General features: G+C 38.3%; 1 protein-coding gene and 1 pseudogene across 2 annotated transcripts; one reads left to right on the forward strand and one right to left on the reverse strand.

Annotated features, from left to right (window-relative positions):
* The first annotated feature begins 2,933 nt into the window (after nt 1–2,933).
* Nucleotides 2,934–9,740, forward strand: LOC111371437 (guanosine nucleotide diphosphate dissociation inhibitor 2). Of its 2 annotated transcripts, XM_022993426.1 has the most exons (14): nt 2,934–3,008; nt 3,085–3,195; nt 4,542–4,604; nt 4,738–4,821; nt 4,915–5,022; nt 5,130–5,302; nt 5,566–5,677; nt 5,792–5,872; nt 5,976–6,038; nt 6,501–6,602; nt 6,861–6,985; nt 8,202–8,412; nt 8,506–8,580; nt 9,430–9,740. In XM_022993426.1, exons 2-14 carry the CDS (start codon nt 3,109–3,111, stop codon nt 9,478–9,480), a joined length of 1,335 nt encoding a protein of 444 aa, XP_022849194.1. In that variant the 5' UTR covers nt 2,934–3,008; nt 3,085–3,108; the 3' UTR covers nt 9,481–9,740. The 2 variants fall into 2 exon arrangements, with proteins under 2 accessions (XP_022849194.1, XP_022849193.1); XM_022993425.1 differs by having other exon boundaries at nt 2,935–3,195.
* Nucleotides 9,741–12,788: 3,048 nt separating this feature from the next.
* LOC111371062 lies at nt 12,789–56,699 on the reverse strand (annotated as a pseudogene).
* Between the last annotated feature and the right edge of the window lie 14,860 nt (nt 56,700–71,559).

The raw sequence follows: 71,559 nt of genomic DNA on the forward strand, positions 1-71,559 counted from the left end.
TGTTCTTTTTCAAGGGGGATGCCCAAATGTTCTTTTCGATAAGCTTCTTTCACACGGTTACTCGTGGTTATAGTATGATTTTCCATAGACGGTGTCAATCTGTTGACCCAAAATATGTTGCCAACAGATATTGGACCTACCTGCGCACACGTAAGCCTGGTCCAACACGCTAAGACATGTGGAGGGTCTGAGATAGTAGTAAAAGGGGCATGAGAGTGACTCAAAGGCGCGGGATGAGAATGTTCGGAATCCAACGAAATGTTTGCATAACAATTGTACAATAATTACCAATCGATGTTTGTAGAATACGTGTATGAATTTGTGTATGTTACAAGAGAGTAAAATATAAAGAATGTTGTATTTGTTCTTGTGTTAAATCTTGCATTAGATTTTGTATGGGGTACATGGAGAAGTATTTATAATGTCACAAGTTAGATCGTGGCCCTCAGTTGGGAGTACACGTGGCTTCATCTCGTTAATTTACATGTCAAACTTTAGGTGTCAAGTTTGACCTCCTAGCTTGCTATACATTTATTAGTTGGTAGAGCCGCTTCTATTTTGACAAGACAAGACACTGACACTCTATGATGGGTGTCTCATCAATCATTCAAAGAGGATTCTTGTGTAATACTGGATCTCTGGGGAGAAGTGATGCAAGAGGAGCTTCAGGGCTTCAGCATAATGGGCCTCGAAAATATGAACCACTTAGCTATAGCACTTCGGCATTCCAAAATCCGAGCAACTTCATAGGCCTTGTTTTGAGTGGTTTCTGATTCTTTGTGGGCCTAAGAGCCTCGGCCACTATGCCACGTGGTTCGGCATAGGTGGGCCATGGGCCTCAGAGGGTCGGCCAAGTGCGTCAGCACGTAACACATTGCATGATTTCTATCGATGTTTTAGTGCTTTTAATGTTAACATCTTTATAGAGATATAGAAAGGTCACATGAAATGATACATTTAATTAATATCGAGAGATGCTTTTAGTTAACTTCGAAACATTCATCAATATGAATAAGTATATATTGGCATGATATTTAATTGCATTAAAACTGGATTAACAAGTAGGATTTAAAACCTTAGTATTCATCTCACATATTAGACAAAAACCTTTATAATTAACTCATTTAATATAATTAGATCATTTATAGTATAACTATTCGAATCAATTTGGCCATTCAATTAAGGTTAAATTTAATTGACACTAGATTTTAGGTACACAGTCTGAATTCAACAGTCTATTTACTACTTGATTACCTGTTCATGATTTCATTCACTTGCGAGAAATCAAACGACCATCTACCATTTTAGTTTTCAAACTAAATCTTTTTCAAATTTAACAATTAAAACACCTCATTTGCCAAATTTTTTGAAAAATGGGATAAAAATATTTATTTATTTTTTGTTTACATTTGGGGCAAGGTACATTCCTTTCTTAATGAACTGCATAAATATTTTTTGTTTACATTTGGGGTAGGGTACATTCCTTTCTTGATGAATTGCTATCCCAATTCCTGTTTGTTCCCCCTTTTACCAAAATCATATTCCTTTCTCCTTTCTTAGAGTAAACTGTTCTTTTTCGATTTTCCTTACCTATCTTTACAGGGTAAATTTCAGCTGCAGCCACTATACATTTAAAAAAATTTTAATTCAGTCATTTAAGTTTAATTTATCTCGACTAAATAATTGAACTTCAATTTCTTTTTGAAGTTCACAACTCATCACTTCCCAATTTGATGAAATTCGCTTAGCTTTTGTTTGGCCCCTATTTTGTGAAAATAAAAATGGGTGGAATAATATTTTTTTTAAAATGAGAGATTGAAAAAGAATGAAATTTTTTCGATTTACGTGTAATATTATTTTATGGAAGATTGTGTAATTGAAAATAAGAGAGAAAAAATAAAATGTAATGGAATAAAAATTGATGGGGGCCAAACAAGGGCTTAATCCATAATCATATAAGAGATCTTTCACGTAACTGTTGAGTGACCTGCCAACTTATCACTACACTTCGTCATAAAAGTGTGAAAATAAAAATGTACATGCACTTTATAGCTTGTTTGGTAGGGATTTGATTAATTGATTTTTTTATCGTTAGAGGTAAAGTGAGTCTTATTCATGAGAGAAGAATTCAAAAAATGACGACTGAAATAATGAAATAACGGTCAAAATTTTGATTTTAATTGACTTAAAATTTGTACCCAACAAACACTTAATATTTTAATATAAAGACATTGCCTTTTTTCATTTTACTATTTTTGTTTTTAAAATGGTGCATAGCTTGATTACAATGATTATCAAATAAACAATTTTTATCAATTTGAAGTGTGAGATATGTGATGAAATGTGACAGAGTGATGACGATTGAAACTTAATTGAAGTTAGTGATTGATGCGAAATTAAAGTTTAGTAATTATGGCAGTATAGTCATGTTTGGTGAGAATTACAATCGATTTTTATTTTTATTTTTTTATTTTTATGAAAGTTTATGCGACTGAAAAATTGTAAAGCTCATTAAGTGCTTATTTGGTTTATATTTTAAATCAATTAAAATCAATTTTTTTATCGTTATTTCACTATTTCAATCGTTATCTTTAAATTTTTTTCTCACAAGTGAGATTCATTTTATTTTTAAAGATCAAAAAATAAATTCTTAAAATTTCTACCAAATAAGTTCTAAATATGTGATTAAAATTAATTTTTAACTTAACTTAAATTAAATTATGAATTTTAGTCTCTGTTTATTTCTCATTTTTTCTCATTAAAATAAAAAATATAACTATATCCATCACATTAAATAATCAAATTTGAATTTTTTATCTCTTATGTGTAATTTATAACGATTATATTTTTTATTCTCATTCTTCCAAAAATGATAAACAAACCGGTTTATTACGGGCAATATCTCAATTTTCGAATTTAAAATAGCTACTCTTTTACATTTCCCTTTCCACTGCACAAACCTGGCTATATCCATTCACACACACCAACATTAATCTCACTTTGTCATTGTGAGAGCCCTAGTCATTTTTCTACTACTTATTATTTTCTTTTTTTCGATTTAGGTTAAGAATCTATCGATTTTAGGTGAAGGATCAGTTAAGGGATAAGATGGATGAAGAGTACGATGTAATAGTGCTTGGGACGGGTCTCAAGGAATGCATTCTTAGCGGTCTCCTCTCTGTTGATGGCCTTAAGGTTGATTTCCTTATTTTTTGTTGTCATTTTTTTTTTTTTGAGAAATCAAATGTTCGGAGATTATTGTGATTAGGATTTATTGTTATTTATTTATGCGCAGATAATTGTGGTAATATGGAGAAATTTTTTTGATGGTCTGATTTAGTTTTCATTTTTTTGGAGATCGGACATAGTATTATGTCTACTGGATTCTGATCTGTTGATCTTAATGTTTGCTATTGTTGAATTTTTGTACTTGATAAATTTAAAGATTGGTTGGAAAGGATCTCCTAATTCTGTGTTCTAAATTTGATATGAATCAATTGGGGTCCCACCGGAAATAATTTATTGTCATTTATTAGTGATTCATGTTTGATGTAATTGGAATGATTTTATCCGATGCTGATATAATCAAGTAATATTTTATGAAATAGGTGTAAGTTAATTTTGGTATTTGTTTCTGATAGACTAGGACGAGATAAATATCCAGGTGATTAGTTAGAATTTGGTCACGAAAACATCAAGTCAAGGTAAATTATGATTAATGACATGGGACTGGTTCTGTTATGACTTATATACTAAAATGCACGTATATTAAAATTAAGTGCACATCGACTTAATGCAAGTTTCTTTTGCACTTTCATCTTGAACAATATTTTATGATGGACATTATTTGCCTTTGAGTTTTGACCATTTGATTTAAAAATTTCAGTTTAGTAATGTACATGCATGTTAAGTAAGGGGTTTTCACGTTGGGTTATCTATCTATATGTCATTTAGCTGGATGATATTTTGTAAACACTCAGACATAGACACTCTGATTCTTGGCTTTATTTTCTGAAGTGCCTTGATTGGTTGTAAACTTAAGAATGCTTAGTAAAGTAAGAGACGATATAAACGAGGTTCGATGTAAATTTTGTGAAGTCCATTTGGGATATTATCCTTGTTTTTTTAATCTATTTACTTCTGTTTGTATTTTACATTTTTGTGATTCTGGAACTCCTTTATTTAAAGTTCTCTGTTAATTACAGTGCTTAGACGAAATTTTTAGTCTTGTAAGTTCCGAAAGGTGATTTTTTGGAAATAGGTTGTAGAATAGCTGAAGTGATTTTTCCATATGCTACATTTTACCCTTATAGATCTATGCTTTTTTAGTCATTTCCTTGTCTTACCATGTAGGATATATGACTGATAATTTGTACATTATACATGTTTGTGTTTATAGCTTTTTTTTTTTTTTCCCCCCCCTAAATACGATTGTCATAACATTTTCTCTTTAATCCTGCGTAAATAGAAAAGGCTAATTATGGCTTACAAATTTTATCTTGCTGTTATTTGAACCTGAACTTCAAGCCTTTGGTAATTAGGTCCTGCACATGGATAGGAATGACTATTATGGTGGAGAATCAACTTCACTTAATCTTATTCAGGTAGTCCTTTCATTTATATTTGCAAGAGATGCAATGAACTTAAACATCCCAGGCCTTTGTTGTACCTTCTCCCTTTGCTGGACTGAAGTGCAATATAAATGCTATTCTTCTGATGGAAATTATTATTACTCAGCTCTGGAAGAGGTTTAGAGGAAGTGATAAGCCTCCAGCTCAATTGGGTTCTAGCAGAGATTATAACGTTGACATGATTCCAAAGGTTTTTACTTGAACTGATCTCCATTTTGAATGTCCCATACTGCAGTTCTTTTTGTCATTCTACTCTGATTAATTGATTTCCTGATTTCCTCAGTTTATTATGGCAAATGGTGCTCTAGTTCGAGTCCTCATTCATACTGATGTTACTAAATATTTGTACTTCAAAGCCGTTGATGGCAGCTTTGTGTACAACAAAGGAAAGGTATGATCATTTCTGACTAATGTTTAAAACTGTCTACAGCTTTTTAGTTTCTTTTCATGTAAAATCACTGAATGTCACCGTATTTTTTTTTTACCATAATGCAACAGATTCACAAGGTGCCAGCTACTGACATGGAGGCCCTCAAATCCCCCCTCATGGGTATTTTTGAAAAGCGCCGTGCTCGAAAATTCTTCATATATGTCCAAGACTACAACGAAAGTGAACCTAAAACACACGAAGGGATGGATTTGACAAGAGTCACGACTAGAGAGCTCATTGCGTATGCTCTTAGTCTTTAACCTTTTTGTCTAATAACATTGTGTTATATATGCTTTGAAGCTGCCAAAGTAATCATAATGTCATCTGAAGAAATAATATTTTTAGTAGCATGTGAACAGACATTCCCATGTGAGGAAATAAAATGTTATTTTGATAGACCACATCACTAAATGCAAGATTGCCTATTTCAATTTTTATTATTATTATTTTTTTGACAAGCGTCAACTTGAACTTTATGCTTATGGAACTTTGAACATCTGACAGAAAGTATGGCCTTGATGACAACACTGTGGACTTCATTGGTCATGCATTGGCTCTCCATAGAGATGACTGCTACTTAGATGAACCAGCGCTAGATACTGTGAAGAGGATGAAGGTTCTTTGTTTGCTCCCTGGAAACTCTTTATTTTTCCTGTTGATGTTTTTACTTTAGGATTCTTAAAAAGTTAACGGAGTTTGTATACTTCTTTTGTTTCTTATCACTTGTTAGCTTTATGCTGAGTCTGTAGCACGTTTTGCTGGAGGATCACCATACATCTATCCTTTATATGGCCTGGGGGAGCTTCCCCAGGTTCGTCTCTTTCCTCCTTCCCCCCCCTCCCCCCCCCTCTCTCTCTCTCTCTGTTTGCATTCTGTGATTTGCTTATATGGTCTTGGATCCTTCGTTCTTTTAGGCATTTGCTCGTCTTAGTGCCGTGTATGGTGGGACCTACATGTTGAATAAGCCTGAGTGCAAGGTATTTGCTTCATATCTCTTACTCCTCTCTCTCCATCTGTTCCCTTTTCCCTTCTAACGCTACTCCTGTTTAAAAAACATTAGGGAAAAAATGGGACATTGACAGACATCCTTTGCCTCTTTGCTTATCACTTATAGGACCGAAAAGTATAAGTATAGTTTTACTGCTGCAGTGATCGTGGGTATTTATGTTATTAGTGTAATTGTTTTCTTCCATTGTTGTCCCACTCATGTTTTGTTTGTTCTTTTAACTTTGTTTTGATATTATTTTTGTTTCTGTTGTGGTAGTTATGAACTTGTTGTAAGGAAATATTGTTGATTTGATGTTATTATCATTGTCACTGTGGCTTGTGAAATCGTTATTCTTGTCGTGTTATATCTGTTGTTGGTTATTTTATCTTTCCTTCTCTAGTTAGCATGGATGCTTTGTTTTAAGCCTGAAATGAAATTTCTCAATTGCTAGGTAGAGTTTGACGAGGAAGGAAAGGTGATTGGTGTGACGTCGGAGGGGGAAACTGCTAAGTGCAAGAAAGTTGTATGTGATCCTTCCTACCTACCTAACAAGGTAAATCTCTCTCTGAAATTTGTTTTGGTGCCTTCTATCTCATAAACGATTTTGTCCTAGTCACTTATACTTCAATGTTTCCATCTAAAAGTACTTTGGAACCAGTTATGAACTCTAATATATATTTGTCTGTGTTGTAGCACATGCATGTTCTGCAGTCAACTTCGTTATACTTCCAAGCACTACCAATAAATTCCATCTTTGCGCACCTGATTATCCATATACTGTTTTTTGTCAACAACTTGAGGAATGTTGCAGGTTAGGAAGGTTGGTAAAGTTGCCAGAGCCATTGCAATCATGAGCCACCCAATTCCAAATACCAACGATTCTCACTCAGCACAGGTTATTCTGCCTCAGAAGCAGTTGGGTCGCAAATCAGATATGTGAGTAATCTTTTAAGTGAAGGCTAAAAAATTAACTACATAGTTTATTAGTCAACTTCATTGGAAACTCTGGCAATAAAGATTAATTAGCTGGTGACTGATTGAATATAGTGGTTGAGACGAGTTAATCGTGAGCTTTGAAGGATGTTAAAGATAAGATGAAAGTGAGCAGAAACTCAGATGGTGCAATAGCCATTGTGGGTTTCTGTGGAGTTCTATTGTTACATTTTAATTTACATGATATTTTAGGGAAAGTTACACTGGAGTCCCAACCTTTTGCTTAAAGTTGCACTTGTTCCAGCAACCTATTTCTCTATCCATGGTTCCCACTTCCCTCAGCTTTCAATTTCCGTATATTTCGATCGTCAGTGGACAGAAATCATCCGCTTGCTCACTAAAATTAACGTTCAACACACTTGAAATGTTGTTAAGAGGGGGGCAAAATGGATAAAGACAAAAAAATTTCATTAACAAATAAATAATAACAAAAGAGAAATGGAAATGGAAATGAAAATAAAATATAAGAACAGGAGAAAAATAAGAAAAATCCCCTCATCCCCATACCTTTGACTGTCATTTTGCCTCCCCACCTTGGTTGGCTGCTTCGCCCAACGCCATTCTGCTGGTTATCCACTCCAAACATCCCCCAATCCCATTTTCCCTCTATTTCCTGTACCTGTTTGGATGGCAGTTAAGAGTGTTGGAAGAGTGAGGAGGGGGTTGAGGGAAATTTTTTTTTTTTTTTTTTTAAACTTTTTTCCTTTTCCATATTTTCCTTTGTTTCCTCTTTTATGTCTTGAAAATAAGAGACGGCCTTTGTTTGAGCCCCATTTTTTAGAATAGATTTTATTAAAAGTGATTTTTTTTGGGAAAATGTATGGTTAAAAAGTATGGAAAAGTTTTGAATTTAAATGCAAAATTATTTTATTACGAGAATATGTGCTTGATAGTGAGTTTGGTGAAGATGAGTTTTAAAAAATGGAGCTCAAACAAGGGCTGATTATCTTTTCAACCAACTTTGGCTTTTTAACTGCAAGTTTTGATTTCCATCTACTGGGGACCCCATGTTACGGAAATCGTCCCCAGTACCAAGAAAATTTAGTTGGGGAACCGCAAGTGCCACATTAAGCAAAGGTTGGGGACTGCAAACCTAGCACCTCATATTCTAGCTGCAAACTTCTTTAACATCCGATGTGATGGATTGATGACTCTGCAGGTATCTGTTTTGTTGCTCTTATTCTCACAATGTTGCTCCAAAAGGGAAATTCATTGCATTTGTCTCGACAGAAGCAGAAACTGATCACCCTGAGACTGAACTGAAGCCAGGAATTGATCTTCTTGGACCTGTTGATGAGATCTTCTTTGAGACTTATGACAGATATGAACCAGTCAATGAACCCTCTCTGGACAATTGCTTTATATCAACAGTAAGTTTCTTTTGGATTTGATTTCATTTGAATATACTACTTTTGAACATTGCTTTCCTGGCATGGATGCACTGATTTTGTTTCACACGACAGAGTTATGATGCCACAACTCACTTTGAGTCAACTGTGGTGGATGTTCTGAATATGTATACCCTGATTACTGGAAAGGTAAGACTAAAGTTTTGAGTTCATAACATTTCCTTCATGTTAAATTTCCACTCAATTATATTCTCTGATAGTTCATACTCTTTATGACTTCGGCCCTGTAATCTAACTTTGGTGCTCCCATGTTACAATTCTGATGCCCTTTTGGGGACATTTAATGATGCTGACCCAACAATTTAATTATAAATAGCGTTTCCAATATGTGAGACGAAAACGGATAGTTATGACGATTTGGTAAATTGGTCCTTAGCAAATGAGTTTGTTAGGAGGAGCCAATACATTATGTTTTTGAACATTTTGGTCATTGTTCAATACTTTCACTTTGCTAGGCATCCACTCCTGCTTGATTTGATAATATAAGGTTGGTAAATATCAGGATTTATTTATTTATTTTTTAATGTAAAAACAGGATCTATATGTCTGTCTGTATTGGTAATATAGTGCATATCAACATATCTAAAACTCAAGCAAGGGTGCACATAGTAAAGAAAACATCTCGACTCTTTAAGATTATGCTACCAAATGTTATGGGTGGAAAGAGCTAATATAGTTCCGTGAATAACTTGTGTCTGGTGGGCTGCTGATTGCTTCAATGATTAGTTTATGTTTGCTGGTATTAATGGGATGGTCCTGGAACCCTAATTTTACTTTGTAAAAGTTCCTGGAGTCCAATTGTAGCAGAGTGCAGGGTTAAGCTCCGAAAATTCTGCAATATTCCTAGATTTTCTGAAACATTTGATAGAAAAGGCACATCACGTGCTAATATTACACCGTTTGTGTTAGAAACCACATTTTGACCAGAACTCGTTGTTCTCCATTGTATGTAATAACATGATTTTGTTGCTGATGCAGGTTCTTGATCTTAATGTGGATTTAAGTGCTGCCAGTGCTGCGGAAGAGTGAAAACCTTGTTTGTTGTAGAACTTTTATGTGTTGTGTGCTGCCAAATTCTTAAGGATGAGTGAAGTCAAAAGTCGTGTCTAAGTTTTACATAGTTCCTCTGTCTAAATTGTTGCTTTAATGCTTGTTGGAATCTTGTTCTGAGTTTTTCTTATGCATCTCTAGGATTGATTTCGAATACATATAAGAGCATCTTTAAAAGATTCTTTAAACATAAGATGCTCTTTATTTAATAGAGTCAGCTATTAAAATTATGCTTAAAAGACTTTTTAAATTAACATTTTAATTTAGAGAATGAATTTGGCTCTTCAACTCTTTATAATTTAATGTATTCAATGTATTTCAATTTTTAATCAAGAAAATTAATATAATAAGTTAGGATCCGTTTGATTGTAAAGATAAAATTGAATTGAAAACGAATTCCAGGGAATTGAATTGTTTAGAAATTGTTTTCTTTGGAATCGTAAATTATTATGTTTGATTAGTATAATTTTTCACGTGAAAAATATTGAAATGAAAGTTTTTTTTTTAATGTTCGTTTGACTTTGTTTTACATGAAAATTGTTAATTAAATAGATAAAATTTACTGGTATTGGGTATGAAATTTATTTCCATTGCAACAAATAATAATAATAATAATAATAATAATAATAATAATAATAATAATAATAATAATAATAATTCAAGAAAATCATCTATATTTAGGTGTTCGTTTGATTTTGTTTTACATGAAAATTGTTAGTAAAAGGGAAATATTTTTCATAGCAAAATAATAATAATAATAATAATAATAATAAATTAAAAAATTAAAAAATTGCTACAGTAATCGGGAATTTTAATTCTCACCATTTTGACGAGAATTTCAATTTCATAATTTCATGGAAAATGCTGACGTAGCAAGAAAGCGAGAATTTCAATTCTATAAAAAATATTAGACAATCAAACAACCAAAAGTAAGAAAATGGAATTCATTTTCCATGGAAAAAGTGGAGTAATCAAACACTATCTTAGAAGAAAGCTTGTGAAAATAAAGGATAGGGAAAAACGACTTATTTTTTTGGAGTAGTAAAATTAAGTGTTAAATATAAAGAGTTTGCTAAAGTACTTAAAATTTTTCTCTTTAAACTTATAGATGCTTTTCAAATTGTGGAACATGCTCTTTAAAAATAGTCTCTAGAATATGCTTTAAGATCACGAACTTGAGTGGAAAGTCAATTTTTTTTTTCTTATATTCACAGTGTTGCTTTGTTTACATATAGAAATTATTTCCAAGTTTCTGGGAAAATCATCTAATATTAGAAATTAGAATATAGGGATTCCAATCCTCAATATAATGGCTTAAGCCTAGGTTCCAAGCTTTTATGATTACTATATAAATTAAAAAAAAAAAATTAACAAAATATTTTTTCATTGTATATTTAACCTTTGTTTGAGTCCCATTTTTTTATAAATTCATTTTCAAGTACACATTCTTCAATAAAATAATATTACATGCAATTTCAAAACTTTTCTTTAATTTTTAATCATACATTCTTTATCAATTTACTATTCAAAATGCATTCTTTGCCCAAAAATGAGGCTCAAACAAGGGCTTAATGAAAAAGGTACTTATTGCATTATTCTTATGTCAATTGTCCGTACACGTTAGATAATTTAACCAGAACTGTCATAAAACTGCAGTGATATTTTCTCATGAAGAGTTGATTGAAATAAAATTTATAATCGTTAAATTATATGAAATTTCACAAGCCAATAGAAAATCAGTTTTAATTTTTATCGCATTCGCTCACTTAAATATATTCACAAATGCAAAAGAAAAACATTTATTTGCTTTAAAAAAAAAAAAAAAAAAACAACAAACGCCTGACCCGAACCTCAGGTTTTATAGTGTCAGGCCAATCTGCTGGGTGTTGAGCCTAGTGGCAGCTCCCCTCCAAAGGTGACCTATACCATTCTCAGTGAACAACGTGCAGGCGGATTTAGGTGGTGACCAGTTAGGGCTACCACCTTAGTTGGAATCGTATGGGAGAATTTTTTTTTCTGATAATAAATAGACTTTTTAGATTATATATTTGACAATTCATATTAACAAACATTTTTGTATTTCAACAATTTTTAACAAAATAAATGCAAGGAAGATGATTCAAACCTGCTACTTTCCTTTGAACACTTTACCATCATGTCACTTATTGATTTTTAGCACATAATGTAACAAAATAATATATGTTCAATTTTACTGGTTTAATGCAAGTGGAAATATTTTAACCAATGCTTTGTCCCTCTTTTCAATTTTCTTTTTCTTTTCTTTTTCTTCCCTCTCTAATCAATTGATTTGAGAGTTTGGTCAATATTTTTTATAATTTTTGTATTTCAACAATTTTTACCAAAACAAATGCAAGGAAGATAATTCAAACTTGCTACCTTCCTTTGAACATTTACCATCATGACACTTATTGATTTTTAACACATAATGTAACAAAATAATATATGTTCAATTTTACTGGTTTAATATAAGTAGAAATATTTTAACCGGTGTTTTGTCCCTCTTTTCGATTTTCTTTTTCTTCCCCCTCTAATCAATTGATTTGAAAGTTTGGTCAATTAAATGGTGGATGAATTTATAGAAAATAGACCTTAGTGTCATAAAAAATCTTTTAATAAAATTTATTTAATTAATAAAAGGTTATACTTTTCGTTCATAAAAAATTGATTGCGAAAAAATTGAATCATACAAGCACGTAAAATTGATATAAGCACATAAATAATTTCAATTTTGTTAATATAATAATGCTTTTTAATTAACTTTCTCTATAAACTGAATATTGATATTTTGTTGATATATATTGCCTATTTAATTGAAAAATAAATTAGGGCATTTTGTAAATTATGGAACATTTTTTTCATCCACAATGAAAATTCATATCTAGTTCTAGTAGTGTATCTAGTTTTTATAGTTCTAATCCGTACGAATTTTTGAATATTATATAATTAAATATTAATAAACAACCCCACTATCACGGGCGTTGGCCATCGATAGTAAGCTTTTAATACTCGAGGTCCGCCCTAGTTGAACTCGACCTCTGGATTCGCCCCGACAACGTGCACCGATAATGGATACTAGCTAAGCGATAAATCCATTAACCTTGCTTGTAAATGAACTTCAAAAAAATAAAAAAATAAAAATAATAATAATAATAATTTCTGAAACAAGGCCATGTAAGAATCCAAGCTCAAGACTATTAGTCATTTTACAGAAAATGAAACCATGAAAAATGTAGTTCCTCCCAGTAGATTAGATTATATAACAAACTGCTTCATTTATTTGCCAAGAAAAAATCTATTGAAAATGTCAACAGGCAATCCATAAGCTGGATCTATAGCTTTCAATCCTGAATATTCAAGAAGTGAAAGACCGGCAATTGCAATTGATATGTACAAAAATTATAGTCCGACCCCGAACTTTCAAGCATGGCCCGAGGTTAATACCTCGACCACTCTCGTCTTCAAATATCCTCTAAAAAGTGGTCGGGCCTCTTAGAAGTCTAGCCCCGCTAAGGTCAGGCCCACATGCCAAAATATTGTCCTTGTCTCGAGCCTTTTTATGTGTTTTAGTCCTCTTATAACTCAATTACTTTATCTGATGAGGATAAGGACTTTAAATGGTTGAATCCTTCTACAACTCAACCACCAACGTCTATAAATACAAGACCTAGCCCCATTATTCAGGTATGTTTCTACAATACAATTACAATACATACTTTTACATAATTTCCCCGTCTGACTTAAGCATTGGAGGGGCGACGAAAGCACACCTCGTCGCCTTTGTTTCAGGTACTGGAAGGTTTCGTTCGTGCTCGACCTCAGTCCTCAATCTTGAAAAATCATAAGTACAATTTTTGGTATCATCATTGGCGCCGTCTGTGGGAAGCGATACATTAACCATATTTTTACCACATTCAAAAATTCATCAAAAGTGATAAATTTTTCGAGCAGTTTCTCTCCCACAAAAAGACAATAACCAAAGAAGGAATGAAAATAGCTATTAGAAAGAGAACATTTTTTGGGCAAGCACAAGGATTATTCGAGCAGTTCTCTCTACCCAGGGAGAAGTTGGCCACTAGAATGAAGAAAAAATGGCTATTACTGGCAAAAGGTTGAAAAAATATCTAGATTTGGTCCATGAAAGGGGTGATTTGCAACTTGAACAATCTGCCAATCAAAATTGAAAATATGATGGAGGCCGTTATAATCTTTGTGCTGGAGCATTTGATAAAAATTAGCAAAACGGGGTGTCATGGTAGAGCCTTTTTCTTTCCAACTTGATTCTTTTTCAAACAAACAAAGGAAAGGACAAAAAGAAGAAAGTTCTATTCAAAGATTTGGCTTTAAAAGTTGGTATTTCAGAAAGATCTTTGGCAGGGAGTTGTAGCTATTGGCATCCCCATTGAAATAATCCCAAAAAGCTCAAAAATTATGGCAACCGAAATACGTGCGATCTCTTTCAGGTACAATCTTCTCAGAACCATGAGGTTGCATGCCAAACATTTGATAAAATGTCTCGCTCAAAATTGGAGGCTCTCGCGACTTAAATGTTATAACGAGGCAACCCCAAACCAAGACCCTTGAGGCAGTTGCAGGCTTTCAACTAATTATCTTTTGGCACATGAACATGATTTTGAAGGAAATATGGTCTTTCTTTCGAGCAGTGGAAAGGAAGGCAATGAGGAATCAATACTATGACAAGTGGCCTCAGATGACGGAAGTGGCGAGTGTCGAAGAATTGGCCCACAATCATCGCTTTGAGCATAGGATTATAGAATAATTTCGTTTCATTAACAAGAATTGTGTTGCAAACTCGTTTACCTGTCAGATGCTCGATCAAATGCTTAAGTCAGAAATTCCCTCATTTTTATGGTTGCAGTAACTACGCAATATTTTACAACCTCCAACAAAGGTCATCGAGGCAGCCGCTGACAAGAATGCCACCCGCAGCCCACCACAGACTTTGACGACAACTCCGCACTTCATAGTTGGGGTTTCTTTGGTGAAATTTCAAAGATCATGATAAGTCTTCAAGAATAATTTGAGACATGGATCTTTAAGCAATGCATTTGATGAAATAAGGTAGCCCCACTTTCGGCAACACCCATGTTTGCCTGCACTTTGGGCACTAGACTAGCTGAGGAAGTGGACTCTTCCGTGGCATACAATTAACGTGAACAACTTATAAAAAGGGGAGTGATCAATCTTAATTATTTTTCTTTCATTCTTATTCTTACCTCTTCAATCTTCACGCCTACAATTTCTTTTGCTCAAGTCAAACTAGTTTGCATTTATCTAACAGGGGGAAAGTAGAATTTCAACTGATATTTGCCATTCATTCTGTGAATATTTGTACTTGGAACTCACTTTGTTTGGTTGCTAGCCACTACAACACTCTTAAATAACAATTGTGATTCAGTCAAATATGAAGTGTAGGCTAAATGCAGAAATGCTTAACAAATAACAAGTCAATATCCACTTAGCCGATTTAGAATGATGTTGTGCATTTGGTGGCTCTAATAAAGAAAATAAGTAAAATTTCTAGTAACAAGAATTCTCAAAGAAACTTTGATACTTATGAAGGATTTAATGCTTAGAGTTCTTGAATATGTTTAAATAGCTTCAACAAACCTGCATTCATTTGTTATATACTTATCAATAGTTGAACCTAATTGAATTATTTGCTGTACGAAGCTCTTCTACCTTTGCATACTTGCTGATTTTATGATACTAATGTCCAGCTTTGGAAACAAAAATAAAGTGATAGAAGGAGTTGAAATCTGTGGTATATTTCATGCATTGGATTGGCTGGGAAAGTTAAAAACTATGACTACACACTACATGTGATGATGGAGTGCCTTTCACTCATGGGTTGTCAATCACAGCTTTTATAGACTTTTTGCTTGGTCAGGAAATCAAGACTATACTAAGTGTTCAACAAAATTTTCAGTTGGGATTTCTCTTATTTAGAGCTCCTTCTAATCATCATATTTATTATTCGACGACCTTGCATTGTTGAAGACCAGCTAAGCTCATGATTCTCCTACTTATTGAAGGCGAGCCTTAGCTCATGGTTTTCTTATTATCGAAGGCGACCCTCAGCTCGTGGTTTTCTTATTATCGAAGGTGAGCCTTAGCTCGTGTCTTTCTCATTATTGAAGTCAAGCCCTGCTCCGTGCAGGCACCTCAAAGCCCTGTCCCGTGCAGGCACCACAAAGCCCTGCTTCGCGCAGGCACCTAAAGCCCTGCTCCGAGCAGGCACACCAAAGCCCTGTTAAGGGCAGGCATCACAAAGTCCTGCTCCATGCAGGCATCACAAAGTCCTGCTCCATGCAGGCACCTCAAAGCCCTGCTCCGTGCAGGTACCTCAAAGCTCTGTCCCGTGCAGGCACCACAAAGCCCTGCTTCACGCAGGCACCTAAAGCCCTGCTCCGAGCAGGCACACCAAAGCCCTGTTAAGAGCAGGCATCACAAAGCCCTGCTCCGTGCAGGCATCTCAAAGCCCTGTCTCGTGCAGGCACCACAAAGCCCTGCTTCGCGCAGGCACCTAAAGCCCTGCTCCGAGCAGGCACACCAAAGCCCTGTTAAGAGCAGGCATCACAAAGCCCTGCCCCGCGCAGGCACACAAAGCCCTGCCCCGGGCAGGCACACCAAAGTCCTGTCAAGAGCAGGCACCACAAAGCCCTGTCCCGCGCAGTCACCAAAAGCCCTGTGACAAGTAGGCACATTAAAGCCCTGCCTTGAGCAGGCACATCAAAGTCCTACCCCAAGTAGGCACCTCAAAACCCTGCCCTGAGCAGGCACCAAAGCCCTGTCACAAGCAGGCATATCAAAAGCCTTGTCTCTCGCAAGCACCAAAGCCCTGTCCCGTGCAGGCATCTAAGTCTTGTCCCGCGCAAGCACAAAAGCCTTGTCCATCGCAGGCATCAAAGCCTTACCCCACGCAAGCACAAAAACCCTGTCACAAGCAGGCACCAACAAAAGCCCTGTCATGCGTAGGCAACTAAGTCTTGTCCCACGCAAGCACCTCTAAGTCTCGCAATGCATCAAGTAAACAACCGGACGATGGTCTATCCCGAGCTTGCCAGGCTGGACCTATTCTCAAATTCATCAGAGCAAAGATCGAAATATTATTTCACGTTCGGCTCGGGGGCCTATCCTCGAGCTCAACGCATTGTCAAAAACCCAGCCACAAGAGCTTGGGATATTATTTCACATTGAACTCGGGCTATGTTCTGGAGCTCAAATTATTGTCAAACCCCAACCAACAAGCTTGAGATAAATATATTCATAATAGGATTGAGCTTCCACTTAGCCTCCTATATAAAACTTTGTCTATTCGTCAAACTCATTACTTCCAAAACTTTTAACAAAGCTCGAGGTCGAGCTCGTTCTTTTCAACTTCTAAACAAGGTAGAGGTCAAGCTCTTTCACTTCAAGTACTGATAAAGCTTGAGGTTGAGCTCATTCATGCCAGATTCTTTTACAAGGTCGAAGTCGAGCTCAGTTCTCTCAAAAATTTCAACAAGGGCAGGATCAAGTTCTTTCTTTCAAAATTTCTAATAAGCCTTAATATCGAGTTCATTGCTTTCAAATTTTAAATAGTCAATACTTGCTATCCTAGACCTATGTGCTCGGGGGCCTATCGACTCGACATGAGCATGTCTATTCTAGAACTTAATATACTTATGCATCTCATGCCAGAAACTCCCACATTGTGCATGAGCTCCTGACATGGATGCACGGGGGCCTATGATATGTACAAAAATTATAGTCCGACCCCGAACTTTCAAGCATGGCCCGAGGTCAATACCTCGATCACTCTCGTCTTCAAATATCCTCTAAAAAGTGGTCGGGCCTCTTAGAAGTCTAGCCCCGCTAAGGTCAGGCCCACATGCCAAAATATTGTCCTTGTCTCGAGCCTTTTTATGTGTTTTAGTCCTCTTATAACTCAATTACTTTATCTGATGAGGATAAGGACTTTAAATGGTTGAATCCTTCTACAACTCAACCACCAACGTCTATAAATACAAGACCTAGCCCCATTATTCAGGTATGTTTCTACAATACAATTACAATACATACTTTTACATAATTTCCCCGTCTGACTTAAGCATTGGAGGGGCGACGAAAGCACACCTCGTCGCCTTTGTTTCAGGTACTGGAAGGTTTCGTTCGTGCTCGACCTCAGTCCTCAATCTTGAAAAATCATAGGTACAATTTTTGGTATCATCAGCAATATCAATACACATTAGATTCATGGTGTAAATACATCTCCCCAAATCAAAAGCATCACGACAAGATTCAACAATTACCAGCGACTCAAAAAGTAGGTGTGGAAGACATCAACAGCATCGTTCGGTCTATCTGAAATTTCACCATTTTCTTTATCCTACATCAATAAAGGATGAGCAATCTAAACTTCTTGCTTTTCATTGTAAGTAATCAATCTCAGAATTCAAGATTTCAAACCAAAACTGATATAAGCCTATTCTTGAAGTAACCTAAAAATCCAAGATAAACTTAAAAAGCTTTTCCTTGTCAATCCTGTGAACTCTGTCAATCATCATCACGCTAGAAAGGACCCACAACGAGTAACAGACCTGAAGTTAAACTGAAGTAGCATTAGACAGAATTAAAGAATATCTTAACTTTCTCTCTTAAAAATAAGAATATTTAAGGAAAACAGTAACTCACATAAGGAAGCTTCTAAGGACGTCCATTTAGACCTCCAGATTTTACTTATCGTTCGCGCAATCACCATCCAAGTAGGTCCTTGTCAACATGATGTAGAGAACCAGTAATAGCAAGAGCTCCCACACAGCAAAAAACTAAAATAACGGTGGCATGCCATGACTCCCATTATTTTGCATAAATGCTATATACTATATATGGTATAACTCTATATATTACTCTGCTATTTCATAGCAAGTTGCTTCCCAATCCATCCATTAAAATGCACGGGTAAAACAGTTGACTGCTGGGCTAAGATACAGAATATAGTACTGAAATAAATAAAATAAGCACGCATACTGTAGCAGAGGGATCAAATTAAATCACCAGATGACAGATCCTAGTATTAAAGTATAAATATGAAATACTATAATTGAAGGAAAAAGGCAGATAAGAGAAACATGATGCTTAAAGCTTGAAGAGAATCCATTCTTGTATTAACTCATTTAATTAACATCAATAATTAGAGATATAAAAGGGCAAATGTGTTAAAGCCTGCCAACTAAAGCAAATGTATTTAATACATTAATTTTTCAACCCTCGCAGATGCAAATAAGAAATATTATTTCTGCCTTGTACTCCTTTTTCTACCTTCCAGTCAAAAACCACAGAAGTTATTGTCTTAACATTCATTCTCTGGCTTGCAATCTAACAAAGGTACAGAAATCGACCACCCATTAGAAAGGTCGAAAACAATGCATGTCCCATTTCCCAAACTAGAAAGGAATAATTAATTGCAAGTCACTTTTCTAGTTTATGCCCCATTTTCTTGGAGGTTCATGACACCTGTAAACTTAATTTCTCGCTTGTTTTGTGTTTACTTTATAGGTGGAGAACTATTTTGGAATCTTAAGGTTTTAGATTGAGTAGTACCAAAGAAAAAGCACATAATAATCCATAGACACAAGGATGCTAATGGTGGAGCTATAGATGATCATGTTATCCAAAAAAAGTGATTGCTTTAGGTATTTAGATTCAATTATTAACAAGAACTGAGAAGCAGAAGAGGGTGCATATGAGTCGAGAGCTTGGAGGTTGGATGAAATGGAGATATCCTACAAAATAGCTCTATATGACAGGAAGATCCAACAAGAAGATTAATTCTACAAAACAATTATTAGAATTGCTATGCTCTATTGTGTGGTTATACTAAAATGAATAACATGACAAATAAGAATATAAGCCAACAAGTGGAGGTGGGACACCTTTCATTGAGGATAAATTAGAGTGTGTTTGATTGACATGGAAAATATCACCTAGAAAAGAAAATATTTTCCATCTTTTGTGGAAAATAAAAACTACCTCTACCCAAGGAAAATATTTTCCTAAAAAACAAGGAAAATTAGGCATATTTTCAAAAGTTGAAAAATATTTTCCATAGAAAAAAATAACAATCAAACACTCCAAGTAGAAATTTGGATGAAAAACTGATATTTTTCATGAAAAATAAATGTAATCAAACGCACCTTTAATGAAAGATGCAAGGACATTATATGGTCAGGACATGAGACTCTCATTCATGATGAGATCTCAGTGGTAAAATGATAAGTGAGAAAGAGAACGTGGCCCTTAATTCAAGAATAAGACCAAGTCAGTGGAGCAGTTGTGAAGATTCTGTGGCTGTTTTGTTGTTTGCATGTGGGAAGTGGAGTCCAATTCCAAGATCATGCATGCATGCACGTGGAAGAGCTCATGGAATTTGTGTTGACACGTTGTAGATTAGAGTTAGGATTTGTTCTTCATTTGTTGAGTTTACTTAGAGTTTTTTATCTTAGTTCTCAAGATATGCTGGATAGTTATCATGTGTGACAATAGTTTAGGAAAAGTAGTTAAGTTGTAGCTTATTTAAAGAGCCAACATGAATAATAAATGGCAGTGAAATATTTATCCAAAGTAACTTGTGGTTAATTTCTCACCCTAAGAGAAATTTGTGGTTTTCTTTCACCCGAAGAAATAACTATTTTTCTACCATTTCATCTTTGTTCTGACTGGGACCTATTAATTGGTCTCAGAGCAGGTTTGCAATGGCGTTCTTTCATCCAGATATCCGTGAAAAGATCCAAGAGAAGTTGCAGGAAGCCCTTGTTTTGGTTTCAGAAATAAGGATGTCTTTCAAGGAGTCTTTTCTTCCAAGGAGTTCATTTCAAGCACGTGGCAGCAAGGATGATCATGCTCCTCATCACTACACTGAATTGCAAAAGGAAGAGGAAGACTTCACTGGTTCACGAACAGGAGAGATGGACTTTCCCCATTTTTCTTTAGATGATCCATCGGAATGGTTGCTTCGTGCAAATCGTTATTTTGAGTGTCATGAGATTGATGGCGCTCAGAAAGTGACGTATGCAGGTAAAACTCCACAAGTGTTTCTAATTGAAGGCTGCTCAGAATTGATTGCATATGAGGAGCAAGAGCCGGCATAGCGTGACCACATCCAAGTGTTTGACACGGGCAAGAAAATAATTCAACATTGCATCCAGGGAGACCTCCAGAAGCAAATTTCAATTGTGGACCTTGGGGACAAATGTTCACTTGAGGGGGAGGTACTGATAAGTGAGAAAGAGAACGTGGCCCTTAATTCGAGAATAAGACCGAGTCAGTGGAGCAATTGTGAAGATTTTGTGGCTGTTTTGTTATTTGCATGTGGGAAGTGGATGATAGAATTTTGATAATTCAGATTTGAAAGAAATCAACAGATCCTTTCACCAAAATCATAATGCTCCACATTGAATCAAAGAGAACAAAAAAGCGGAAGTGTACCTTGATCCATAGATTAACAGTGATTTTGAACGGGTTACAATCTTCCAATTGATCCGTGATTTTCCTTGGAATTCTTGAAAAACTCTCTATTGATGGGGATGCAGAGGTTATGGAATATCACGTCAATTGGGGACCATGACCCCATGATAAATAACTGTAGGCAGTTATCATCTTTTGTTTGTTTTAAATTGACCCTCATCAATTTAAAACAACCATCCGGCCTCTACACTTTAATCCCATAATAATTGATACCCATTAGTCCAAAATTAAATTCATTGGATCACTTTAATGGACTAAAACTATAAGATAGCAGCGCACATTTTAATCATATATATGCGTGGTCCCAATTGATGAAATTTTTCCAACAATCTTCCACTGGGCCATACATGTAATCTTTTAAATGTGCACAACTTTATGAGCTCAAAATTTGCTATCATTATTAAGGGTATTTCCAAACAATCTCGTCCATTAGTCATATTGATGTAGGATCAAAGCGATTTTCGTCACACTTAACATGACTTAATCCATCAATGGTCACGTACACCTATACAACCAAATAACATAGATCAATCATGAGAGCGTAGCATGAAAATTACATGTTATGTGATCCAAACATGTCTATTTTCAACTGGTCCAACCTTATATCTTAGGTGAGATCAATACTGAATATAATAACATAGTGAAATGAACTGAATACTTTATTTCTGTACAGAAAAATATCCAAATATACAAATGTGTCCAATTAAACATAAAGCAATAAGAATACAAACTCCCACTAAAACACATTATCCTCAATAAGTCTGAGACCCATACGAGCAGTTCGCTCATGAAAGACCTTGGGTGGCAATCCCTTAGTAAGTGGATCTGCAATCATGGAGTTCGTCCCAATGTGCTCTATGAAAATTTGTCCACTCTGTACTCTTTCCTTTACAACCAGGAATTTAATGTCAATGTGTTTTGACTTAGATGTGCTTCTGTTGTTGTTGAAATACAGAACTGTCGAGTTATTGTCACAATATAACTTTAGTGGTCTTTCTATGCCGTTCAGAGTGCGCAGCCCAGTGATAAAGTTTCACAGCCATATTCCTTGGTTAGATGCCTCATAGCATGCTACAAACTCTGCAGCCATGGTAGAAGAAGCTATGAGTGTTTGCTTGACACTCTTCTAAGAAATAGCTCCTCCAGCTAGCAGATAGATATAGCTTGATATGGATCTTCTACTATTTTGGCATCCACCAAAATCGGAATCAGAGTACCCTATGATCTCCAACTGATCCGATCTGTTATATGTGAGCATGTAATCCTTTGTTCTCTTTAAATACCTCATAACCCTTTTGGCTGCTTTCCAATGATCCATTCCAGGGTTGCTCAAATATCTGCCTAGCATTCCAACAATAATTGCTATGTCTGGACGTGTACAAACTTGAGCATACATTAGATTCCCAATAACTAATGCATAGGGAATCTTCTGCATTTCCATAACTTCAAGTTCATTTTGCAGGCATTGTTTAAGATTAAATTTGTCTCCCTTAGCGACAGGGGTGTCACCTGGTTTGCAATCTTGCATGCCAAACCTCTTAAGTACTTTATCGATATAGCTCTTTTGTGACAATCCAAGAATACCTCAAGAACGATCTCGGCATATCTGAATCCCTAATACAAAAGAGGCGTCACCAAGATCTTTCATCTCAAAATTCCTTGACAGAAATCTTTTGGTTTCGTGCAACATGCCTATATCATTAGCGGCAAGCAGTACGTAATCAACACACAAAATCAGGAAAATACGCTTACTCCCACTGAACTTGTGATACACACAATCATCAACAGTATTCATCTCAAAACCAAATGAGATAATTACTTTATGAAATTTGTGGTACCATTGACGGGAAGCTTGCTTGAGCCTATAAATGAATTTCTTTAATTTGCAAACCATATTCTTTGGGTCTCCAGACACAAAGTTTTTTGGTTGCACCATATAGATCATCTCCTCAATGTCGCCATTGAGAAATGCCGTCTTAACATCCATCTGATGTAACTCAAGGTCAAAATGTGCAACAAGTGCCATAATTATCCTGAAAGAGTCGTTCGTTGAAACCAGAGAGAAAGTCTCTTTGAAGTCGATGCCTTCCTTTTGGGTAAAGCCTTTAGCCATAAGACAAGCCTTATATCTTTTCACATTATCTTTCGAATCCCTTTTGGTTTTAAAAATCCATTTGCAACCGATGGGCTACGCACCTTCTGGTAACGGGACAAGATCCCAAACCTTATTATCTTGCATAGACTTATACTTCTCATTCATGGCATCAATTCACTTTTGAGAGTTAGAACCCTACATGGTTTGATGGAAATTGATTGGATCATCTTCCATCATTCCATTATTTTCCTCATGTTCTTGGAGAAATACTATAAAATCATCCGGAATAGCATTTTTCCTTTCTCTCGTGGATCTTCTTAATGGCATTGGTTCTTGAGGTTGTTGAGTTTGCACTTCTGGAATAATTACCTCATTTTGGGTGGAAAGTTCTTCAACATTGTCTTGTTAAGGTTCTGGATATACTTCTTGATTAATGACAGGTATAGAAACCTATACATTGTCAAAAGTAATAGTAGGAATCGAGATCAATCCTTCTTCAACTTCTTCCTCAAAGATAATGTCTCTAACCTTATTTCTCCCCCCAAACTCAACATCCTCAAAAAATGTTGCAGTTCCCATTTCAAAAATTGACTTAAGTGTGGGATCATAGAATTTGTAGCCCCTAGATCGCTCAAAATAACCAATAAAGTAGCTGCTTACTGTTTTGGAGTCCAATTTCTTTTCATGTGGCCTATAAGGCCTAACCTCAATTGGACATCCCCAAATGTGAAAATGCTTTAGACTAGGCTTCCTGCCCGTCCAAAGCTCAAAAGGTGTTTTAGCAGCAGCCTTAATTGGTACTCTGTTCAAAATATAAGCTGCAGTCATTAATGCCTCTTCCCAGAGTGATTTTGGTAAGGTTGAATGACTAATCATACTCCTTACCATGTCCTTAAGAGTTCTGTTTCGTCTTTTAGTTACACCATTCATGCTAGGTGATCCCGGCATAGTGTATTGAGGGAAGATTCCACATTCCTCTAGGTATTTGGCAGATGGTCCTGGACATTGTTCACCTGATCCGTCATATCTGTCGTAGTACTCGTGATCAGATCTAACGCTTTTTATCCTTTTGTTGAGTTGATTTCAACCTCAGTTTTAAAAATTTTGAACATGTCCGATGACTCAGACTTTTCATGAATGAGATATAGGTACCCATAACGTGAGTAATCGTCTATGAATGATATAAAATATTGTTGACCATTCCAAGAAGCCGTAGGGAATGGTCCACAAATATCTGTGTGTATCAATTCTAAGACATCCAAAGTTCTGTTAGCATCTAATCTCTTTGTTTTGGTCTATTTTCCCTTGATACAATCAATACATACATCAAAATTCGTAAAGTCAAGGGAGTCCAAAATACCATCTGATACGAGTCGTTTAACTCTAGCTTTTGAGATATGACATAAGTGCTTTTGCCATAATTTTGCTGAATTTTCTTTATTTAATTTGCATTTAGTACCACGTAATTCCACATGCAAGGTTTCATTATATGATGTAATAATATCAAGCAAATATAGGTTATGATATGTAGATAACGAACCAGTACCAATAACATTCGAATTTAGCAAAAGACTAAACTGATTGTTTCCAAATGATCAACAATATCCAAATTTGTCCAACGAAGAAACAGAAATTATATTCCGTCTAAAAGACGATATAACGAAAGTGTCTTTTAAATCCAAATAATAACCAGTTCTTAATAACAACCTAAAAGTGCTTCTTACATCGCCTTCCACCAATTTTCCATCACCCACATAGATGTATCTTTCACCATCATTTGACTCTCGGTAGTTCAGGCAGCCCTGCATAGAAACACTTATATGAGTAGTAGCACCAGAATCTATCCACCAAGTGTTTCTAGGTACTGAAGCTAAATTATCCTCAGAACAGACCAAAGTAAGAATTGTGCCTTTCTTTGCACGCCAATTGCGATATTTGGCACAATCCTTCTTCACATGTCCAGTTTTGTTGCAAAAGAAACAAGTTCCTGTGTCTTCCTTCTTTTTCTTTTGTACTGGACCCTTATGAGCAGCTTCATATTCCTTCCTCTTTTTCTTGCCCTTATCCTTAGTAGTGCTTGCCAAGTGAGCACTTTCAGTCCTTTCTTGCTTCAACATTTCTTCATCTTGAACACAATATGAAATGAGCTCATTTAGAGACCATTTCTCCTTCTGACAGTTATAACTGACCTTAAATTGACTGAATTGTGCAGGAAGCGAGATCAATACCAAATGGACGAGCAAGTCATCAAACAACTCGAGCTTTAGTCCCTTAAGTTTTGAAGCAATGTGAGACATTTCCATGATGTACTCCCTTATGTTCCCCTTGCCTCTATACTTCATTTGAAATCAAGCTCTGCAACAGAGTGCTTGTTTCAGCCTTATCATTTTTTGCAAAACGCTTCTCAATTTCAGCAAAGAACTCTTTGGTATTAGATACCTCTTCGGTATATGCACCTCTAAAGGCTTCTGGAATGCCGCGCTTAATGATCATTAGAGTCATCGATTTGAGCAATCCCACTTCTCAAAGTTCCTCTTTTCATCAGGTGAACTTTCTTCCGTAAGTGTAGTGGGTTGCTCGATCCGAAGAGCAAAGTGTAGATCCATGCAACCAAGAACAATCAATATGTTCTCCTTCCAATCCTTGAAGTTTGTCCCATTAAGTATGGGAATAAAATTAATATTGGCAGATGTAGTAGCAGATGAGCTAGCTGTAGAGAGAACAAAATTAAAAAAAAGATTAATTATGCTCGATTTAATATCCACATTTAATAATTGATAAATTCAACTAATGGTAAATCTCATCTCAAGATACCTAGTGCAACATCAATATCAAGTCTTTGGACAGTAATATTAATTGCAAGTGGCACTCTCAGTGTAGTGATCAAACATTGACAATAACTCCTATCAAATAATAAACCCATCTTTAGATTGATTTATTATTCACATGAAAACCTTATAATTGTCAAACATTCATCACCACAAGTGTGTATGTAATTCGGCCAGTTATTAACCTTTCTTTGGGCTGTCTAATTTTCGCATGAAAAGACACACACACATCATCCAAGCATCCTAAACAAACCAATGTACACAAAAGATGTCACTTTGGTGACATATTGTTTCAATTACTTTACTTAAAATGCTAGACAACCTTAATTTTTCATAAATTATTACCAAAATTTTGAATTGGATTGTCCTAATAATTAAACCTTAATTAATACCTCTTAAAGAAGTATTAGTACCGAAATTTGCGAAAAAGAAACCCCAATTTGCATCAATAGATGCCTATGGAAACTTTAGGGACCTTAGAGTTAATAATTCAATACTTTAAGGGTTAAAATTTTGAAAATTTTGAAACTTTAGGGGCCAATTTTAATTAATTATGAACATTGAGGGCTTTAATTGTAAAATTCAGAAGTTAAATGGGCAAATTAATTAATTTTCAAACTTAGGGGGTTGAATTATTAAACTCGTAACTTAAAAGGCCCAATTGGATGAATTCTAAATTACAGGGGCTGAATCCTTAAATTTTAACCTAAATAAAAATTACAAGAAGGTCCCTGGAATAACCCATATTGCATCTGAAGCCCCCATCCCCAAAATCACACAGAAACCCTTTTTTTTTTTAATCTCTTTCTCCCTGCTCCAGCACCGATGCAACCTTGCACCGGAACAACAACACCGATGTGCTGGCAACAGCGCTACTGCGTTCGTAGCAGCGATAACAGTGCTGCATGGTGCAACCATCTGCACCACCAACAGCCAATCCAAACCGAAAGAAAAAAATACACACAGCAACTCCAAAACAAATTATGCCCAGCAATTCCTCAAAACAAAATCCATCTTTCATAGCCCAAACTTCAAACCAAAATTAATTCCCAAACTCCAAATGTTCTACCCGTGTGAAAATCTCTTCCACAGAGGGGGAAGTGGGTCTCCTTTGATCCATAGAAGATATACATAATCTTATATACACAAATGGAGTTTTCTTCTTGAGGAATTCTGATTCACACACACACACACACACATATACGGCCCAAAAATTCCAAATATTTACGTGAAAGATAATAACCCAAAATTTCAGAATTCTTAAAACCTTATATTCTCAAAGATTCAACAACGGAGAGGCTCTGATACCACATGATAGATTTTTGATTATTCAGATTTGAAAGAAATCAACAGATCCTTTCACCAAAATCGTAATGCTCCACGTTGAATCGAAGAGAACAAGAAAGCGGAAGTGTATCTTGATCCATAGATTAACAGTGATTTTGAACGGAATCTTCCAATTGATCCGTGATTTCCCTTGGAATTCTTGAAAAACTCTCTGTTGATGGGGATAGAGAGGTTATGGAATATCACATCAATTGGGGACCATGACCCCATGATAAATAACTGTAGGCAGTTATCATCTTTTGTTTGTTTTAAATTGGCCCCTTATCAATTTAAAACAACCACCCAGCCTCTACAATTTAATCCCATAATAATTGATACCCATTAGTCCAAAATTAAATTCGTTGGATCACTTTAATGGACTAAAACTATAAGATAGCAATGCACACTTTAATCATATACATGTGTGGCCCCAATTGATGAAATTTTTCCAACAGTGGAGTCCAATTCCAAGATCATGCATGCATGCACGTGGAAGAGCCCATGGAATTTTTGTTGACACGTTGCAGATTAGAGTAAGGATTTGTTCTTCATTTGTTTAGTTTACTTTAAAGTTGTTTATCTTAGTTCCCAAGATCTGCTGGACAGTTGTCATGTGTAGCAATAGTTTAGGAAAATGATACGTGGCACCATATTGCTATTGCACCAGATTGAAAGGAAGATGTGGAGGGAGCTGGAAGAGGAAGTGAGGAGTGAAAATATGGGATCAAGCTTCTCTTCTTAGTTGTTGTTATTTGACTTGGTCAGAAAAAATTGTAAAAAGTGGTAGTATATATTTCATGTTTGTTATCTATCTATGTACTATTGGGAATTGGGATTGTTTGTTCCTATTTCCATGACTTTTACTGTTTTCTAGCTTAGTGGGTTGCTGTACGGGTCTATATAAGACAGCTTTGTAGACTTGTTTTGAGGCATGGAAAAAGTAGTTAATTCATTCTTCTCAAAAGTTTGCTGTTTCCCTTTTTTACTTCTATGACTGAGAATTCTAACCAAGAAAATATTGCTTCAATTCTCTCTCTATTCTTCTGCTTCCAGTTTTGAACCAAATTAATAAATATCAGTGGTATCAGAGTCGGTTTTGGGTTAACTATGACTACTCGAAATCAGTCCAATGTTGAGTTCCGAAATGAAGTTCATGAAATATTGGGACGCCATGAATTCGGTATTGATGAAATTGACACTACGCTACAGACGGTTTTGCGAGAACTATAATCCCTGTGAGCATCACAAATTCCTTTTACCAATAACCCCGACACAAACCCGTTTGACCCAACCAAATCATCCCATCAATTTAATTGACCTTCAGCGAGTCACTCACAACCATCCCTTACCATAACAATCACCATCTCAAACTCACTTTCCCAAAATTTGATGGAGAGGACCCAACTGGATGGGTCTACAAAGCTGAACAGTACTTTGATTTCAATGAAGTAGCCTTCGGTCTACAGGTCTCACTTGCCTCCTTTCACCCCAAGGGAATTGCTCTCCAATGGCATCGATGATACTCCAAGTTTAAAGGACCAGTGACCTGGATAGATTTTACAAGGGCGTTGTTACTTCGCTTCGGACCAACAGATTATGAGGACCCTTTCAAAGTACTCACTCGACTCAAGCAAATAGCCACTATCAATACTTACCAATTCGAGAAATTATCCCACCGAATAGATGGTCTGTCGAAATCTTTTCTTGTTGGATGTTTCGTAGCCGGATTACGTGACAAGATAAGACTCAATATAAAAATAAAATAGCCTCGAACACTCTCAGATGCCATTGGCGTTTCCAGGTTAATTGAAGAAAGAAACTTTTTACAAAGAAAATCTGTCAGCTCCTCTCGTCCTCCTGCGCTCGACCATCAACCCAAATTAGGCCCTATAAATTCAGCTGGGGTTCTTGGTCTCCTACCCATGCTCAAGGCAGGAACCAATGCCAACAACAATACCAGCCACTTCAAAGGAATCACAAGCTAGGAAGCTCGAGAGCGTAGGGAAAAGGGGTTATGCTATTATTGTGATGAAAAATTCCTTCCTGGCCATCGGTGTGAGCATCCACAATTATTTATGATTGAAGATGCTACTTGGGAAAATGAACGACGCTTTACCAAGTCAGATTTTATCCTTGCGGACAAGGATTTTGAAGGGGGAGGAATGATATGTGCCACCATATTGCTATTGCACCAAATTGAAAGGGAGACGTGGAGAGAGCTAGAAGAGGAAGTGGGAAGTGAAAAGATGGGATCAAGCTTCTCTTGTTAGTTGTTAGTTATTTGACTTGGTCAGAATAAATTGTAAAAGTAGTAGTATATATTTCATGTTTGTTATCTATCTATGTACTATTGGGAATTGGGATTGTTTGTTCTTATTTCCATGGCTTTTCCTGTTTTCTAGCTTAGTGGATTGCTGTATGGGTCTATATAAGACAACTTTGTTGACTTGTTTTGATGCGTGGAAAAAGTAATTAATTCATTCTTCTCAAGGTCTACTGCTTCCCTTTTTTTACTTCTATGAGACCAGGGAGATATTGCTTCAGTTCCCTCTCTATTCTTTTGCTTCCAGTTCCATTCCCCCCTTGAACCAAATTAATACATATCAGAGTAGTAGTTGAGCTGTAGCTCATTTAAAGAGCTAAGTGAATAATAAATGGTAGTGAAATATATATCCAAAGTAACTTGTGGTTTATTTCTCACCCCAAGAGAAATTTGTGGTTTTCTTTCAGCCGAAGAAAGAACTATTTTTCCACCATTTCATCTTTGTTCTGACTGGGACTTATTATAAGAATTAGATGAGAAAGAGGTAGAAGAAAACTATGTTAGGATACAATTACATTATGTCTTCCAATACATGTAGCAAAAATCGAACAAAATTGACAAAAAAAAAATTTATGTAGCCAAACCCAAATTTCACTACTATATAAAAAGGGCAATGTTTCGGTACTGTAGAAAGAACAGTAGATTCTTCCATTTCACAGCTTTCATCTCTAGAGCAAAAACGACGCCGTTTGCAAACAAAAAAAAGCGTGCAGGCTACAGTGATGCACCCACTTATCCTCAATTTAGGTGGATCTTTCTTACCTCTTCTCCATTTTCAGACGCTACAGCCTGTTCTCTCCATTTTACCATAGAAATTAATTGTTGTATATTTTGTATGGATTGATTGAGGTCTGGTTGTTCTGAATTTTAGTTCTTATTCTTGGTTTTATCGAAATTTGTGGTCGGCAGCTCAATTTCATTTAACGGAGCTTGATTGATTTTTTTAATTTTTTATTTTTTTGTGAATTGGTTTCATTTGGAGTTTTTCCTATTAATTTTTTTTTTGGTATGCAATAGATCCGTATCAAAATATAAAAAAAAAAAGAAATGAAATATACGCATATGGTGGTTTCTATATAAGTGAATATAAAACAAATGTTTTGGTGGAATAATGTATCTATTTGCATAATGTGTGTGTAAATTTCTTATGAATATTATATTTCAATTAAGGAGTTTCAATAAAGGAATGGTGTTGTATTGTTTAATTTTAGATATTTGGGAATCATTGAAATATGGATGAAATAAGTTGGTAAATAAGAGAGAAAATAGAATTGGGTGTAGAAATAGCATAATAGATTAACACTGGTTGGAGAAATGGACAATATGTTACCGAAAAAGCCTGATCTTACTCTTCCCAAAAACAAAAGTGAGGAGAAAAAAATTATTGAACTATCGACGTGAGTGACTATTTGATCTAACACGTTTCACTCATTATTTGATTGCACTTAAAAGGTTACGATTGGAAATGTGATTAACATGTCTATCATTTATATACATTTCTGCTCATTTGAAGGATTTATATAATCTCTGTATATATAAAAAAAATTCATCTATATTTTATGTATTTATTTTAGGAATCATGTCTATTAAAAAAACTAAGTTGATTAAATGAAATTAAATTGTTGTATTGAGAGTCAGTGAAGGAAAAAGAAAGAAAAAAAATGAAATTTGTACCTTCGTAATTACAGAGGCATTATGGTTCCATAATGCCTCCGTTATTATGGAGGTTATTATTGAAAATATGTTTGAAGAAAAATAAATTTTAAAAAATGAAAACCAATCATGTTAACAAATGAATATATTTATTTATCAAGAAATGAGTTTTTATTACCATTTTATTTTTATCATGAAATGATTCTAATCTTAATATGTTAGATTGTGTTTCAAAATTATATAATCTATTAAATATAATTTTTAAAATTATTTTTTATAAAGTAATATGTTTTTATTATTTTTTTTGGGAAGGTGAAATGTAATAGTACTAAAAAAATAGGAAATAATTAAATTCTTATTAATTTTTCCATTTAATTTTGTACATCATTGCAAACCTGCCGGATATTTTTCCAAAAATACATTTGCCCAATCCGCTCCGTGCTACGGAAAAGAGGTTCCTCTCCGTGTCACGGAGATGACATCTTCGTAACACGGAGAGAGGAGCTCCGTGACACGGAAAGGTTGGGTATATATATTTATATATGTATTTTTTTCCTTCCGCATTTGATATTTACAATTTGCTCCTAATTTTCTTCTACATGCCCTAGGAGGCTAGGTCTCGTCAATTCATCCCCATCTCTCGTTGTCCCGTCCTCTTCTTCTACCCTTTACGCTCTTTCCCTTTGTTTTCCCTCAAGACTGACTCTCATAGTTGATTTCTATACAACGAATTTTGGGAGCTTTTGAATTTCAGGTATTTTTAATTGGGTCTTATCTATTCATATATTTTCTGGGTTTCTGTTGAGATTTGAAGATAAGACCAAATTCACTGATAAATTGAAACTTCTGCCTTGAATGTTTGTGTGTGTTCTGTTCTTTCTCTTCATGTCATGTGAAAAAACTCTGTCACTATAAAATTATTTGGTTTTTCTTCAAATTTGGATAGAGAAAAATCTTTCTGGGTCTTCCCCGTATGACCTTTTGAATACAACATTAAAGGTTAAGAATTTGAGCCTTTTGCCCGACCATCGAAGATAAAGGTGCATTTGTGGGTTGAGATTTGTAAGACTACTAGGCTAGAAATTCTTTTGGGTGACTGGTATGATATAAAGAGTAAAAAGGAATATTCAATCATGTTGAGTTTGAGATAGGACCAATCAGGAAGAGCGAGGCGACAGGGATGATCGAGGTTGGACACTGCTTCACATTTGTGCTTGGAAAGGTGACCTCAAACGTGTAATATTTTTACCGTAAACAGTTATCTTTTCTTGTGTTCTATGAATATGAGCATGTAACGATTTTCTTTTGAGTTTCAGCTTTTAATATATATTTTTTCGTTAATTCTATTGTTTTCTTTCATTCATTGTGCAATGTGTATGGTGTTGAAATTCAGTCAGTAATATATATTCACCGGTGGATTTCATTGTTAGGATAATTTAGATCATGAGAAACCCTCATTATAACTTGATGATAAAAATATGGATTTAGTAAGTGATGAATGCAACACCTCACGTTTTTAGGCAATGAAATACAAACATCAAGAAAACACTCACCACTTGAACACTTATAGTATATTTGCAAGATAGTGGTGGTGAAGAGTCCTGCCAAATACGATTTGTTTTTGCTCTTCTTTTACCCTCTACATTTTCATTGTCAATCGTTTTGATATAAGTTTTTGTTCTTTAATTTTAGAACGTTAAAATTTTTTAGAGTAATATTCCATATGAATGAAGTTTGCTGCTATTAAGGTTTTCATCCTCTACTTTATTATAAAATATATTTATCTTAATGGAAAATTACACTTTCTTGTGCCTCTTTTTCCATTTGGTGTTAATTGTGGCATTTCGAGATTAGAATAGTGGTTTTGTTAGAAACTATGAAAGAGTAGAGGTAACGGGGAAATTTTTTAAAGAATTCGATTCTTGTGAAATTTTTTGTTAGGATTTTTAGAAATATGCACTTCAGCGATGCTTATTAGCTTATTCCTTGTACTTTTTACATGGGTTGTCAGATGTGGAGAGGCATTATATTTGTATGTCACTACTTAGATTTAAATTTTGGTATAAAATGACTATTGGAAGAGGAACACTGTAAAGGTGCTTATACTAGAATTTATTGGATTATCATTTGGTTAAAAACTTTTAAATCATACATGAACAAAATTTATTTTAATTCCTAACTAGATTATGTGTGTATTCTATGTGTGCTTTCACTAGCATGTGTTTTGGAAAATGCAAAGGGATGGTTGTAAGCGGTTGATACACAATTTTCTCCTTCGAATTTGTTTCTCTATATCTTGTTTCCAATTTATTTAATGGTTATGGTACTAGATAGTTGACTTGGGATGCAACTGTTTGATTGCTGAGTTTATTTTATTTTATATGTACAGGTTGAGGCAAAAGATAAAAACATGGGGACTTTATCACATTGGTAATAAGATTATCTTTTGAGTTCTTTCTATTTTTTCATAAATTTTTAGGATAGACATTCATGATGACTGTAGAATATTATATGGATTCTCACTAATGCAATGTTGTTTAGGAACATGTTGAATGGTGCCTTGAACTCTCTACCAAGATGAAGACTAATTTTACTACTGCCGTTGCACTTTTTTGGGATGCATATTTCTATTTCAAAGTTGATGATTATGTACATGTAAATTTAGGTAAAATGCAATATTTGTTCTTTGTGTTGTTTGTGCATTGTTATTTGAGAGCACAATATTTATTCTTTAGCTATATTTTGGAAGATTCTACCAGGATTACGAGCCCTAGGACTAGAGGTAGCTTGTTTGGTTAAGCTTAAAAAGTTCACTTAAAAGTAAAAGAACTATACAATTAAATTAATATTTGTATTCCTCTACTTTTCTTTCAAATTTCTCGTGCATTTATATTTTAATAAAAACTGTAGCAACTCTTGAAGCAACTCTCACTAGGCATTGTTCTAAACCAAGGGTATATATTGGATGCATGAAATATGGTCTTGTCCTTGCTCTAATAACCATTCGTAGAAATCATCTTTAGTTTTTCACTGGATTTTCATTTTTCGTTCCTTAATAACCATTCACTTTGCTGTTTCTAATGTAGGGGTGTAAGATATCATGAACCTGAGTGCTCCAAATTTGATAAGCAAGGAATTAGGTTTTTCTTAATGCTACTGAGAAATATATATTATTTCAAAGGATTTTGCTTACTATATATCTATAAACCAGTGAGTTCTTTTCTTTCTTTTTTCATATTGTTTCATTAGATATCATCTGATTAACCATCTAAGTTTTACTAATCTCATGAGTCATGCTATACATAAAAAATCTTACACAAACAGATTAATTTTGTGCCTTTGTAAACATTTTGTCTCAAAGTGTAAATAATAAAAGAAAATCATGTCAAATTACCAGTGATATTTCTCACTAAGTTACTCTTTAGTTATAGCTGTTTTCACCAATATAAGAATTAAGACTTGGATATTCTCTCCTAGAGTTAAGTTGCTGAGTGTACTATGATAAATGTTTTGAAGTTTTTGTTCACATCTCTAGGCATATGTATTGAATCTTGTTCAGGATAGTTCCAAACATCCTTTTTTTAGTAGTAGAAGTGCAGCTAGAATTGGAATAATTTTTTATTTTTTCCAATCCACTGTTCAACTTTTTCATTTGGCAGTTTTGAACATTAATAATTTAGTATCTGGAGATATAATTATTAGTTTAAATAAATGAGATGAGGACATAAAAACCATTTGGGCTACCTCAAGAAAGGCAATGGAGGAGGGTGGTATCTTGTAAGTATCTTGCATTATAGTTTATCCCAAGGAAGCAATTTGTTTCAAACTTGTTAAATGCTAGTCTTTTTTTACCCCTTGAGAATTGCGTTCCCACAACTATTTTAGTAGTTATTGCTCATAGGGCTAAATGCTTTAGATATGTACACAATATAGATAACGTTTTTACCTTCTATTAATTTCTAATAGTCCACTTCTCTCGAAGTACTGATAACACACTTTTTTCCAGTCTAAGAATAAAGATATCACTTGTTAGTTTGTATGTGAATTTGTAACTTCTTCCAGGGTATGCCTACTTGTGACCTTACTTTACCTAATCTTCTTGAAATTCAACAATTAGTTTATTTAGTCGACAACATCAGTTTAGAATATTTTATGTAATAAAAGAATGATTTTCTAAAAGAAGCTGATTCCTTTGGAGGAGAGCTTCATTTTTATAATATTCAATCCCTCCTTCTGAAGTGGACAAGAAAAATTCGGGTATTGTTAGAAGCATACATATGGAGGATAAGCTTCTAGATTTTGAAAATATTGAATCTCAATATTGGACAGAATTAGATGTAGTATTGAGTAATGTTAAGGAGTTTTTGAATTCTACAAAGTTTGAGTTAATGAAATATCTATCAAAGCATCGTTTAACAATACAGTGCCTTGAAGTTTAGTTACACTGCTCAAATTCCTCATCACGAATGGACACCTAAGTGTTGTAGAACAACCGCGTTTTAAGGAGTATTCAACATTCCATTAAGGAAAAATAGCTGTTGATGAAGAATTTTAGGATTTTCAGGTTCTAACTTCTGTTTTATCTTGAATTATTTCTTTACTGTACAATAATACATTTATATCTACTATAATTTGTTGAAGGATGTACTGCTATGGTGCTAGCTTTTTTTGCTTGGAATGCTTTTACTGTTTAGTGGAGTATTTCTTTGACTAACTATGACTTGAATTCTCATTATTAATGGATTTTATTGATTCTGCAACTTTTGGTAGAAAAATGACATTTTGTGGAAGAAAGACGAGTGGAAGAAGATGAGTGATCGACTCGTATAACTGGTTAGTTCCTTACCAATAATTCCAACTTCCCATATATTTTCAAACATATTCAATACATACGCTAACTAAACCATAATTTATGCATAGCTCGTGCATCGCACGTAGCATAGACTAGTATTGGAAATAAGGTTTAAGGATTGGTTTTGTCGTTTGTTGTTCTATTTACTTGGTGCACAAATATTTTCTAAATCACTACAGCAAAAACAAATAATGTGTGTGTGTTTTTCTAGTGGAGAAATGACTAAAAACAATTCTTAGGGAAATATAACGTTGAATATTGTGCAACATACTTTGCCCAGCATGAGATTCTGCTCCAGGTGTGCATTTGTTGAAGTATGAAGAGAATTGGAAGTGCCACTTGGACAAACCAAGTCAGTAGCCGGCACCAACAGAGCATTCTAGAAGGCGGAAGATGCAGCAAAGAATATACCGTAAATGCTAGCTGAAGAATTGTGTAGAAGAAAATTCTGTTAGGTTACTTGTATAGCACACATTCTCTCATATATATATATATATAGCATCATTGTAGACTCTTTCTTCAATAACAAATTCCATTCATCCTCTTCAATTTCCTTTCTATAATTTTCTCCTTGACTTCCATTTTATAATATGGTATAAGAGCCATAACAATGGCTGAAAGTCATAGCATAGAGACTCAATCTACTACGCATAAAGATATCAATCCAAATTCCCAATCTACTACACATCAAAATCTCAATCCAAATGCTCAACAAAACCAAAATACCAACCCACACATTAATACAAACAGCTACTCTGCACCAAATCTCAATGATCCCACTCATCCCCACAGCCCATACTACATCGATGGAAATGACAGTTCTAGGACAATACTAGTTACCTATGTATTATACAATACCAACTACTATGCCTGGACAAGGTCCATAAAAAGGGCCCTTAGAATTAAGAACATACTTGGGTTTATTGATGGCAGCTTGACAGAACCAACAGACCCCAATAGCTCTTTGATTGAGCACTGGCTTCGCGCAATGACCTCGTGATTGCCTGGTTATAGAATACCATGTCCATTGAAGTAAAATCCTGTACTCCTTATGCAGATACTGCAAGAGAACTTTGGCTGGAACTCGAACATCGATTGGCTCAGCAGAATGCTCCACGAATTTATGAGGCAATTCAAACCATCAACGCCTTAATGCAAAATCAGGATGTTGTGAGTGTTTATTTTTCAAATTATAAAACTCTCCTTGATGAATTAATGAACTGTGAACCTGTGCCTAATTGTACCTATGGAGGACTTGCAACTGTTGTTGATAATCAGTAAAGCGACTGGGTCATGCGATTCTTATGGGCCTCAACGAAACTTATAAGGATATCAAAGCACAAATTCTCCATATCAAGCCTTTCCCTGGACTTAACGAAGTATATACCATTATACAGTAGGAAGAGAAGAGGAGACAGATTTCAATGGATCTACCTATCAATGAATCCATGGCAATGATGGCTCGAGGAGTTTGAAGTAGAACTCAATACACAGCTAACTGAATTGCCAAGTATTTTTGCACCCATTGTAAGAATGTTGGCCACTCATTGGAAAGGTGCTCAAAACTAATCCCAACAAGCAAAAATGTTCTCATTGTAGCCTCCCGGATACAGCATAGACAAATGCTTCAAAATCCATGGTTACCCCGCGGGACACAAACTCTACAACAAGGATAAATCTCCCAACGATTCTACCAATCAGGTTACCGACATCACTGTCCAAGAACAAAAGCATATTGAGATCCCTGAGAGTGCTCATTTTCACATTACACAGGTTCAATACAGCCAGTTCATAGCACTCCTCAACAAACAGAGTGTTTCATCACCATCATTTGGCAAACGAAGATCATTCTGTCATTATTCCTTGTACTGCTGAAGTTCAAATGCCCACTGTCTTTGGTATATCTCTATGTCTCTCTGTTTATGCATTAAAATCAAAATCTCAAACTACCACACCTTGGATCCTAGACACAGGTGCCACAAACCATATGATCAGTGAAATCTCTCTATTCACCAATATCATAGCACAAGTTTCCTATTCACCAATATTGCTGTCACTCATATAGGCACAATAAGAATTTCAAAAATTGTAATTCTACATGACGTGCTTTGTGTTCCATCTTTCTACTTCAACTTAATTTTAGCTAGAAAATTGGCTACCACTTCAAACTCTTGTCTCATTTGTAGTAAGGGAAAAATTTTCCATCTGCCTTCCTGGATGCTATATCCAATTCCAAGACTACCATAGCTGTTGTTACACATACTGAAGAATTCGATCTCTAGCACTCTAGGCTAGGGCACCCTTCATTCCTTCAACCAACATTCTTAAATCCATAAACAGCAATCAAATCCCCACATACACAAATAACACTAAGCCTTGCATGATCTGTCGTTTAGCTAAAATGCACAAGCCTCCTTTTCCTGTTAGTCAACATCGGTCGGCAAAATGTTTTGATTTCGTTCATTGTGATCTTTGGGGACCATGTAATGAAATAGCCTATGATGGCTCAAGATATTTTTTGACAATAATGGAGGATTACAGTAAATGCACTTGGATCTATACTTTGAAAAATAAATCTGATGCTGGTATTACTTTGCAAGGATTCTGTGAGATGATTGAAAACCAATTTGAAACCGAAATCAAGATAATAAGAAGTGACAAAACAAGAAAAACTTCTACCTTGAGAAAGGGATTGTGCATCAAATGGCTTGTGTTGAAACTCCATAACAAAAATCTGTTGTGGAGAGCAAGCACCAGCACATACTCAATGTAGCAAAGGCTTTAAGATTTCAAAGTGGAATTCCCATGAAATATTGGAATGACTGTTTTGTCACTGCTATTTACCTTATAAATAAGACCATTCATCGCTTCTAGATCACAAGACACCTTTTGAAATTTTGCTCAAAACCAAGCCAAACTACTTTCATCTTAAGGTTTTTGGATGCTTAGCATTTCCCACTACCCTAATGCACAACAGGCATAAGTTTGATCCAAGAGCTAGATGATGCATCTGTCAACGAGTTTGATGAAAAAATCGATGAGATTACAAAAGATTTCGATCGAATATTATTCTACCATAATTGCATAGACAATTGGTTGTAAATTATTGTAATTATAGCTTGCCATATTTAGGACCCTAACATGTGTAATTATCTCCATTTAAATGGAAGAAATCCCAAAAATGGGAGATCATTCAGCCAACTCTTGTCATGGTATCAGAGCCTACCTAAAGGAACTCATCCCTGAATCATCAATTTTTTTCGGTCTGTCCTTAGCATGGAAGCTACTCGATGGACTTCCTTCGGTTTTCCAGTACACTGTGTGGGTGTTATTTGGAAATCAAGTCGACCAATTCTGGTCGACGGCTTGGTTGGGTTATCTCGTCGTCTTTAGCACAATGGTGGAAATGGGTATCTTCTGTTCTTCATCAGTATTGTTCCCAAGTTGTCGTCTTCAATAGGGCTGGACAAAACTCCCGAACCGAACCGAACAAAATCGAACCCGACGGTTCTTCTCAAGTTAAATACCCGAACGGGTATTTGAATCAGGAACCGACGGGTATGGTTCGGTTCTCGGTTCTAGGCCAAGACCCGAAGAACCGAATAAGAACCGAATCTCTGTAATTTTTTTAATTAATTTATTTTAAATAAGTAAAATTATTTTATTTTTTCTAAATAAATTTGTTAACTAGTTAATTTAGTTCAAACCACAAAATATGATTTTCCAATTTCTAATATTCAGTTCAAAATCGACTTAATCAAATTGACCTCAATTTTATCCAAATCTGTTATTCTACTGTAGTGTCGTTTCTACCGGAGAAAATCGAATTAAAACTCTAAAACACCTCTCTTAATTATTTTGAGCTCGTTATTTTTCTCTTTCTGTGATTTTAATAATCAAATTTATGAATAATTTAGCAAAGAGAGACGTGAAACATATAAGATTGAACTACGTTATTTTGTAAGAGCTAATATTAAATATATCATTAATTAAATTAACGTAACTTTGTATATATTAAAAAATTTAATTATAATAGGAAATCGAATGGGACCGAACCGGACCGAACCGAACCGAATGGAACCGAACCCGAATGATTCCGTAATTAAATTTGGACCCGACGGTTCCACTTACTAAATACCCGAAAATTTCGGGTTGATTCGGTTCTCGTTAGAACCGAACCGAACCGGACCATGTCCAGCCCTAGTCTTCAACGCAACTCTTGGTGGTTCTTCGGTTGGGGTGCGTGTCGAGGTCATTGAGGTCCCATCTTCTTCGTCGGTGGGATGATCTTCAACTTTTTCTTCATCTCCATCGCTTATTCTGTCTGGCGTATGGTGTAAGTGGGCCGGTGGGTCAATTGTTTGAATTTCTATGTTGGCCAATTTCTGTGGTCTAGTGTCAGAGGGTCGGTTTGGTTAGTTGAGAGTTGGGCTTGGTGAATTTTTCCATTACTGTGTGCGTTGCCTGTCCAATTTCTAGTGGGCTTATTTTCTTGTGGATTAGTCCGTGCAAGGTTGGCAGTTGGATATTTAGTGTGGGTGTTTTATTTCCATTATAAAGTTATGTCTATTGAAACTTTTTGTGTTAAGTTCACGGGTAAGAATTACTCGACATGGGAGTTCCAGTTCAAAATATTTTTGAAAGGAAAGGAGCTTTGGGGTCATATTGATGGATTTTCTAAAGTGCCGGAGGATTCTAAAGATTTTAGTGCATAGGAAACAAAGGATGCTCATATTATTTCTTGGATTCTGGGATCTATGGACGCATACATGGTGAATAATTTACGCTCCTTCACCACTGCTAAGGAAATGTGGGAGTACTTAAAGAGCATTTATTTTCCAGGACAATAATGCAAGGAGATTTCATTTGGAATTAGAGATTGCCAAATACGGTCAGGGTAATCTCACTATTAAACAATATTATTCGGGTTTTCTGGCTTTGTGGAGTGAGTACTCAGGCGTATTATATGCTAAGGTCCTGGCAACGACGTTATTAGCACTACAGGAAGTTCAGGAGATTAGTAAGCGGGATCAGTTTCTTATGAAATTACGACCATAATTTGAAATGGTTCAAGCAGCCTTATTAAATCGTGATCCAGTTCCTTCGTTGGATGTGTGTCTGGGTGAACTTCTACGTGAGGAACAACAACTGGCTATTCAAGCTCATATTGGAGTCGATTTTTCCTCACCTGATGTGGTCAATGTGGCTTATGTTGCTCAAGGATGGAGGAAAGGTAAACTTCAGTATTTCTATTGCAAAGGTCATGGTCATATTGCGTGTAACTGCCCTCAGAAAATATGTAATTATTGTAAGCAATCTAATCATTTCATCAGGGACTGTCCTACCAGACCTCCAAATCGGAAAGCCAATGCTTTTCATGCTGCTGTTCAAGGTACTACTCCAGCTGTTTCCCAAGCTAGTACCAGCCAACCTGCTCTTACCTCAGAGATGGTTTAGCAAATGATTGCTTCTACCTTTTCTGCATTAGGGTTACAGGGTAAGGGGCAAGTTGTTTCTTCTTCTTAGTTTGTCGATTCAGGAGCATCAAATCATATGATTGGTAGTTGTGCCTCATTATATAACATTCGACGCTATTTTAGTACACAATATATTTAAATTGCTAATGGGAATACCCTTCCGATTACTAGTGTTGGTGATATTGGGCCATCTTGAACCGAACCGAACCCGAACGATTCCGTAATTAAATTTGGACCCGACGGTTCCACTTACTAAATACCCGAAAATTTTGGGTTGATTCGGTTCTCGTTAGAACCGAACCGAACCGGACCATGTCCAGCCCTAGTCTTCAACGCAACTCTTGGTGGTTCTTCGGTTGGGGAGCGTGTCGAGGTCATTGAGGTCCCATCTTCTTCGTCGGTGGGATGATCTTCAACTTTTTCTTCATCTCCATCGCTTATTCTGTCTGGCGTATGGTGTAAGTGGGCCGGTGGGTCAATTTTTTGAATTTCTATGTTGGCCAATTTCTGTGGTCTAGTGTCAGAGGGTCGGTTTGGTTAGTTGAGAGTTGGGCTTGGTGAATTTTTCCATTACTGTGTGCGTCGCCTGTCCAATTTCTAGTGGGCTTATTTTCTTGTGGATTAGTCCGTGCAAGGTTGGCAGTTGGATATTTAGTGTGGGTGTTTTATTTCCATTATAAAGTTATGTCTATTGAAACTTTTTGTGTTAAGTTCACGGGTAAGAATTACTCGACATGGGAGTTCCAGTTCAAAATATTTTTGAAAGGAAAGGAGCTTTCGGGTCATATTGATGGATTTTCTAAAGTGTCGGAGGATTCTAAAGATTTTAGTGCATAGGAAACAAAGGATGCTCATATTATTTCTTGGATTCTGGGATCTATGGACGCATACATGGTGAATAATTTACGCTCCTTCACCACTGCTAAGGAAATGTGGGAGTACTTAAAGAGCATTTATTTTCCAGGACAATAATGCAAGGAGATTTCATTTGGAATTAGAGATTGCCAAATACGGTCAGGGTAATCTCACTATTAAACAATATTATTCGGGTTTTCTGGCTTTGTGGAGTGAGTACTCAGGCGTATTATATGCTAAGGTCCTGGCAACGACGTTATTAGCACTACAGGAAGTTCAGGAGATTAGTAAGCGGGATCAGTTTCTTATGAAATTACGACCATAATTTGAAATGGTTCAAGCAGCCTTATTAAATCGTGATCCAGTTCCTTCGTTGGATGTGTGTCTGGGTGAACTTCTACGTGAGGAACAACAACTGGCTATTCAAGCTCATATTGGAGTCGATTTTTCCTCACCTGATGTGGTCAATGTGGCTTATGTTGCTCAAGGATGGAGGAAAGGTAAACTTCAGTATTTCTATTGCAAAGGTCATGGTCATATTGCGTGTAACTGCCCTCAGAAAATATGTAATTATTGTAAGCAATCTAATCATTTCATCAGGGACTGTCCTACCAGACCTCCAAATCGGAAAGCCAATGCTTTTCATGCTGCTGTTCAAGGTACTACTCCAGCTGTTTCCCAAGCTAGTACCAGCCAACCTGCTCTTACCTCAGAGATGGTTTAGCAAATGATTGCTTCTACCTTTTCTGCATTAGGGTTACAGGGTAAGGGGCAAGTTGTTTCTTCTTCTTAGTTTGTCGATTCAGGAGCATCAAATCATATGATTGGTAGTTGTGCCTCATTATATAACATTCGACGCTATTTTAGTACACAATATATTTAAATTGCTAATGGGAATACCCTTCCGATTACTAGTGTTGGTGATATTGGGCCATCTTTTGATAATGTTTTTGTATCACTGAGTCTATCCACTAACTTGATTTCAGTTGCTCAATTAGTTGATAATAACTTTGATGTGAGTTTCTCTCGTGTTGGTTGTCTTGTGTAGGATCGGGGAAAGTGATCGAGAAGGGACCTAAAGTCGGAAGATTATTCCCGCTACAGTTTACTATTCCTACTACTATGTCTTTAGCATGTATTGAAGTTGGACTTAAACATGAAATTTGGCATAAACGATTGGGTCATCCTAATACTGCAATTTTATCTCATTTGTTGAAATGTGGTTTTTTAGGCAATAAAGATAAGCATCAATTTTCCAATCTATCTTTTGACTGTGATGCTTGTAAACTTAGGAAAGGTAAGATTCTTCCATTTCCGACTCATGGGAGCTAGGCTAATAAGTTATTCATAGTGATATTTAGGGTATAACACTTGTTATTTCACATGCCAATTATAAGTATTTTGTGACGTTTATTGATGATTTTGGTTGCTATACTTGGATATATTTTCTTCGATCTAAGAGTGAGGTCAGTACAGTTCTTCAGACTTTTGTAGCTTACATTGAGACACAATTTTCTTCCAGTATTTGAATTCTTAGGTCCAACAATGATGGTGAATATATATCACATCAGTGCCAAACCTTCTTACAGCAAAGGGTATTCTCTCTTGACGCTCTTGTCCATATACTCTTCAGCAGAACGGAGTGGCGGAAAGAAAGAATCCGGGTCATATTGATGGATTTTCTAAAGTGTCGGAGGATTCTAAAGATTTTAGTGCATAGGAAACAAAGGATGCTCATATTATTTCTTGGATTCTGGGATCTATGGACGCATACATGGTGAATAATTTACGCTCCTTCACCACTGCTAAGGAAATGTGAGAGTACTTAAAGAGCATTTATTTGCCAGGACAATAATGCAAGGAGATTTCATTTGGAATTAGAGATTGCCAAATACGGTCAGGGTAATCTCACAATTAAACAATATTATTCGGGTTTTCTGGCTTTGTGGAGTGAGTACTCGGGCATATTATATGCTAAGGTCCTGGCAACGGCGTTATTAGCACTACAGGAAGTTCAGGAGATTAGTAAGCGGGATCAGTTTCTTATGAAATTACGACCGTAATTTGAAGTGGTTCAAGCAGCCTTATTAAATCGTGATCCAGTTCCTTCGTTGGATGTGTGTCTGGGTGAACTTCTACGTGAGGAACAACAACTGGCTATTCAAGCTCATATTGGAGTCGATTTTTCCTCACCTGATGTGGTCAATGTGGCTTATGTTGCTCAAGGATGGAGGAAAGGTAAACTTCAGTATTTCTATTGCAAAGGTCATGGTCATATTGCGTGTAACTGCCCTCAGAAAATATGTAATTATTGTAAGCAATCTAATCATTTCATCAGGGACTGTCCTACCAGACCTCCAAATCGGAAAGCCAATGCTTTTCATGCTGCTGTTCAAGGTACTACTCCAGCTGTTTCCCAAGCTAGTACCAGCCAACCTGCTCTTACCTCAGAGATGGTTTAGCAAATGATTGCTTCTACCTTTTCTGCATTAGGGTTACAAGGTAAGGGGCAAGTTGTTTCTTCTTCTTAGTTTGTCGATTCAGGAGCATCAAATCATATGACAGGTAGTTGTGCCTCATTATATAACATTTGACGCTATTTTAGTACACAATATATTTAAATTGCTAATGGGAATACCCTTCCGATTACTAGTGTTGGTGATATTGGGCCATCTTTTGATAATGTTTTTGTATCACTGAGTCTATCCACTAACTTGATTTCAGTTGCTCAATTAGTTGATAATAACTTTGATGTGAGTTTCTCTCGTGTTGGTTGTCTTGTGTAGGATCGGGGAAAGTGATCGAGAAGGGACCTAAAGTCGGAAGATTATTCCCGCTACAGTTTACTATTCCTACTACTATGTCTTTAGCATGTATTGAAGTTGGACTTAAACATGAAATTTGGCATAAACGATTGGGTCATCCTAATACTGCAATTTTATCTCATTTGTTGAAATGTGGTTTGTTAGGCAATAAAGATAAGCATCAATTTTCCAATCTGTCTTTTGACTGTGATGCTTGTAAACTTAGGAAAGGTAAGATTCTTCCATTTCCGACTCATGGGAGCTAGGCTAATAAGTTATTCATAGTGATATTTAGGGTATAACACTTGTTATTTCACATGCCAATTATAAGTATTTTGTGACGTTTATTGATGATTTTGGTTGCTATACTTGGATATATTTTCTTTGATCTAAGAGTGAGGTCAGTACAGTTCTTCAGACTTTTGTAGCTTACATTGAGACACAATTTTCTTCCAGTATTTGAATTCTTAGGTCCAACAATGATGGTGAATATATATCACATCAGTGCCAGACCTTCTTACAGCAAAGGGTATTCTCTCTTGACGCTTATACTTGGATATATTTTCTTCGATCTAAGAGTGAGGTCAGTACAGTTCTTCAGACTTTTGTAGCTTACATTGAGACACAATTTTCTTCCAGTATTTGAATTCTTAGGTCCAACAATGATGGTGAATATATATCACATCAGTGCCAAACCTTCTTACAGCAAAGGGTATTCTCTCTTGACGCTCTTGTCCATATACTCTTCAGCAGAACGGAGTGGCGGAAAGAAAGAATCGTCACTTGTTGGATTTTGTTAGAGCCTTACTCCTGAAATCCTCAATTCCACCTAAATTTTGGGTAGAAGCCCTCTCCACAGTGGTCTATCTAATTAATTGACTTCCTACCCAGCATTTGAATTTTAACTCACCTTATTTTCGCTTGCATGGTGTACATCTTGGTTATGACATGTTAACATACTTTTGGTTGCATTTGCTTCATTCATTTACCTCCCTATGAGCGACATAAGCTTGCTGCTCAATCCATACGATGTGCTTTCATGGGTTACATCATTACTCAGAAGGGTTTTGTTTGTTATGATGGTGTTGCTAATCGTTTTCATATCTTTTGCAATGTGATTTTCTTTGAGAATCAATATTACTTCCAACAATATGTGTCTTCTTCTGATTTAGCTCCTCTTATTAGCTTCGAGGATAGTTCTCATCCTATTGAGCATTTTAAACAGGGCATGATATATTAGCGACGACGACCTTCAGCTTCACTCTCCATCCAAGTTTTAGATCCCAATCCCAGTCCTGATCCTGATCCGATGCCAGACCATGCTACTCTTTGTCGATCCACCTGCATTACTCACCCTCCTTATCGATATGGTTTCTATGCTATCTTATCTCATTGCACAGTTCTGTCTTCTTTTTCTCAGGCTGTTAAGGTAAGGGGCAAGTTGTTTCTTCTTCTTAGTTTGTCGATTCAGGAGCATCAAATCATATGACAGGTAGTTGTGCCTCATTATATAACATTTGACGCTATTTTAGTACACAATATATTTAAATTGCTAATGGGAATACCCTTCCGATTACTAGTGTTGGTGATATTGGGCCATCTTGAAATGGATTTATTCTGTCAAGCTCCGCTGTGATGGATCGCTAAAACGTTATAAAGCTTGATTGGTGGCTCTTGGGAATCGTTAAGAATATGGCGTAGATTATGAGGAGACTGTTTTTGTATCACTGAGTCTATCCACTAACTTGATTTCAGTTGCTCAATTAGTTGATAATAACTTTGATGTGAGTTTCTCTCGTGTTGGTTGTCTTGTGTAGGATCGGGGAAAGTGATCGAGAAGGGACCTAAAGTCGGAAGATTATTCCCGCTACAGTTTACTATTCCTACTACTATGTCTTTAGCTTGTATTGAAGTTGGACTTAAACATGAAATTTGGCATAAACGATTGGGTCATCCTAATACTGCAATTTTATCTCATTTGTTGAAATGTGGTTTGTTAGGCAATAAAGATAAGCATCAATTTTCCAATCTGTCTTTTGACTGTGATGCTTGTAAACTTAGGAAAGGTAAGATTCTTCCATTTCCGACTCATGGGAGCTAGGCTAATAAGTTATTCATAGTGATATTTAGGGTATAACACTTGTTATTTCACATGCCAATTATAAGTATTTTGTGACGTTTATTGATGATTTTGGTTGCTATACTTGGATATATTTTCTTTGATCTAAGAGTGAGGTCAGTACAGTTCTTCAGACTTTTGTAGCTTACATTGAGACACAATTTTCTTCCAGTATTTGAATTCTTAGGTCCAACAATGATGGTGAATATATATCACATCAGTGCCAGACCTTCTTACAGCAAAGGGTATTCTCTCTTGACGCTCTTGTCCATATACTCTTCAGCAGAACGGAGTGGCGGAAAGAAAGAATCGTCACTTGTTGGATTTTGTTAGAGCCTTACTCCTGAAATCCTCAATTCCACCTAAATTTTGGGTAGAAGCCCTCTCCACAGTGGTCTATCTAATTAATTGACTTCCTACCCAGCATTTGAGTTTTAACTCACCTTATTTTCGCTTGCATGGTGTACATCTTGGTTATGACATGTTAACATACTTTTGGTTGCATTTGCTTCATTCATTTACCTCCCTATGAGCGACATAAGCTTGCTGCTCAATCCATACGATGTGCTTTCATGGGTTACATCATTACTCAGAAGGGTTTTGTTTGTTATGATGGTGTTGCTAATCGTTTTCATATCTTTTGCAATGTGATTTTCTTTGAGAATCAATATTACTTCCAACAATATGTGTCTTCTTCTGATTTAGCTCCTCTTATTAGCTTCGAGGATAGTTCTCATCCTATTGAGCATTTTAAATAGGGCATGATATATTAGCGACGACGACCTTTAGCTTCACTCTCCATCCAAGTTTTAGATCCCAATCCCAGTCCTGATCCTGATCCGATGCCAGACCATGCTACTCTTTGTCGATCCACCTGCATTACTCACCCTCCTTATCGATATGGTTTCTATGCTATCTTATCTCATTGCACAGTTCTGTCTTCTTTTTCTCAGGCTGTTACCTAACCTTGTTGGGAGAAAGCTATACAAGAGAAACTTCAGGCTCTTCAAGAGAATCATACATGGAATATCGTTTCTTGCTCTCCTGGCATCAAACCTATTGGATGGAAATGGATTTATTCTGTCAAGCTCCGCTGTGATGGATCGCTAAAACGTTATAAAGCTTGATTGGTGGCTCTTGGGAATCGTTAAGAATATGGCGTAGATTATGAGGAGACATTTGCTCCTGTTGTCAAAATGACTACGGTTCGAACTGTCCTAGCTGTAGCTGCCTCCAAGGGATGGTCTTTGTGGCAAATGGATGTCAAGAATGCTTTTCTATATGGTGATCTTAAAGAAGAAATTTATATGACCCCTCATGCAGGTCTCTTCTCATTACCATCTTCAGATGTGTGTACGCTAAACTACTCACTTTATGGGTTGAAGTAGCTCTACTCTCTTGAGTTTATCATTTATCTATAGTAAATATGATTCTTCTCTCTTCATCTCGAATTCTAAGGTGGGTACAATACTTCTTTTGGTCTATGTAGATGATATTGTTATTATCAGGATTGACTCTACACTAATATCTCATATTCAAAACCAACTGAAAGAGTCTTTCCATATGAAAGATTTGGGGCCTTTGCAGTATTTCTTAGGTCTTGAGGTACTTTTAGTCCAACGGGTACTTTTTGCATCAGCACAAGTATACGAAGAAGTTGATCGCTTTAGCTGGACTTCAGGATGGTCACTCGGTTGATACTCCTTTAGAGGTGAATGTGAAATATAGCAAGGCGGAGGGCGATCTTTTTTACAATCCCTCCCTATATCGCCAGTTAGTAGGTAGTTTGAATTATCTCACTATTACTCGAACTGATATTTCTTTTACCGTACAACAAGTACGTCAATTTATGCATGCTCCACGACATCTCCACTTGGTTGCTGTTCGTTGCATCATTCGTTACTTGCTGGGTACACATGATAGGGGTCTCTTCTTTCCTGCTAACTCTTCTTTTGGATTGGTAGGGTATAGCGATGCTGATTGGGTTGGATGTGTGGATGCTCGTCACTCGATTACAGGTTGGTGTAGGTTTCTAAAGAATGCACTTATATCTTGGTGTAGTAAGAAACAGTATCGTGTCTCTAAATCCTCTACTAAATTTGAGAATCGCGCTACGTCTTCTACCTGTTTTGAGATTATTTGGCTTCGGGGTCTTTTAGTGGAGCTTGGTTATCTTCAGCTTCAGCCTACTCCACTTCATGCTGACAATACTAGTGCAATACAAATTGCTGCTAATCCTATTTTCCATGAGTGCACTAAACATATTGAAGTGGATTGTCACTCTATTCGTGAGGCTTATGACGATCGCATTATTTCTCTTCCACATGTCACCACGGATGTTCAGATTACTGATGTGTTTACGAAGGCGATGATGTGACACCGACATCAGTTTCTTATTAGTAAATTGATGCTCTTTGATCAACCAGTATCAATTTGAGGGGGGATGTCAACGTTGATTGTAAATTATTGTAATTATAGTTTACCATATTTAGGACCCTAACATGTGTAATTATCTTTATTTAAATGGAAGAAATCCCAAAACGGAAGATCATTCAACAAATTCTTGTCAGCATCTTCCTAGGATACCCTTTTGGAATGAAGGATATAAGTTGCTAGACTTAGAAAATAAAAGGACTCTTGTCTCAAGGAATGTCATATTCCATGAAAATATCTTTCCTTGCAAAATTGTTGATCAGTGAAACACCAATGTCATATCGGATCCATCGAACTTGCCCGATGTCTAGATGCCAACCACATAGGGCATGATATATTAGCGACGACGACCTTTAGCTTCACTCTCCATCCAAGTTTTAGATCCCAATCCCAGTCCTGATCCTGATCCGATGCCAGACCATGCTACTCTTTGTCGATCCACCCGCATTACTCACCCTCCTTATCGATATGGTTTCTATGCTATCTTATCTCATTGCACAGTTCTGTCTTCTTTTTCTCAGGCTGTTACCTAACCTTGTTGGGAGAAAGCTATACAAGAGAAACTTCAGGCTCTTCAAGAGAATCATACATGGAATATCGTTTCTTGCTCTCCTGGCATCAAACCTATTGGATGTAAATGGATTTATTCTGTCAAGCTCCACTGTGATGGATCGCTAAAACGTTATAAAGCTTGATTGGTGGCTCTTGGGAATCGTTAAGAATATGGCGTAGATTATGAGGAGACATTTGCTCCTGTTGTCAAAATGACTACGGTTCGAACTGTCCTAGCTGTAGCTGCCTCCAAGGGATGGTCTTTGTGGCAAATGGATGTCAAGAATGCTTTTCTATATGGTGATCTTAAAGAAGAAATTTATATGACCCCTCATGCAGGTCTCTTCTCATTACCATCTTCAGATGTGTGTACGCTAAACTACTCACTTTATGGGTTGAAGTAGCTCTACTCTCTTGAGTTTATCATTTATCTATAGTAAATATGATTCTTCTCTCTTCATCTCGAATTCTAAGGTGGGTACAATACTTCTTTTGGTCTATGTAGATGATATTGTTATTATCAGGATTGACTCTACACTAATATCTCATATTCAAAACCAACTGAAAGAGTCTTTCCATATGAAAGATTTGGGGCCTTTGCAGTATTTCTTAGGTCTTGAGGTACTTTTAGTCCAACGGGTACTTTTTGCATCAGCACAAGTATACGAAGAAGTTGATCGCTTTAGCTGGACTTCAGGATGGTCACTCGGTTGATACTCCTTTAGAGGTGAATGTGAAATATAGCAAGGCGGAGGGCGATCTTTTTTACAATCCCTCCCTATATCGCCAGTTAGTAGGTAGTTTGAATTATCTCACTATTACTCGAACTGATATTTCTTTTACCGTACAACAAGTACGTCAATTTATGCATGCTCCACGACATCTCCACTTGGTTGCTGTTCGTTGCATCATTCGTTACTTGCTGGGTACACATGATAGGGGTCTCTTCTTTCCTGCTAACTCTTCTTTTGGATTGGTAGGGTATAGCGATGCTGATTGGGTTGGATGTGTGGATGCTCGTCACTCGATTACAGGTTGGTGTAGGTTTCTAAAGAATGCACTTATATCTTGGTGTAGTAAGAAACAGTATCGTGTCTCTAAATCCTCTACTAAATTTGAGAATCGCGCTACGTCTTCTACCTGTTTTGAGATTATTTGGCTTCAGGGTCTTTTAGTGGAGCTTGGTTATCTTCAGCTTCAGCCTACTCCACTTCATGCTGACAATACTAGTGCAATACAAATTGCTGCTAATCCTATTTTCCATGAGTGCACTAAACATATTGAAGTGGATTGTCACTATATTCGGGATGCCTATGATTCCATGATCATCACTCTTCCTCATGTCTCCACTAAAAAGGACTCTTGTCTCAAGGAATGTCATATTCCATGAAAATATCTTTCCTTGCAAAATTGTTGATCAGTGAAACACCAATGTCATATCGGATCCATCGAACTTGCCCGATGTCTAGATGCCAACCACAGATCACTATCATATGATTAAATCCCAAAATTCATAGCTTTTCCAACCCTACAACAGCAACAGTACACCATTAGATGATCAGAGTCCTTCACCAAACATCAACAGATCACCAACAACGAACCCAAATTTCATAAACTCCTCAGGTAAATCAAGTCCAGAAAGTCCTTTAAATGAACTGGAAAATAGCACCTCACCATCCATCCGCACAAGTCCCCACTTACCTAAACGATCCACCAGAACCAGAAAAACTCCCTCATACTTACAAAATCTTGTATGTCAACAGGCCAGTTCATCCAACCCATTTCAAGAATTCAAAGGGCAGAAGGTTCATCCATCTCCAGGTAAACCTTTAACAATTGAGGCAACTATTTCCTATCATAAGTTATCACAAGCACACAAAGCTCTACCACATCTATCACTTCCCACATAGAACCACACAGTTACATTGAGGCATTAGAATCTTCATAATGGTGCAGGGCTATACAAAATGAAATTGATGCATTGGAGCAAAATCATACGTGGATTATTACAGATCTACCAGATGGGAAATCAGCCATAGGGTGCAAATGAGTTTTCAAAATCAAATACAATTCGGATGGATCTGTAGAAAGGTACAAGGCACGACTGGTTGCTGAAGGATACACTCATAAGGATTAGACTATTAAGAAACCTTCTCCCCAGTTGCAAAGATGGTCACCGTTAGAGCCTTATTGGCCATGGCAGCCATTTAAAGATGGTCTCTACATCAATTAGGAGTAAACAATACATTCCTACACGGTGGCATTAATGATGATGCGTATATGTAATTACGTCTAGGGTACTCAAAGGCATCTCAACCTAAGGTCTGCAAATTGTGCAAGAGCTTATATGGCTTAAAGCAAGCCTCGCAGCAATGGTACTCAAAATTGTCAACCTTCATCACTAACTTTGGATTCATTCAGTCGAAAGCAGATTAGAGCTTGTTTACCAAGTCTTAAGGGGACTCGTTCACTACCATCTTAGTATACGTGGATGATATTATTGTGGCCAACAATGATATGTAATCCGTCAATACGTTAAAATTACTGCCGGATGAAAAGTTCAAAATTAAAGACTTGGGAACACTGAAGTATTTTCTTGGCATTGAGATAGCAAGATCATAAGGTGGAATCATGGTTTGTCAAAGGAAATATGCGTTGGATATACTGTGTGACTCGGGTATGATTGGCGCTACTCTAGCAAAGATCACCCTAAACCAGAATGTGAAGCAAGCCAAGATGAATTGCTTGATGATCTAATCAATTTATGCATGCTCCACGACATCTCCACTTGGTTGCTGTTCGTTGCATCATTCGTTACTTGCTGGGTACACGTGATAGGGGTCTCTTCTTTCCTGCTAACTCTTCTTTTGGATTGGTAGGGTATAGCGATGCTGATTGGGTTGGATGTGTGGATGCTCGTCACTCGATTACAGGTTGGTGTAGGTTTCTAAGGAATGCACTTATATCTTGGTGTAGTAAGAAACAGTATCGTGTCTCTAAATCCTCTACTAAATTTGAGAATCGCACTACGTCTTCTACCTGTTTTGAGATTATTTGGCTTCAGGGTCTTTTAGTGGAGCTTGGTTATCTTCAGCTTCAGCCTACTCCACTTCATGCTGACAATACTAGTGCAATACAAATTGCTGCTAATCCTATTTTCCATGAGTGCACTAAACATATTGAAGTGGATTGTCACTTTATTCGTGAGGCTTATGACGATCGCATTATTTCTCTTCCACATGTCACCACGGATGTTCAGATCACTGCTGTGTTTACGAAGGCGATGATGTGACACCGACATCAGTTTCTTATTAGCAAATTGATGCTCTTTGATCAACCAGTATCAATTTGAGGGGGGATGTCAACGTTGATTGTAAATTATTGTAATTATAGTTTACCATATTTAGGACCCTAACATGTGTAATTATCTTTATTTAAATGGAAGAAATCCCAAAACGGAAGATCATTCAACAAATTCTTGTCAGCATCTTCCTAGGATACCCTTTTGGAATGAAGGATATAAGTTGCTAGACTTAGAAAATAAAAGGACTTTTGTCTCAAGGAATGTCATATTCCATGAAAATATATTTCCTTGCAAAATTGTTGATCAGTGAAACACCAATGTCATATCGGATCCATCGAACTTGCCCGATGTCTAGATGCCAACCACAGATCACTATCATATGATTAAATCCCAAAATTCATAGCTTTTCCAACCCTACAACAGCAACAGTACACCATTAGATGATCAGAGTCCTTCACCAAACATCAACAGATCACCAACAACGAACCCAAATTTCATAAACTCCTCAGGTAAATCAAGTCCAGAAAGTCCTTTAAATGAACTGGAAAATAGCACCTCACCATCCATCCGCACAAGTCCCCACTTACCTAAACGATCCACCAGAACCAGAAAAACTCCCTCATACTTACAAAATCTTGTATGTCAACAGGCCAGTTCATCCAACCCATTTCAAGAATTCAAAGGGCAGAAGGTCCATCCAGCTCCAGGTAAACCTTTAACAATTGAGGCAACTATTTCCTATCATAAGTTATCACAAGCACACAAAGCTCTACCACATCTATCACTTCCCACATAGAACCACACAGTTACATTGAGGCATTAGAATCTTCATAATGGTGCAGGGCTATACAAAATGAAATTGATGCATTGGAGCAAAATCATACGTGGATTATTACAGATCTACCAGATGGGAAATCAGCCATAGGGTGCAAATGAGTTTTCAAAATCAAATACAATTCGGATGGATTTGTAGAAAGGTACAAGGCACGACTGGTTGCTAAAGGATACACTCATAAGGATTAGACTATTAAGAAACCTTCTCCCCAGTTGCAAAGATGGTCACCGTTAGAGCCTTATTGGCCATGGCAGCCATTTAAAGATGGTCTCTACATCAATTAGGAGTAAACAATACATTCCTACACGGTGGCATTAATGATGATGCGTATATGTAATTACGTCTAGGGTACTCAAAGGCATCTCAACCTAAGGTCTGCAAATTGTGCAAGAGCTTATATGGCTTAAAGCAAGCCTCGCAGCAATGGTACTCAAAATTGTCAACCTTCATCACTAACTTTGGATTCATTCAGTCGAAAGCAGATTAGAGCTTGTTTACCAAGTCTTAAGGGGACTCGTTCACTACCATCTTAGTATACGTGGATGATATTATTGTGGCCAACAATGATATGTAATCCGTCAATACGTTAAAATTACTGCCGGATGAAAAGTTCAAAATTAAAGACTTGGGAACACTGAAGTATTTTCTTGGCATTGAGATAGCAAGATCATAAGGTGGAATCATGGTTTGTCAAAGGAAATATGCGTTGGATATACTGTGTGACTCGGGTATGATTGGCGCTACTCTAGCAAAGATCACCCTAAACCAGAATGTGAAGCAAGCCAAGATGAATTGCTTGATGATCTATCCATATACAGAAGACTTATTGGGAGGCTTCTCCATGTAATCATGACTGGCCTGACATAGCTATGCTGTTCGACTTTAAGCCAATACATGGATAAACCCAGAATTCCACACATTAATGCAGCGCACAAAGTACTTCATTACATCAAGAGAAGTCCAGGTCAAGGTCTGTTCTATCTATCCTTATCAATGCTGTAACTTTGAGCCTACAACGACTCTGACTGGGGCTCATATCCAGACACTCGAAGATCCATCACAGGCTACCGTGTTTTCCTAGGATCTTCCTTAATTTTCTGGAAATCAAAGAAAAGGAAACAATTTCCAGGTCCTCTGCAGAGGCAGAATATAGGGCTATGGCGAATACCTGTTGTGAACTAACATGGTTGTGGTTTTTGCTTTTGTCTCAAGGAATGTCATATTCCATGAAAATATATTTCCTTGCAAAATTGTTGATCAGTGAAACACCAATGTCATATCGGATCCATCGAACTTGCCCGATGTCTAGATGCCAACCACAAAGGATCTGAAGTATGAAGGGAATTGGAAGTGCCACTTGGACAAATCAAATCAGTAGCTCAACACCAACAGAGCATTCTAGAAGATGGAAGATGCATCAAGGAATATACCGTAGATGCTGGTTGAAGAATTGTGTAGAAGAAATTCTGTTAGGTTACTTGTATAACACACATTCTGTGGTATATATATAGCATAATTGTAGACACTTTCTTCAATAAGAAATTCCATTCATCCTCTTCAATTTCCTCTCTATAATTCTCTCATTAACTTCCATTTTATAATAGAATCCAAATCCACCGTCCAAATTCTGGCGACTAAGGATGTACTCGACAGTTCTTTCCACATTGATATTGTCCAACCGATGAAATAATGCAATAGAACATATTGCAACATAAAAAAATCGAAAGAAATAGTTATTATTGTTGACCTTGAAATTGGACCCTCCACGTGGCCAACCGATAGCCACTCCACATATTCCTCCTTGCGCACAATCAATGCACGGTCAGATACACACGATCGGAACCAGCGGGGGTGGCGGCAGTCGTATACACTCCGACTGTCAAATTAGGCTCAGGCGATCGGAATAGTACCAAGGTTGTGCAAAATAGTGGGGAGGAAAAACAGGGCTATACAGAATGAAATTGATGCATTGGAGCAAAATCATACGTGGATTATTACAGATCTACCAGATGGGAAATCAGCCATAGGGTGCAAATGAGTTTTCAAAATCAAATACAATTCGGATGGATTTGTAGAAAGGTACAAGGCACGACTGGTTGCTAAAGGATACACTCATAAGGATTAGACTATTAAGAAACCTTCTCCCCAGTTGCAAAGATGGTCACCGTTAGAGCCTTATTGGCCATGGCAGCCATTTAAGGATGGTCTCTACATCAATTAGGAGTAAACAATACATTCCTACACGGCGGCATTAATGATGATGCGTATATGGAATTACGTCTAGGGTACTCAAAGGCATCTCAACCTAAGGTCTGCAAATTGTGCAAGAGCTTATATGGCTTAAAGCAAGCCTCGCAGCAATGGTACTCAAAATTGTCAACCTTCATCACTAACTTTGGATTCATTCAGTTGAAAGCAGATTAGAGCTTGTTTACCAAGTCTTAAGGGGACTTGTTCACTACCATCTTAGTATACGTGGATGATATTATTGTGGCCAACAATGATATGTAATCCGTCAATACGTTAAAATTGCTGCCGGATGAAAAGTTCAAAATTAAAGACTTGGGAACACTGAAGTATTTTCTTGGCATTGAGATAGCAAGATCATAAGGTGGAATCATGGTTTGTCAAAGGAAATATGCGTTGGATATACTGTGTGGCTCGGGTATGATTGGCGCTACTCTAGCAAAGATCACCCTAAACCAGAATGTGAAGCAAGCCAAGATGAATTGCTTGATGATCTATCCATATACAGAAGACTTATTGGGAGGCTTCTCCATGTAATCATGACTGGCCTGACATAGCTATGCTGTTCGACTTTAAGCCAATACATGGATAAACCCAGAATTCCACACATTAATGCAGGGCACAAAGTACTTCATTACATCAAGAGAAGTCCAGGTTAAGGTCTGTTCTATCTATCCTTATCAATGCTGTAACTTTGAGCCTACAACGACTCTGACTGGGGCTCATGTCCAGACACTCGAAGATCCATCACAGGCTACCATGTTTTCCTAGGATCTTCCTTAATTTTCTGGAAATCAAAGAAAAGGGAACAATTTCCAGGTCCTCTGCAGAGGCAGAATATAGGGCTATGGCGAATACCTGTTGTGAACTAACATGGTTGTGGTTTTTGCTCAAAGACCTAATAGTATGCCATCCAAAGGTAGTTTTGCTATATTGTGATAGTAAACTAGCAATTCATATTGCCGCAAATCCCGTTTTCCATGAAAGAACTAAATACATAGAGCTTGATTGTCACTTAATATGAGATAAGATTCAAGAATAAAGTATAGTAATTGAATACGTGAAGACCAACGCTCAAGTCCCTGATATTCTAACTAAGGCATTTTGCTCACCTATTTTTTTGTTCCCATTTGAACAAAATGGGAGCAAAAGACATCTACTCTCCATCTTGTAGGAAGGATCTGAAGTATGAAGGGAATTGGAAGTGCCACTTGGACAAATCAAATCAGTAGCTCAGCACCAACAGAGCATTCTAGAAGATGGAAGATGCATCAAGGAATATACCGTAGATGCTGGTTGAAGAATTGTGTAGAAGAAATTCTGTTAGGTTACTTGTATAACACACATTCTGTGGTATATATATAGCATAATTGTAGACACTTTCTTCAATAAGAAATTCCATTCATCCTCTTCAATTTCCTCTCTATAATTCTCTCATTAACTTCCATTTTATAATAGAATCCAAATCCACCGTCCAAATTCTGGCGACTAAGGATGTACTCGACAGTTCTTTCCACATTGATATTGTCCAACCGATGAAATAATGCAAGAAAAGCAACATAAAAAAATCGAAAGAAATAGTTATTATTGTTGACCTTGAAATTGGACCCTCCACGTGGCCAACCGATAGCCACTCCACATATTCCTCCTTGCGCACAATCAATGCACGGTCAGATACACACGATCGGAACCAGCGGGGGTGGCGGCAGTCGTATACACTCCGACTGTCAAATTAGGCTCAGGCGATCGGAATAGTACCAAGGTTGTGCAAAATAGTGGGGAGGAAAATATATGTTTTCTTGCTATGGAGTGCTAAGTAGAAAGAGTTTCATTACCTTTGCCTCTTGCCAAGCCTTGGGTATTTATAGGTGAGGAGAGCCGTTGGATGTGAGACATGTGTATATATCTGAACGGTATGATGCGTCTGCTCATAGGTGTCAATCAACCGCGTCTGTAGAGTGGGCGGGAAGTTACTTCTCCTGAGTTGAGTTGACATAAATTAATATGTCACATCAACTAGCCTCATGGAGACGTCAAATCACTTTAAACCTTAGGGGCAGAAAAGATCTTGACAAAGATCTCATTCTGAAATCGGCGACGGATCTTCAGGCAAAGGTCCACGGGGATCGTTTTGCCTCGAATTCAAGGGGATAGGGCACTTCGGCCAGTTTCACAGAATTACCTATGCCTCGTAGTGTGATTGTAGATCATCTCAATTGGAACCACTTATGGGACCACTTCGTATGAGCATTCCACACATCGGCTGACGTGGTGGTGGACTTTCCGAAGTGGAACCACTTCGTATGAGAGTTTCATATCTCGTCTGACGTGGTTTTAGTTTGGGGCGTAACAGTGGTCCCCCAAGTCCAGGTATGAATATTTATATCATGGGTGGACTTGTCTTTCTAATCGGGTATATGCGCCTCGGGATGGAGATCGTGATTTGTGAGAACTTGAGGGTTGATTTTCTATGTTCACCGAAGCGTGGATCATAGGCAGATGCGCTAAATCCTCGTTTCTGTGTGACGAAAAAAATTCATGCGAGTCGAGGTGCTAACGAGCTAGATGGTGTGGGGAGGTGGTCAACACACCGCCAAGGCGATGACCAACAGGTGACTCCGCGTCAGGGGCACAAAGTACTTCATTACATCAAGAGAAGTCCAGGTTAAGGTCTGTTCTATCTATCCTTATCAATGCTGTAACTTTGAGCCTACAACGACTCTGACTGGGGCTCATGTCCAGACACTCGAAGATCCATCACAGGCTACCATGTTTTCCTAGGATCTTCCTTAATTTTCTGGAAATCAAAGAAAAGGGAACAATTTCCAGGTCCTCTGCAGAGGCAGAATATAGGGCTATGGCGAATACCTGTTGTGAACTAACATGGTTGTGGTTTTTGCTCAAAGACCTAATAGTATGCCATCCAAAGGTAGTTTTGCTATATTGTGATAGTAAACTAGCAATTCATATTGCCGCAAATCCCGTTTTCCATGAAAGAACTAAATACATAGAGCTTGATTGTCACTTAATATGAGATAAGATTCAAGAATAAAGTATAGTAATTGAATACGTGAAGACCAACGCTCAAGTCCCTGATATTCTAACTAAGGCATTTTGCTCACCTATTTTTTTGTTCCCATTTGAACAAAATGGGAGCAAAAGACATCTACTCTCCATCTTGTAGGAAGGATCTGAAGTATGAAGGGAATTGGAAGTGCCACTTGGACAAATCAAATCAGTAGCTCAACACCAACAGAGCATTCTAGAAGATGGAAGATGCATCAAGGAATATACCGTAGATGCTGGTTGAAGAATTGTGTAGAAGAAATTCTGTTAGGTTACTTGTATAACACACATTCTGTGGTATATATATAGCATAATTGTAGACACTTTCTTCAATAAGAAATTCCATTCATCCTCTTCAATTTCCTCTCTATAATTCTCTCATTAACTTCCATTTTATAATAGAATCCAAATCCACCGTCCAAATTCTGGCGACTAAGGATGTACTCGACAGTTCTTTCCACATTGATATTGTCCAACCGATGAAATAATGCAATAGAACATATTGCAACATAAAAAAATCGAAAGAAATAGTTATTATTGTTGACCTTGAAATTGGACCCTCCACGTGGCCAACCGATAGCCACTCCACGTATTCCTCCTTGCGCACAATCAATGCACGGTCAGATACACACGATCGGAACCAGCGGGGGTGGCGGCAGTCGTATACACTCCGACTGTCAAATTAGGCTCAGGCGATCGGAATAGTACCAAGGTTGTGCAAAATAGTGGGGAGGAAAATATATGTTTTCTTGCTATGGAGTGCTAAGTAGAAAGAGTTTCATTACCTTTGCCTCTTGCCAAGCCTTGGGTATTTATAGGTGAGGAGAGCCGTTGGATGTGAGACATGTGTATACATCTGAACGGTATGATGCGTCTGCTCATAGGTGTCAATCAACCGCGTCTGTAGAGTGGGCGGGAAGTTACTTCTCCTGAGTTGAGTTGACATAAAATTGATAGGTCACATCAACTAGCCTCATGGAGACGTCAAATCACTTTAAACCTTAGGGGCAGAAAAGATCTTGACAAAGATCTCATTCTGAAATCGGCGACGGATCTTCAGGCAAAGGTCCACGGGGATCGTTTTGCCTCGAATTCAAGGGGATAGGGCACTTCGGCCAGTTTCACAGAATTACCTATGCCTCGTAGTGTGATTGTAGATCATCTCAATTGGAACCACTTATGGGACCACTTCGTATGAGCATTCCACACATCGGCTGACGTGGTGGTGGACTTTCCGAAGTGGAACCACTTCGTATGAGAGTTTCATATCTCGTCTGACGTGGTTTTAGTTTGGGGCGTAACAGTGGTCCCCCAAGTCCAGGTATGAATATTTATATCATGGGTGGACTTGTCTTTCTAATCGGGTATATGCGCCTCGGGATGGAGATCGTGATTTGTGAGAACTTGAGGGTTGATTTTCTATGTTCACCGAAGCGTGGATCATAGGCAGATGCGCTAAATCCTCGTTTCTGTGTGACGAAAAAAATTCATGCGAGTCGAGGTGCTAACGAGCTAGATGGTGTGGGGAGGTGGTCAACACACCGCCAAGGCGATGACCAACAGGTGACTCCGCGTCAGGTGCGCCTAACCTTTGTAAAGTTGAGGATGAGCTCATTTGCCACCGGTGCGTTACCCACAGGGGACGACGCATTGGGAGATGGCTAAAACTTTGTAATGCTTAGGAGGGAACGCAGCGACCGAGGCGATGACCCACGGGAGACTTCGCGTCAGGTATGCCTAAACTTTGTAAAGTTGAGTGAGGAGGTCATTTCGAGGGGGGCGTATATGATGTTAAATGATTTAACAGCTGTTGCGTATTTCCAAGGTGACAGTTGGGTGCAGCACCCATTCTCCTAAAAAGCTACTGTGGCTACTTATTGTTGACGGCTGATGGTGACCGAGGCGACGCGTTATATGCGAGTGTGAGGGTCACAGCAAAATCTTAGGAGTAAATTAAATGTGGCGTTTCATTTCAACGGTCTAGATTGATGGTGCGACAGACGACCTAGATTAATTGTATTTGAATTTGATGGTGGAGATTAGCTGGAGCGCTCTATAAAAAGCGGAGTTGAGCACTTTTGGAGTTTTTTACTCTTGCGAAAACAGAAAGCTCCATTGCTCTCAAATCTCTTTGCGATTTCCGACGTTTTTCAAGCATTTTCGGTGAGAACTTTGGTTTTTCGGCGACCATACACCAATTTTTGACCATTTTTGGCTGGGGAACACTCAAACTCATAAGTTTTAGTAACTATTTTGAGATTTTTCTTTTCTGAAAATGGCCTCTGAGGGTAGTGCTAGGTCGAGGAGGGGGCTAGAGTTAGTACGGATGGATGAACCCATTGTGGCGACCTCCTCCGAAGTGGCCGAGGCGATATTAGGAAGGGAGAATATTTGGAAGAGGCCGAATAGTCCAGTAGACATCTCTATACATTAGGGGGCGTCAGATTATCCCTCCAAGCTAAAGGAGGCCAACCTAAAAAAATTTAGGACTGAATATAGGATACCTGATAGCATGGACCTGATCCTACCCGAGCCTGACGAGAGGGCCTGCTACCCTAGGCCAGGGTGTGTAGCGATAAGTGAAGCGATCCTTAGGGCTGGCCTTAAGCTTCCAATTCACCCATTTTTTTGGATGGCGCTTAGGTTATATGGCTTAGCACCGACCCAACTGAATTCGAACTCCTGGAGCCAAATGGTGGGCTCTTGGATGTTATGGAAAGAGGCATCACTAGGAGTGGAGATGCCCTTCTCAATTTTTCAGACCCTCTATATTCCGAAAGTAACAGTCGGGAGGGGGGATAAGACCAAGGACTGGTATTACCTGACCTCTTGGGGTTCTCACACTCCATTCGCGCTCAATCTGCCGAGCTCCATCAAGGATTGGAAGAACTCGTGGTGCTGGGCTGCCGGGAGATGGGACACAATGGAGTGGGACCCCTTGGCATCTCTTACGGTCCCCATGAAGTACTCGACACTTAGTGAGTATTATAGATGTATTTCTTCTTTATTCTCTTCAGTTCGGATTATAACTAACACTCATATTCATTTTTTTAAGGCACTCTTCCTCGGTGCGAGCTGTCTTTAGACGATTTCGAGATCGTCTGCGTGATCTATCAGCTGCCTCTAAAGAAGAGGTCGTTTCATCGACTTATAAGAAAGAACCTCCATTTTGTGACGTACGATCTGATGGCCTCACAAGGTAATGTCTCGAAGCGGATACCTTTGAATGTTTTTGAGTCGTTCACACTTATACTAATTTACTTATTTCTTGCAGATAACTTCATTAAGAAGATGCATCTCCGACCCTACTTCAAAACAATATAGATGATGATAGCCGAGGCGAGGGCCTTAAAGACCTCCTCCTCCTCTTACAAGAAGCAGATGGATGACTTAGTGGATGCCAGCAAGAGGCTCCCACCTCCGACGAAGGAAGAGGTGCCTGAGGATCCAGAGGCGAACCTGCTTCGGAAGGGCAAGAACCCTGATGCCCCTTCCAAGCGGCCAACGGTGGCGATGTCACCCCCCATTCTGAGGCAAACCACAATTCCTACCGGGGTGGCCATTCCAGAGCGAACGTCCGTGCCATTAGAGGCTTCTCCTACCCCGACGAGGGCGCCAGTTGCCTCCATCCCTCTCACCCAGATGCCGGGGGAGCCTAAGAAGAAAAGAGCCTGTCCCTCCAAGGAGGTGGACTTTCTGGGCTCGAACTTGGGAAATGGCTGCAATGGCGATGGTCCACAATAAGTATTGGACTGAAGAATGGAGGGACCACACCGTCTCTTGCACAGTCGAGGACCTGGTGGCTGCCAATAGTGCATGTGTGGCCCAGGCTCTGAGCACCAGCATCCAGCTTGAGGGTTTGGTGAAGGACCTGAACGCCAAGCGCCTTGAGGAGGCGATGCAATATGGGGACAAGGTGAGGGAGGCCCGGGCTAAGGCTGCGGAGGAGGAGAATAGGAGGATGGAGGCTGAGGCTCAACTAGCGACTGCTGCTGGAGACATTGAGCTGCTAAAGAAGGAGCTCTATGAAGTGGAGTGTCAAGTGACTGCCATGACCCGAAGAGTGGATCATGCCACCGACTTGCCACGGAGGCTCTGGAGGCCTCCAATAAAGAGAAAGCTGAGCTGAGGCTGAGGACGGAAGCCCAGTATGAGGAAATTGCCTCTTTGAAAGAGGAGCTGAAGTCGGCATGGGAAGTGGCTGTTAAGAATTTCATTGACCACTTCGAGGAACATCCCCTGTATGACGACTTTACGAATTTCTAGGCCTCCTGGAGTGCCCAAGGCATGTTGGGTCGGCAGAAAGAGGTCCACCCTACTTTGAACATCTCCTCTTTAGAGGCAGAGTTCGAGGAACCTACTGGAGGTCGACCTGATAGGCTAGTAGAGGACACTCCGGCAGCTCCCAAGGTTGGCGAGCTAGAGGCTGGTGAGAGAGGAGGCTTCTGTAGAGTAGGTCTTATTTTGTAATGGCTTCGGCCTTTTGTAAATTTGAAGTGAATGAAATGGAAATTTTTTTTTTACCAAGTGTTATTGCTTCTGCTTTCTTATTGTATTAATCTGTTTACGCATATATGAACGACAGACCTTTTAAGACTAAGCGCCTCTTGACAATCAGAAGATTGGACCACTTAAATAATCATTAAGTAATCATCAAGCGTCTCTTAACAATCAGAAGATTGGACCACTTAAGTAATAATACCGAGGGACTGAGGTAACAATTTGATAGCCAATGTGACGAAGAACTGAAGTATTTATCCTTGAAAAAGTTACATTATCCATTACCAAGGCATTTTCAGCGCTCAGTAAGGTAGGCAAAAAATGAGATCGGATCGGGACACATACATACAGACAACATTGACATCAGATCGGAACAAAAACCTCATCACCAGTAATATTTCCTTAAGTGTTCGATGTTCCATTAATGAGTAGTGATTTCCCTGCCATGTCTTTAATTTCGAAAGTACCAGGTCGAGATTCCCTACGGATGCGGTAAGGACCCTCTTAGTTCGGTCCAAACACTCCTAACCCGGTTGGCTTTGATAATTGGAAGACCCTTCTGAGGACGAGGTCTCCCAGGCGAAGAGTTCGGTTTCTGACCTCGGAGTTATAATAGCGGGTCATCTTCCTATGATACTTTGCCAAATTCACCTTGGAGGTATCCCTCCTTTCTTCAAGGAGGTGGAGTTCATTCACCCGAGCCTCGTCGTTACTGATCTCGTTGAAGTGTATTCGACGGTGTGATGGGACCCCGACCTCGACCGGGCTCATGGCCTCAGCCCGTAGGTCATTGAAAATGGTGTTTCCCCAATTGCAGTTCGGCTTGTGGTTCTAATTGCCCAGAGGACATGGGAAAGTTCATCGACCCAAGCCCCCTTTGATGTGTCAAGCTTCATTTTCAGGATATATTTGATGGTTTTGTTTACTGCCTCAACTTGTCCATTCACTTGCAGATGATGAGGCGTTGAGAAATCCTTTTTTCCCCAGTTCGTCGTACAATTCCCGCATTTTTCGGTTGTCGAACTATCTCCCATTGTTGGACACTAAAGAGTGGGGAATACCGAACCTACAAATGATATTCTTCCAGACGAATTTTGTAGTGTTTGCCTCGGTAATCTTCGCAAGAGGTTCAGCATCGATCCACTTGGTGAAGTAGTTGATGGCGACAATGGCGAAGGTCGCGCTCCTTCTTCCTTTAGGGAGTGGACTAATGAAGTCGATGCCCCACTTGGTGAATGACCAGGGGCTAGTTACCACAGAGAGGTTCTGAGAATGCTGTCTTTGAATGTTTGAGAAGCGCTAGCACTTGTCACATTTCTGGACAAACTGGCAAGCATCCCTTTTCAGGGTCGGCCAGAAGTAGTCTTGACGGAGAACCTTGTGTGCCAGGGCCGCTCCTCCAGAGTGATTTCCATAGATTCCCTCATGGATTTTCCTAAGTATATATGTGGCATCCTTACCTCCCACGCATCGGAGAAGTGGTGAGGCGAAGCCTCTTTTGTAGAGCACATCCTCTTTCATGACGAAGTGCGCAGCCCTTCTCCTCAACTTCCTTGCCTCACTTTTGGAAGCATGTAGTGTATGATCCTTTAGATAGGCGATGATGGGCTGCATCTATGATGGGGTGCCTTCTACCCAAAGTACCTCTTTTCCTCCAGAAATGGAGGGCTTCAACAAGTGTTCAATAGGGACGACCTTTAATAGCTCAGAATCCTTGTTTCTGGCTAATTTTGAAAGGGCGTCTGCATGTGTATTTTCTAGGTGTGGGACTTGAATTAGTTCGAACCTTTCGAACTAAGGGACTAGGTCCTGAACCAACTTCAAGTATGCGACCATGCTACTGTCTTTGGCCGCGAAGCTTCCACTGACCTGATTCACTATCAGCTGAGAATCGCTGCTGGCTACGAGTCTTATGACTTGCATCTCTCTTACCAGTCTAAGGCCCGCTAGAAGGGCTTCGTATTCGATAGCGTTGTTCGAGGCTTTGAAGCCGAACCTTATTGCACAATTTAGCTTGTGACCCTCTGGGCTTTCCAAGACTATCCCTGCCCCGGAGCGAGCCTCTCCTGAGGACCCATCTACAAACAGTTTCCAGGTTAGGAGCTCGGCTGGTTCCATTATTGCCTCCATTTCTGGGGCTTTGGCAAACTCAACCACAAAATCTGCAAGGACTTGGCCCTTGATGGCATGTCAAGGTCGGAACAGTATGTCGAACTCGCTGAGCTCGATTGTCCATTTTAGCAAGCATCCTGATGCGTCCGTTCTCTGCAGCACCTGCTTCAATGGGAAATTGGTAAGAACGTCGATAAAGTGGGCCTGGAAGTATGGTCTCAGTTTCCTTGAGGCTGTAATGAGGGCAAGTGTCAATTTCTCCATGTCTGGGTACCATGTTTCAGCTGGGAAGAGTGCTTTGCTGATGTAATACACTGGCAACTGTCATTCATTTTCTTCTCTGACTAGAACAGCGCTGACCGCCACGTCCGATACTGCCAAATACAGCAGCAGAGACTCTTCCGGTCAAGGTTTTGACAAAAGGGGTGCCTATTCGAGGTGCTTTTTCAGCGCCTGGAAGGCTTCTTCACACTCAAAAGTCCATTAGAACTTTTTTCCTTGCTTAAGCACCTTGAAGAAAGGTAAGCTCTTATCAGTGGCCCTGGAGATAAAGCGACTGAGTGCAGCTATTCGACCATTGAGGCTTTGGACCTCCTTCCACTTATGAGGTGACCTCATTTCCAGCAAGGCCGTTATCTTTATTGGATTGGCTTCAATCCCTCTTTGGTTAACAATATATCCCAAGAACTGACCCGAAGCCACCCCAAAGGTGCACTTGAGGAGATTCAACTTCATCTTATATTTTCTAGGTATCTGAAAGGTTTGGTTAAGGTGACTTACGTGTTCGCTTGCCTGGAGGCTTTTGACTAGCATGTCATCCACGTAGACCTCTATGGTTCTGCCAATGAGTTCGGCGAACATCATGTTGACCAGCCTCTGATATGTGGCTCCAGCATTTTTCAATCCGAATGGCATGACTTTGTAGCAGTAGAGTCCTCTGTCTGTGATGAATGACGTAGCTTCCTCGTCAGGTCAGAACATGGGTATTTGATTGTACCCCGAATATGCATCCATGAAGCTCAATAGTTCATGTCCAGCAGTGCAATCCATAAGTTGGTCTATTCTTGGAAGTGGGAAGCTGTCTTTAGGGCATGCCTTATTCAAGTTGGTAAAGTCTACGCACACCCTCCACTTCCCGCGGGACTTTTTCACCAGGACGGGGTTGGATATCCACTTCGGGTAGATGGCTTCCCTTATGAAACCACTGTGGCTAAGCTTGCCTACTTCATCCTTGAGAGCCTCGTACCTTTCTGGGTTGAGGGCATGTCTTTTCCGCCGATGAGGGGTTGATGTTAAGATGGTGGCAACTGATCATTGGATCTATCCCCACCATGTCTTCATGCCTCCAAGCGAAGACATCCAAGTTTCTTTTCAGGAAGTTTACCATCTCCTCTTTCGGTTCAGAGGGCAGTGCCTTCCCTATTCGCAAGATCTGACTAGGGTCCTCTGGGTTGACAGAGAGAGTCTCTAGTTCTTCCATTGGAGTTGCGTTTAGTTCAGAGTCAATTATCCGGAGATCTAACTCGTCAAGAGGGTGTCCTTGTTCAGGAGCCTCTTCCATGTTGATGTCTTACTCCTGTTCGAAGGTATGCCCTTGTTTAGGGGCGTCGAGTATTTTCACGTCCATACTGGCTTCATTGGCAACTTCAGTTATGATTACGTTAACAGTTCGGGGCTCCGACTTTCTCAGAGAGTTCAAATAACATGCCATGGAGCCCATCTGGTTACCTCGGACCGTAGCAATCCCATGTTCAGCTGGGAATTTCATATACAAGTAGTAGATGGAAGTGACGGCCCAAAAATCTTTCAAAGCAGGTCTGCCCAATACTTCATGATAAGCCGATATGTGGTCTACCACTAAGAATTCCATGAAGTGTTGGGCCACTAGGGGTGTTGAACCCATCTCGACGGGCAAAGTGATCTGCCCTCTCGGGACGATGATGTCTCCAATAAATTCGAAATAGTGGGTCGGTCATGAAAATCAGCCCATGTTCAATTTGCATTTTATCGAAGGTGGAGCCGAACAGTATGTTCATCGAACTTCTATTGTCGACGAGCATGCGTTTTAATTCGTTTCTGGCCACTACGGCTCTTAGAACCAATGTGTCACAATGGGAGTGGTGAACTCCATTTGCATCTTCCTGGGAGAAGGTGATTGGGGCCATCTTATCGGCCGCTTGTGACTCGTTGATGTAGGTAACCATTCGCGGGTCCTTTGCTTCCCTTGTGTAATTCCTTTGGGCGTTCTTGGTGTTACCACCGATGTGAGGTCCCCTAATGATTTTGTCGATTTCCCTGATGACTTCGCTCCCAGAGAATGGGGCTTGATTTCTCTATCTAGACTGTCCTCGATCTCTTGATTCTCTTTTCTGAGGTGATTGCTCTCTATGCCCTCTTTCTCCCTTGTTCGGGGAGGTGGATCTGTGAGGATATTCACTCCTGCTGGAAGGATGTGGGTTGCCTCGATCTGGACGTCGATTAGCATCTCGATATTCATTAGTGTCATGCCCATAGAGTTGATGGAAAGTGCAAAACCTTGCCCCTTCCAAGGGCCTATTCGATCGCTTCTTCTTCTTCTTCTTCTTCTTATTCTCAGCTCTTCTGGATGATCCTGCTTCACTAGGAGCATTCTTATATGCCAATACTGGCACTGCATTCAATGTAGCCGAAGCCAGTGCCTGTCCGAAGATGGGAGCTATTGTGTGACCTGCTTGAGTCATTGCTGAGTGACAAGGTACGCTGCAGGTCCTCGATCCACCTGGCTCTGAGGCGAAGGGAGTCCTTGCTCGGCACGATTTCGGTGATCAATCATTTCCTCACTTAAAATTTCTACTCTCATCATTTCCACCAGCTTGTCATAGGTGAGAGGATTCTTGCAGCGCACGTCCCTCCAGAACAAAGTGTTCATGTTGAGGCCGCCTTTCAGTGTTGAAAGGGCTTCTCTGTCAGTAATCTTTTCGCAGTATGTGATTTCGTCTGTAAACTTGGCGAGATAGCTCTTCAGCGTCTCTCCAGGGGCCTGCCTCATGCCTTGCAGGCGTTGCACTGGGGCCTCTCCTTCCCTGCGTGAGAGGTATAGGTTTAAGAATGCCTTCTTAAAATCTGGCCAACTCCTAATGCTCAGAGGAGGAAGTTTGCTATACCACACTTCAGCAGCTCCGCCCAGGGTTAAGTGGAAGGCTCTGCATTTCAAAGCAGGAGAGGCTCCCCTAAGGCTCATCTATGTCATGTACTTGGTGAGGTGCTTCTTCGGATCCCCCTTTCCTTTGTACTTGGGGATCTTAGAGGGCATGAAGTTTGCCGGCATCGGGAAGCTTCGGATCTTCCTTGAAAAAGGGAGGTTATCATCATCGTCATCGATATCATAAGATCGACAGGGCCCATCTGACCCTTCATCATCTTGAATATCCTAGGGAGGTGGAGGTGCTTCTCCTCGACTTTCCTAATCGACTAGGTTCCTTCTATCCCTTCTATTTCTAGGAGGAGGTGCCTGTTCTTGTTTCTGGTCTTTCCGAACCGATCTTCGCACTGAGCGGGCCCTATTACTAGGGTCCTGCCCTATTCAGTTCGAAGACGCTTACTGACTTTTGTTCCTCGTATTCTTGAGGAAAATTGTCCCCTAGATGTGATTCTGCTGGCTGGCTTCCCTGCACATAGGATGTGGCTTCCACGCCCACTTCTCTTTCGAGGGGACGTTCTGTGTGCCGGCTCATATGGCCTCGGGAGCGAGACACAGGGGCTTCCTGCACCGGGTAAAATCCTTGGGGCATTTGATGGCCCTGATGACCTTGGGCTTGCACGAAAAGTTCATGCATCGCCATATTCTGAGCTACGTTGTCTCTCATGCCCGCCACTATTTGAGCTATCCCTTCAGTGAACATTGCTGTTCTTGCGCCTCGACGACGCCGGTGATGGGGTCTCTGGTGAATGACATTGTTATGGAGCACCTCTTCTTCAGAGGCCTCTCTCATGGGATTGTCGTCTGCATGGCTAAAACTTATTCTATCTCCTTTTTCAATGGTGATGAGACTTTAGGGTATAACTCGACTTTGTTCTTTTTCAAAAACATGCCCTTTTCAGGGCAAGCCGCTAGTTTTTCGGTGGAGAATGTAGAACTTTGAACGGGAAGCGTTTCCCACAGATGGCGTCAATTTGTTGACCTCGAAAATTGGACCCTCCATGTGGCCAACCGATAGCCACTCCACGTATTCCTCCCTGCGCACAATCAACGCATGGTCAGATGCACACGGCCGGAACCAGCGGGGGCGGCGGCAGCCGTATACACTCCGACAGTCAAATTAGGCTCGGGCGATCAGAACAGTACCAAGGTTGTGCAAAATAGTGGAAAGGAGAATATATGTTTTCTTACTATGGAGTGCTAAGTAGAAAGAGTTTCATTACCTTTATTTCTTGCCAAACCTTGGGTATTTATAGGTGAAGAGAGCCGTTGGATGTGAGACACGTGTATCCATCTGAACGGTATGATGCGTCTGCTCATAGGCGTTAATTAGCCGCGTCCATAGAGTGGGCGGGAAGTTACTTCTCCTGAGTTGAGTTGACATAAAGTAGATAGATCACATCAACTAGCCTCATGAAGACGTCAAATCACTTTAAACCTTAGGGACAGAAATTTTTTTGACAAAGATCTCATTCTAAAATCGGCGACGGATCTTCAAGCTGAGGTCCACGGGGATCGTTTCGCCTCGGATTCAGGGGGATAGGGCGTTTCGGCCAGTTTCACAGAATTACCTGTGCCTCGTAGTGTGATTGCAGATCATCTCAATTGGAACCACTTATGGGGACCACTTCTAAACCATTTCGTATGAGCGTTCCACACATCGACTGACATGGTGGTGGACTTTCCGAAGTGGAACCACTTTGTATGAGAGTTCCATACCTTACCTGACGTGAGTTCAGTTCGGGCATAACAATTATCATTATTTATCCGCAAAATAGACAATATCAACAATAAAGTTAATAAACACCTGACTTGAAGAATCATACTAACAAGGAAGAAAAGATTCAGAAGTCCGAAGTAATATGAGAAACATAGAATGGGAAGATATACCTTAAATAATATATATTTTCTCTCTCTCTCTCTCTCTCTCTCTCTCTCTCTATATATATATA

The sequence above is a fragment of the Olea europaea genome, chromosome 22, assembly GCF_002742605.1.
Source record: "Olea europaea var. sylvestris chromosome 22, O_europaea_v1, whole genome shotgun sequence".
Classification (NCBI taxonomy): Eukaryota; Viridiplantae; Streptophyta; class Magnoliopsida; order Lamiales; family Oleaceae; genus Olea; species Olea europaea.

Bases quoted from the DNA above. Each gene is read 5' to 3' on its own strand.
- LOC111371437 (XM_022993426.1), top strand. From the start codon at position 3,109: ATGGATGAAGAGTACGATGTAATAGTGCTTGGGACGGGTCTCAAGGAA. The intron at 3,196-4,541 runs GTTGATTTCCTT...TTTGGTAATTAG, and splicing joins TCTCTGTTGATGGCCTTAAG to GTCCTGCACATGGATAGGAA. The intron at 6,039-6,500 runs GTATTTGCTTCA...CTCAATTGCTAG, and splicing joins TGAATAAGCCTGAGTGCAAG to GTAGAGTTTGACGAGGAAGG.